The sequence below is a fragment of the Prosopis cineraria genome, unplaced genomic scaffold (genome assembly GCF_029017545.1).
Source record: "Prosopis cineraria cultivar Desert tree isolate PC_DT_omini unplaced genomic scaffold, ASM2901754v1 PC13, whole genome shotgun sequence".
Classification (NCBI taxonomy): domain Eukaryota; kingdom Viridiplantae; phylum Streptophyta; class Magnoliopsida; order Fabales; family Fabaceae; genus Prosopis; species Prosopis cineraria.
This window is the reverse complement of record NW_026555344.1, coordinates 14,438,176-14,510,264: the sequence shown is the minus strand read 5'-3', so window position 1 is coordinate 14,510,264 and position 72,089 is coordinate 14,438,176. Positions and strand designations below refer to the sequence as shown.

Genomic DNA, 72,089 nt, shown 5'->3' with positions numbered 1-72,089 from the left:
AATGATATTCATGTTTGTATAATTATGATTGATATTGATGTTTAAGAACATGCTTATATGTGAATGATAAAATGATATTTGATTGGGTCATATAGTGGAGAGAGCATGTTTACAGATGAGACATGAGATGAATTATTGGTTAATTTACATAATATATGTAACATGTGCATAGCATGATCATTGGCGGAAGTTCGCTTAGAGAGAGGAGTAGATTGGTAAATCCACATGGTACTGGCGGCTTATCATTGGAATTGAAAGCTTAGCCTAGTACCAAATATTGAAATTAGGAGGTAACCATTATCCTATAGTTGATTTAGGATAGTCCCACTTATTTTTCAAGGAACTCAACCTAAAAAGTCCCTACTAATTCATGAAGAGGCTAGATTAAAGGTACAACACCATATAGTTATTAGTATTGGGGAAACTGCGGTATACAAGTGAGTAAGTTAATTGCTCGGTAGCTCCTTATAAGTGAAAGGTTGGGTTAGTCTGAGTTGTGAACATAGCAACTTAATAGCCACTAGTTTCATGTTAGAGATAATAGGAGGATATAAGGTTGGCATTGATCATGAATTTAGTTCTGACCATATGGTTATTATTATTGTAATCCGACATATTTTATGGGTGCATAGCTGTTATTTTTATGACCCTATGATGTGCATAATTGAGATATATGATGATATGTGTTTTATGCTCGATCACATTGCTGTTATTATTATGGCCAAGGCTATATTTGCCATATGTGCGTGATATGTGAGTTTATTACCTTTTACATCACTTTTTAATTGATATACAACTGTATAGATTATATGGACTTTGGTAACTAAGTAGTTGTACTGACCCCTCATTCTTTAATATTTTCAAGGCCTAGGTTATTGAACTAGGATTAGGAAAAACATTCTGAGGCTTAGGATTTTGGTGTAAATCCTACTTGTAGGCCTCCTTGTTTTATTTATGTGTATTAGAGTCTTGTTAACTTGCCAATTAGGACTCATATCATTGTTTTGATCTACTTGTATTATCATTATGAGAATTATGTGTATTTTATTCCCTAAGTCAGTGTGATGTGGTTGTAAAATTTGTGTAAGGCTAAAATACTTATGCAAGTAGAGTAAATTGTACTTTGAGTTGTTTTGGATGAATATTGATGATTTATGCAAAAATTTCCTCCCCCTTATGTTTTTGCGAATTGAGGGGTTAAAGGTTGAATTTAGATATGTGTGTATTTGAATTGTTGTAGTGTGTCGAACGAGTCCAAGATGGTCTATTGAATGCGGTTTAAAGGTTGGTATATGCTCTTGGCACATGTGCGTGAGTTTGGACACCTTAATTGTGTATATTTGTGAAAAAATGGAGTGAAATTGGTATCAAGTATCCAACTTTTGATAAACATTGAATTTAGTTGTGAAACTTGTGTTATTAGCTAGAACTAAGAGAAAGCTCTATGTAGAAACCAAGATCATCTTAGTCGAATGTCAAATGGAGATTTAGGATAAGTTAGAAATTTGTCCCCTATGCTTTTATTTGACAGTAAAAAATTACTATTAAAACTCATGCAATATGCCGCAACGCATGGCACCTCAAACCGTAGAGCATTGCACAGAGGCAACACACTACGACGCAAATGTCATTAGCTACAACACACATACAGTTTTGTGCACAATTCATTGTTTCGAGTTTTTATGCAAATGTTTTTATTCTTTCTTTAATTCCCGAACATCTGCACACATTTTAAACTCTGATTTGAATATATTTAAAGTGTATGGGAATATTTTGAAAAATCAAAATCTTAGGATCCCATTATGTAATTTGGTAATTAGTAAGGGTAGCCTTACTTGTCTAACTCGGAGTTTATAAGCAACATACAAATAATAATCTAAGGCTCAAAATACATTCCAAAATCATAAACATCAAAAGTGCCAAGTGTATGCAAAATTTAAACCTAATTGGCAATATATCAATATTACACAAAGATAAGTAGGGTCAAAAGGCTATGCAGTAGGAATCCTAGATTCCTAAACCTCTGTAGCCTTTTCCCTTTCTATACTAGAACTAGAGCCTGTAAAATATTAAAAGAGAGGGGTGAGTCTGGCTGCTCAGTAACCAAGGTACACCTACTATATGTAGTTGTATATCAATTGATTAAAACACATAAAGTGAGTTGAATATTTAAAGATATCAATTTCATATTATGCTAGTTATAGTTTCACAATTTGATAAATAGTCATGTTCCTCAACTCAATCTCAGAGTGCATTGCCACAAGATACTAAGACATATGACAATGACTCAATTCATCATCTTAATACACATTGTCACTACAATGGCACAATCTTTATTGCAACTTGCCATAAACTTAACCATGCGACATGTTAAATAAACACATATGCATGCTCAACCACCTTATACCCTCCTTATATCTTCTGACTAAAATATAGGCTATAATATCAAATAGGATTCTGTCTATGTGACTAGACTACCTAAGTTTACTAATTGTGAGATGTAACCCAGACAAATATCATAAGACTCGCTCTCATACCACGGTTTTTCCCACTCTCAAATCTCTATAGTACCATATACCCTAAGCTAACCTCGTCGATAAACTAGTAGAGATAGCTAGATTCAAGTCCCTTGACAAATTGCTATGGGATAGTCCCTCGATAAACTATAGATAAGGCTATACCCTAGTACACAAGAAGACAGTTGAAAATACCATATGGATTTTAACTACTCCTCTCTCTAAGTGAACTCTCGCTAATTGATCATGCAATACAATACTCACTCATTTCACAATTTCATTATTTCAATATTAACATGTTGGGCTTACTATAATGCGTTACCCAATTGAGCATAAATCTCATCTTCACATATATTTATCATTTTCAATCTCCATACAATTCTCTTTATCCTATTATACTTAATCACAAATCAAATTTATCATACCAATTGTTAACTACTCATTCTAATACCACTATGTAAATTTGAAATTTATTTCAAATTCATCTTTGTATTTCTGTTCAATCAAAGCAAATAAACTAAATCATATTTCCTAGCATGTTTACACATTCAAAAATCACAATTGTACACACAAATAAACACATTTCACGTTACAACGCAATTAATAAACAACTATCCAAAATAAGGATCTCTTAGTTACTTTAAACTTTTGAAAGGTTAAAGGTTCACCCCTCAATAATTAGCTTCCAAACTTGCTTCCCAAGCCAAATGTAGTGCTTGGATAATTAATCAATAATTAATCAAGTCCAACCTCAATTAACATTTGCTATAATACACTTTTAACTCTCATTTTCCATGTCTAAAATATCCAATGCCCATATTTCTCACATTTAGGCCTACCTATTGGGTTTATTAACTCTCTTTAGCTCCTAATGGCTTCATTAAACTCTCAAACCATCCTTAATGGTTCCCAACAAACTCCAACTCCCTCATTTATTCTAAATTTTTGGGCATTAATGCCCTCCCAACTATCAAAACTTGTAAACTCATAAACCTTAGGTTTAAATACCTCAAACAACTCACATTAACTCTATTCAAGTCAATGGATTCGAACCCATAACTTATATGGACCAAAAATCATTGTCTCTATTCAAACTCGAACTCAAATCTATAAGAAAATGGAAGAGAAAGGGAGGAAAGGATGCAAGACACTTACCTTAGATGTTTTATAACACTAAAATACTCCCAAAGTACCAATGTAGAAAACCTTAGTAGATGATTGTTGCTCGCTCTTCATTCTCCCCTTTTCTCCTTCTGAGTTTCTATATGTTCGTGAGGAGTTTATTAGAAATTTTAGCCATATACCATGACATATGGCACAAAGAGGTTCTCCTTATTTATTTGTCATTTGTACGCTGCAGGGGACATGCTGCACGCTGTGGCATATAGCACAGAGACAATTCCTTCAAGTTTTCTCACCCCTTTTGATGCCCGAGCAACCTGACTTCACTTCAAACCCATAATTAGGACTGAAATCACAACCAAATACAATTATTAGACCTCTGTGGCCACACACCACATCAAATTACTCAATTATCATAATTAAATTTGATTAATTCCTCAATAATTCAAGGATTAAAATTTAAGATGTTACACCCTTGTAGTTAAAAATCATTAATGTCCGTTAACTATAGCTAATGAGACCCACTTTTCATTATCTTTCTCTAGTTAACATTGAATTAGGTTAAGATTTCAAATAGACTGTGACATTCTAGTTATTGAATTTGTTTTAAGGTAACCACTTTATAATGGTTTATATATAAGCTTTTTTGTTTATAGTGCACATAAGAGAGCATATTTAGTTATGATAGTCAAATTTATAGGCTGATCCACTCAAGACGATAAAGAAACGACCTTTTTACCTTAGAAATGTTGCTAATATGCTTTTTGTTAGATTAAGAGCTCTTCTTATAGTGTTTTTAGTATGAATTTACACTTCAACTATTGTCATATTTGTCACTGAAGAAAATTAGTACAAAATTTGAGCTTCTTCTTAATGTATAATTCATGACTTGTTATAATGTTAGTGGAGAATATCATGACACAGATAAATACTTTCACATGAATATTGGATGTCAAAAAAGATGTGAATGGAATGACACTAGTACAAAAAATACTTTTCATTATCTCTCTTTAGTTAACAAACATTTATGATTTTTAAATAGTGAGAGCAACATTGCTTCAATTTAATTAGTTTAAAGAGAATACTGCTCCTCTAAGAATAGTTTAAAGGCAAAATTGCACATTAACCCATAAAAAAATGGGAGCAACATTCCTCCAATTTATTAGTTTAAGGGTAATGTTGTTATGATGAATAGGTTAGAGGAAACATTACTCCTCCAAAAATAGTTTAAGGCCCAAATTGCACCTTAACCCTTTAATATATGTAATTGACTTTGTAGTAAAGCACCAAAATGGCAAAATTTTCAATTATTAACTTACACTTCACAGGTACATACAATATATAATTTCAGTTAAAAAAACAAGAATGATAAACTAGTTAATTTAAGTCAAGTCCCAATTAATTTCAGAGTGCCAACAAAGTTCATTGATCTTTCAGTAGTAACAAGTCTAACAACTCCAAAGATTTGCAAGTTTGATTTTTAATTTTACAACTTTGTTGTGATATATTTGCAATTTATTTTCTAAATTTTAGTAGAAAATGCAAATGTTTACCTTTAATGTTCAAAGATAAGCATAATTGGAGCTAGTAATTTAGGTAGGTCAAGTTTTATTCAGATTGGGCTTAATTCGAGATGGGCTTATATGGGCAGTAAACTCAAACTTATGAAAAAACCTATATAGCCAGGCTCGATTAGAATACCCTCAAGCTTTAGGCTTATTTGAGCCAACCTGAATACTTAAATTGTCATTTCTCTTATTATTTTTTAAGAAATTCATTTTTATTTTTAAAAGTAATTATTTTTATTATTATAAAAATATAAAATATACTTTTTAGAATACTTAAAAAAACATAGAAGACTCAAGTTTTTTTAAAAAAATTGTGAGTCTTAAAATTTAAAAATAAATATTAAAATACATTTTAAATATTATTTTAAGTTCTTTTATAGATTAAAAATAATAAAAAATATAGAAATATTAATTTTTTTAATTTTTTAAGAAAATATCTATCATAATGTACTCAAATATATGGTTTCTCAATATAAAATAAACTAAAAATGAAAGAATGAATTAATATTTAATATACTTTTTAAAATTTTTGAACTTTTATTCAAGTATTTAGGCAAAGCCCAAACCCAATCAGGCTTCGGCATAATATAAAAGTATATAAAATTTTTAAGCTTGACCTTAAATTTTTTTCAACCTTAGTCAAGCTAGCTCATCAAGCTTAGTCTCTGCACGATATCAAGGAAGCAAGGTCTTTTTGTAAATCCTTGGAGATATTAAACTTAATATTTTTCAACATTAAAAATGAACATTTGTGTTCCCTATTAAAATTTAAAAAAAAAACTTACAAATGTATTACAATAAAGTTATAAAATTGGGAGCCAAACTTGTAAAATCCTAGGGCTGTTAGACTTAATACTTCTCAACATTAAAGAAGAATATTTGCATTTCCTATTAAAATTTGAAATTCAAGTTACAAATGCACCATAAAGAAGTTGTAAAATTAGGAGCCAAACTTATAAATCACAAGAGCTATTGGACTTATTACAATTGAAGGATCAACAAACTTTATCAGTGCTCTAAAATTAATTGGGACATGAATTAATTGGTTCCTTTAGAATTTAATTGTCATTCTCCTTTAAAAAATTAGTGACACATTGAAAAATGAAGCTAATGAAAACATTTTATTATTCTTAATTCCTCACAATCCAATGTGAGTTCTTATAATTTAGAATCGATAAATCTAATTGACATTTGGTGCTATTGAATTTTATGTTTTATGAAATTTTGTTTCATATGTATTTCTCTTTGTAATTTTATGTTTCATGTATTCCTAGAATGTTTATGTTAGAATTTATGTTAGTTAAAGTTATTTTTATTTGAATTTATTTTTATTTTTTGTTTTTCTTTGTTTTGAACATATTCCTATTATTAGTGCCAATATTAAGTAGGAGGATATATGCCTTATGCATAATGCCATGATATATACAATTCTCAAAGATATAAGATATTTTTCAAATTTAATAAGGAAAAAAGATTATGCTAGCATTATATCTGGTAACACAAAATTAACTAAAGGCTCTAGTGCATTATAATATTACCAAGAGAAACAAAATTGCATATTAATGATGCATATTCCGCCAAGTCTTAAGAATTTATTGAGCTTCAAAGACAAAAAAAATGGATATCATATTGAGACGATGAATGATAAGAGGCTACCATCCTCCTGAGGACGTTGTGGTTGGTTATGAGTGTCTTGTTACCAATATCTGACTTTTGGTCCTTTTCCATTCACTATGGTCCAAGCTTTTAATCATGGTACTGTTAAGTTGGACAGCCTTGAAGGAGAAAGATTCAAAGTCAACGAGCAATGATTGAAGCATTACTAAGGTGGTGAGGTAGCTCGTGAAGCAGTCACCTTGCCTTATCTGATGCCTCTTGAAGAAGAGAAGAGTCAGACTAATTGATTATAAAACATGCACTACTTGGAAGGCAACCCGAGCTCTAAACCTTTTCTTTCGATTTTTCCTTTGAAGTTTAGTTGTTTTAGTGAAATTATGTGTGGTTTTGTGTCTATTGTAAGTTAAAATGAAGATATGAGGAAATGTGAGCCTTTAAAGAAGCAAGAAATATGGCAAAAGACTAAAAGATTCTAAGAGAAAGGAAAATTTCAAGGAAGTCAAACTATTTAAGTTGTTTTTATGCTTATAAACTTGTCTTGGCAATTATTTTGAGCTCATTGAAGTGAATGTAAATTTTTATAGTTTAATTCCCATAAAAAATGGTTCTTTTTAGGGATGATTGTATTTTAATTGAAGAAAATTATTTATGGTTGATGAATGATGGTTAGAGATTAATTTTAGAGTGAATATAGTGTTTAGGAGAGTTTTAAAGGGAGACTAAACTAGATTTTTGAAAACTGATTGCTATAAAGTTTTGCTACCAAAAGTTCTAACAAAAGTCATGACTTTAGGCTCATAAAATTAGGGTCCAAAGAAAATGAAAGTCACGACTTTAGATTTAAGCAAGATTCGAAATCCATGACTTTGGGCCCATAAAGAAATTTTTTTATGGGGTTATTCCAATATATGTATAATATTAATAAAATATGTTTTTTCCCTTCTCCCTTAAGTGCTGTTGTGTTTTGCCCTCTCCTAAAAAAAATTACTTTTGACTCCACAAGTGATTGAAAACCTCAGTTCTTCCCTTCTCCTGCCTTATGTTCACTCAACTCCACTCTTCCATCGTCGTTTGTCTTAGTTCCAGCTTCCTTAATCAAAAATCCACCATAATCTACCACCCTCAGGCCTTCCTCTCCATATTCACTCATGCTTCCTCCTCCTTTCGTCGCAACCCTCTTCTCCAATCCTTGTTTCAATTGCCGGTGTTCCAATCTGGAGATTGCTTCAATCACCATGAACCCCTTTGCAGATTTGCCATAGCCCTTCTCCCTAGTTCATGAGCTTCATTCTCAAGTGTTTAAGCAACAATTCCTTGCCATAGTCTCTCCCTTTCATGAACCACTATTTCATTTACCTTCAAAGTATCTCCATCCACTTTTATAGAGCTGTAAACCCCACCAACGACCATAATGTCTCCAAGAGCTCTGACCGCATTTGATATTTTCAACCTGCATTCCATTTGCCTTCAATCACCTTCGCTTTCCCTTTTTGCTATTCAAAATTACATCTTCCTACTGCTTGGAATCGCGTTCAGCCTTTGTTAGTCGAGAAAGCACTAAACTCTGAACTTTGATTTTCTTGATATGTCAATATCTTTTCACTCTCTTTGGGTAAGCAACATATCATTCATCATCTATAATTTTTCTACTATTCAAGGTATGTTACCTTGCTGAGTCACTACTTTCCTCTGTTTGAGTATCTCAAAACTTAGCAACAGACTATGAAATAGTTATTTTGCTATTGTAATTGATTTCGATTAAGTTGAGAAATTGTGCAAATGTAATGTTGTTTTGATGATTATTTTTATTGCCTCACTTCTGATTGTAATGTTTAAAGTTTAAACCATGATCTTAGAGCTTGATTCTGTACTTTTTGTATTGAGAGTTGCATTGAGGATGATAATGATGTTGTTGCTTAGCTAATCTTAGGTAGAATTTTTTAAATGGGATTAGTTATAATTTGAATGAGGCCCATTTTTAATTGCTCATTGGGAATTTCATATTGCTTGGACATATTTTTATTCATTTGTGTGCATTAATTTGGCAACAGATGTGCAATTGTGATGCTAATTAGTTTTTAGATTAAGGGATATGCCATTGAATGTTGATAAAAGGACTTACACATGTGGCCAATTTTTTTATAGAGCTCAAAGTGTTAAATGGCCACATTTTTAATAGTGCTGAAAAATATTTTGACTATTTTAAAATTTTAATTTGGCTTATTATTGTTTAAGCTTGAGGCATGAGTTTGTGAATTTAGCTTGGTCTATCACGTTTTGTAGCCTCTATTATACTTGAATCTTTATTGTGTAGTTGCATGACATGAAGGGAGTTTGGATGCTAATGGCATGTTCTGATTTCGATTCATGTTCTTTTCCTTTTCATTCAAGCTTAATCTTTTATCCTGTCATGTTTTCATTGGTCATTACTACTTAGGTGTGTTGTATTCTTTACTTTCATACAAGCTTTGGGTAAGAGAAAAAGGTCCATGTTTCTACAAAGGCTAGTACTGATGTTGGTCTTGATTCAAACACTAGGAATCATACTAATTGACTTGTCGTTGTTTTAATTTTCTGGTTTTTAGTTTGTTTTAAGTGTTAACTAGCTAGTTGAGTTCTTTTTATTAAGATTGTGAATACAGTTGGTTACACTCTAGTTATAGGTTCTGATTTTTTGTGCCTCTCATGCAACATTTTTTTGGTTGTTAAGTTGCAATAGAGAGAACCCTTGTTTTACCCTTTTGATAGTGAGGACACTGTTCAATTTAAGTTTAGGGGTAAGGGTATTATTTTAGCTGAATTGACATGAATCTCTATTTTAAAGCTTAGATATGTAATATTCCTCTTTTTTGAAATTTGAGCTAGATTGAAAAATTATTTGTTAAACTGAATATGTGATTCAATGATAGAGTGTTGCTTAAATTGTATGTTTTATAGGAAGTTGTAGTCAATATTTTGGCATGCTTGATTTGCAATGTTAAGGCTTGTTTTCCAATAATATGTGAAATTTTCTTTTAGACTTTTAAATCAGAGAATGATTTGAATACCTCTATTAGGGAATTTTGTGGCAAATTGATATGCATTCTCTTTCTCAATTAAAAGACTCTAAAACCTATCTTGGAATCTCTTAAGGCAATTTGAGCCTTTCAAGCTTACCTATTGTATTATTTTCACTTGAACCCCCTTTTGAGCTTTGAATTGAAAAACTATATGAATTTTCTTTTTAAAACCCACGATAGGCCCTAGCTTCTATAACTTGAAAAACCATAAATTACCCTACTTTTGAGAGAAGTGATAAAATATCATTAGTCGTGAAGATTAGTTTGATTGTCGATGAAGGTTTTGTTATTATAAATTTGGGTATGAGGAATGGAAATGAAGTTTAGAATACTACTAATTGTTCTCATAAAAAAATGTATCAAAAAAATAGAGATATACATGAAAAAAAAGAGAGAGAAAGAAAATTAAATGAAAAAAAAAGAGTTTAAACTTCAATAAAATTGGAGTACAAAGAATGATATTTGAGATAAGTTTTAGGAAAGGTATTTGGCTAGTAAGGATGAATGATTTGTTTTTCATTGTCATTTATCTCAAGTTCTTTGAATTTCATTTATCCTTTTTTTAATTAGCATAAAACATTTGGCCACGCTATAAGCTTACAAAGTCTCATTGATTTTGGATTATGTGAAGTGATATTTTAGTGGAGAGAAAGGAAGAGTTTAGGCATTTGAAATCTTAATATTGAGCTTGTTTTATGCATTTTAAGTTACTACATTTTGACTTGATAATTGCAGGAGAATCATTTTTTTGGTCTCACACACACACATTTCTAAATTGTTGAAAAACATGATCTTAATTTATGAATTGGGCATTTATTTATATTCCACTACTATCCGCTTTGATATGCATCTTGAGCAATTAGTGAGGATATTTTCATGCACGCTTAGTAGATGGATAATTGGTCAATCTAGTTGTTTTATTGCTTATTTTACTCGAGGATGAGTAACAGTCTAAGTTTGGAGGTGTGTTAACATCTAGAATTTCATGTCATTTCATTACATTTTTCTTAAATTCTAATCCATTTTTGCTCAATTGTATATATTTTATTGCCCAAATTAGGAAAGTGTTCATTTTGCTTTGAATTTGCATTCTTAGCTTTAATTTGATATTTTTTGACCTAATATTCTATTATTTTAGGTTAAAGTTTGATTAGAAAATTTTTTTACCTTTTTTGATATTTTTGAAAGGCTTTTGGATGAAGAAATTTAGTACAAAGTGAATAATTTTTGTTTATTGCAAAAACAATACAAAATTTTTAAAGTCATTCTAAAGTCATGACTTTCACCACTAACAAAGTCCCAAAGTGCATAAATCTTATGAACTTGAACCAGAATGCATTCTACTCACTTTTAGACACATTTAAAGCTTAGTTGTGTCAGGGTTTGGATATTGAAAGAGTTGGGATCAACAGATTGGAGCTTTGAAGACATTTGGAACTCATTTTCTTTGGTTTTTTTATTCCTTTTCCCTTTCTTCTTTTGTAATTTGAAATGGGTCCAAATATTTTATGTATTTGTGATTTGTGGAAGCTTATGAGTAGCTAAAATCTTTGTTATAAGATTATTTGGAACATTTATATAGATTAACACTAAGTTCCTCTTCTTTTTTGTGATTAATGATGTGTGTGTGTGTGTGTGTGTGTTTATTGTGCTCTTTTCTTAATGCTTCTAGGTAATTGGCTACCGTTTAAATGTTGGATTCACTTGATTGATGCTTGAGAGGGCTAGATTGAGTATAAAACTTGGGTAAAATAGTGTAAGAACTTGATATTTGCATGTTGAATAGATAGTTTTGCTAGTAAGATAGAGATATACTTGCTAGCCTTGCATAGCCACATTAGGGTTAGTATTTGAAATTGAGTTTTGTTAATTGTAATAAGAGATTGGGCAATTAATTTAACTAAACACTTATTCATGACTTGACATAGCTTGTCCTAGTATTTTTTAGAACCCTAAGTTAGTACTTATTTTCATTAAAAGCATTTATGAGATGAGGTAATTTTAGTATTATAAAATGCAACGGGATAAATAATCCTGGGTCTCAATTTGTGTTTGAAGTGTGTGAATTAATTGCTTTTCTTTATTTTCTAGTGTTAGTTTAGTTTGCAAAATCAACTTTTTCCTAATTGCGTTTAGCTCAACTTGATTAAATTTGTTTAGTCTTTTGTTTGATCATTGTTTTAAAACAAATCCACAAGAGAACGATACTTTAATTTTATTATACTACTTGGTACGACCTATGCACTTGCAGAGTGCCATACCCATTCAAATTTTGGGTCCTCCACTTAGGCTTGATTGGCCCAATACCCATCCTAACTAATCTTAAGGCTGTCTAATATTTTAATAAGTCCATTAGTGATCCAAAAAACACAACTAACTAAATTTAAAACATTGTTTTAGTAATTTCACCTTAATTATTTTAATTATTTCCATAATAAAATTTTGGGATGTTATACATTTTAACGAGTTTAATTCTTTTTTATTAAGGTCAGTTTTTAAATATCTATTTATTAGATGAATCTTTTTTCGTAACCTTCGTAGTTCTCTAAAATTTAGATTAACATTTTTCTACCATAGTTACCTTTTAAAAATAAATCTGAGAATTAGTTTTAAACTTTCATGCCATGATAATTATTTTTATTGATTTAAATCTTTTTATTATTATGGTATTTGAATAAGTTTTTAGATAGTTAAGTTAGAGTGTTACAACACTCACATTAGTCACACTAGGGACATGAAATCTATCAAGGCTAAGGTTTGCCAAAATACCTAATTCACAATTCAAGGCTACAATGCAAGTGTAATACAAACATGACTCCTAATTGGCAATGAAAATTCAATTACACAAAAATGTAGAGACATTACCATTAAACTAGATGTCTCTAACCATGGAGGCCTCGCCTTGCTCTCAGTGAGATTCTCACCTGTAAAACATTAACCCACAAAAGTGAGATAATAATATCAGTAACCAAAAAACAAAAACTCAAGTACATACAAGTGTAGTAATTCATGAGCATGCAAAGTAGACATATAACAAATCATGATTATACAAGTATTCAAGCATTCAAATTGACAATGTCTGACATGCATGATCAATGTACCAACTTTATTACTATCCTTATTTCTTCTAATTAAATCCATGTGATGTGCACTAGTCATATTATGCCTCAAATAAATTTCCAAATTCCACTAAATGCATCTAGTGGCAACTTAGGTTGGAGCCCTAGTAAAATGAATTTAAATTAACCTAAAAATGAACTCCTAGGTGTTGAAAAACAAAAAACCAAGAATTGGATTGATGATTAAATTAATTTCAAAATTAAATTTCTTTAAATTACGAAGAAAACAAGCAAATGAATGTAAGTTTATGTCAATATGAACAATAATTCCCTTAGAGACTAGTGAGTTACAATCATTATTAAATAAATATGGATTAATCAAAGTTCAATTTTTATTGATTTTGAAAGTGTGGAAAACCCAACCCCAACTCAATTCCTAGACCTCCAACAATCAATTAAGAGTTAAATTAAGTTCAATTCTTATTGGTTTTGAATGTGTAGATTGAATTGTTGAATTATAGAATTAGCCCCTCTTAATGACTAATTCAAAGTTAATAACTTGATTAAAATCAAATTAGTTTACCTAAAAACACACAAAGACAACTAATTGAGTGCATCAATTGAATAATAAAGATCAAGGCTTAAATAAGGGAAATTTCAAGGCTTTTCAAAAATTCCAAAAAAAATCCCAACTTCGATTATTCAAATAATAAAAAATTCATCTCAAAAGATGTACAACTAGGTAGAAACTCCAACAAAAATCCAATCCAACAATTGAATTAAATAAATTGCAAGAAGGAGATGAAAGCATTAGAATTGAAAAGGATTGTATCCCCTCAAGCTCAAGAACTCATGCAACTTCACCCTCTCTTTGGAATCAAATGTGTTTAGCCATGACTTGCCATCTCTAAGGCTCCTTCAAAGTCTTCTAAAGTCACAAACATGTTGGAGATTAGAGAGGAAAAATACATTGATGTGAGCGCAGGTGGTGTCCAATATGGCATGTAATAGGGTCAATTAGTTAACCATAGACATGTTTTAGTTAATGGTCATATAGTAGATATACCAAGTTATCGCTGCAAACCACAAGATATTATTACAGCGAGGGATGAACAAAAGTCTAGAACTCTGATTCAAAATTATCTTGATGCATCCCCCCGTGAGGAATTGCCAAAACATTTGACTCTTCACCCATTCCAATATAGCATCTATGATGGCATCAAGAATGGTAGAGTTAAGAAGATCGAGAGAATAATAGAGCTATTAGAGTTCACATAGTTTAATTCAATCAAGTTTTTTTATTTTTATTAAATTTTTGTATTTATTTTTTCATGTATTTTATTTATTTAGTCTTTTAAGCTTTAATAGCATTTTATGGGCTTTTGAGCTTAAGTAATCCATTAGGGTTTTTAGAGAGTCCTAGTTGAATTAGGAGTTTTTTATTTTTTTAAATACTACTCATATGTAGATGGCATGAGAAGAGAAAAATATGTGTAATAAAGAAGTTATTTCTTTGTAACAAGCGTGGCTTGTTTATAAGTGTTCATAGTTCAAGTAATCATGGTATTGAGTTCCTTGCTTAAGATCCTATGCATGATTCAAATTCTTTGTGTGGGCATGTTTTATTAGTGTATTCTTCATGAGGCAACACACCATGAGATTTTGAATTATTGTGTGGGCTTCTGTATCATTTGGTATTAGAACCAGGTTTTTTCTAAAAAGTTGTATCCTTCCATTCCATTTCATGTTCACATTTATATTCATCTTTTCATTCGTCCATACTTCTGTCTATTCATATTTCTTATTTTATCCATCCTCTTTTATTTAAAGGAAAAAAAATCAACTACTCTTTTTTCCCCATATTTTCTCCTTGTTAGATCAAAATTTTGGCAAAATGCTAATTGCAATCAATTAAAGGATAGATTTAATTTGTTAAATCTACAATATCTTATCTTTTCTCCATATCTTCTGGTTTGCTGAATCCAATCATTGATTATGCAATCTTATCCTATCTCATTTTGTTTTAGAATTTCATTTACTTATAATTTTTTTTAAATTTGAATTCCTCAAAATCTTATACTCCTCAAATCTAAATTTCCCTTGCAATATTATTTACAAAACATTTTTGGGTCTTGAGTTCCATAGTTGACTAAACAACTAATAGAGAAATCAAGTTGTCCTTGAAAACCATGACTGATGACATCTGAGCACATTTAGAAAGCCAGCAAGAGTCAAGGATGACTCTTCTTCAAGAGGGGAGAATGATGTGAGCCTAGGTGGCATCCAATATGGCATACTATAGGGTTTCCAAGGTGGCATCCATAAAGGCATTAAGGGTGGTAGAGTCAAGAAGCTAGAGAGAATATTAGGACTCAGAGTTTATTTTGTTTAATTCAATAAGTTTTTATATTTTTTATTGAATTTTTGTATTTATGTTTTCATTTATTTTATTTATTTAGCATTTAAAGCTTTAATAGCTTATTATGGGTTTTGGAGCTTAAGTTATATATTAAGGTTTTCATATTAGGATTTTTAGAGAATTCTAGTTGAGTTAGGAGTCTTTTTATTTCTTTAAATATTACTCATATATAGACAACATAAGAGGAGAACATATATAGAATAAAAAATTTATTTTTTAACAAGTGTGGCTTGTTTGTTAGTGTTTAAAGTTGAATATCATATGACTTTGTAGGTAATCATAACATTAAGGGTTCCTTGTTTGAGAGATCATAAGCGTGATTCCAACTTTTCATGTAGTTGTTTTCAATTAATGTGTTCTCTATAAGATAACACATCGTGGGATCATTGATTATTATATGGGCTTCCATATTATTTATTTATTTTGGAGTATATTGCCTTTTGTTTGAATCTAAATATGTAAAAGGGAAAGAGATCCAAAAATCAGTAGCAAGTCGAATGAGTTTATTTATTTATTTATAATTATTTTTTATAAATAATGGATGGAAGAAGTAAAAAATAAAATATGTGCAGATGAAAAAATGGATGAATGATATATGGAAGAATGATGAATGAACAAGAAAGATGAATATGATAAATAATGAAAAATACAATGAAAGAACACACTAGAAAGGCTAAGAAAGTTTTATCCATTAACATTCTTAATCATTCTTTTTCTAGTTATGTTGATTCTCCATTATAGGAATTTGATGATGCACTAATGGAAGTTGATACTAAATATGTAAGCTCCCCATTTGAAGATCCTCAAGAGTCGAGGATGACTCTTTTTCAAGAGGAAGAAAATGATGTGATCTTATATGGTAACCTAGTTGGCATTCAAGATGTTATCTTAGATGACATCCAGATGTCATCCGACATGACAATCAAGTCCTACATGGCAGTATATGTGGCAACAAAGTCTTTCTAGTTTACTATGCCACTAAGTTATCCCAAGCCAAGTCATCCAAGTAGAGAAAAGTCCAAGTAAAGAGATTTATATTCAATATACTATAATACATAATGGGAGCCCAAATCAACACATTGAAAGCCCAATATATAAGCATATACTTGGAGAAGGCAAATTGGGTCATAATTTTATAGATCTTTCTTTATTTGATACATGTGATTTGTAAGATCTCCCTTATTAATTTTCAATTAACTCCTTATTCAAGATAATCATGGAATTATCCCCAATGGGATTACCAAGTATATAAAATTACACATTAAGATCTCAAGTTTTTTGTTTCAAATATTAATACTCTCCAAAATATCTTTGCAAGTTGAAAATCAAAGTTTAATTAGTATGTGAAAGCATGGAAATCTAAAAAGAATCAAAGCATTTGCACAAAAATTGAAAATAGTAAAACAATGCAGAAAACAATGTGCGTCGCAAGCTTGTATGCCTTTGTGCCATACACCATGGTGCATTGCACATATTTGACAACATTGCTACTGTCATTTGATAGTAACAGGGGCTAACTTTTGACATGTCCTATTTCTCTGTCCAACGTCTGATTGAGGTGATCTAAATGTTTACAGAAAGTTTTCTCTTAGCTTTAGCTAATGGCATTGATTTCACAATCACAGCATTTTTCAATCAAAATTTAGACACCCATTTCAAAAACTTAGGTGTCCAATTCACATTTCAAGTGCCAAAAGCAAAATTCACACCTTAAATTATACTTAAAAGACCAAAATGGATCAATGCAACACATCACATCTCACAAATAACAAATGCAACACATTTTCAATGCTCAATCCCTTAATTTAAAAAACATAAGGAGGAGCTTCAATCACATAATCATCATCAATCACATGTCATATACATCCCTTACTTGCACTAGTATTTTGGCCATGCTATAGATCTCACAAATCATTACATATAAACTCTAAGGCCTAAAATACACAACATAATTTAGAAATCTCCTAGTGCATGTAAGTCCAAACATGAATAGTCCTAGTTAGCAATATCATTTTGATTATACACATAATAATAATCAAAATAAACGAGGCCTTTAATTTCTTTAAGATATAATCCTAAGCCTCAGATTACTTCCCTCAATCTTAACCTAATAAGTTAGCTGTTATAATATTGAAAAGAAAAAAAGTGAGTATAACCACTTAGTAACCAAGGTCTATTTAACTTATATTAATACATGTTAATCAATTTAAATGCAAGTGGCAATTATTATCATGCTCATATCAAATATCACACATAAGTACAATGTTCATCAACGATAACCATATTCATAATTTGCAAAATGCATTTTCTACAATTTATACTATTAATCATTACTAATATAACATGTTTTCAATCTAAGGGACACAATATAGATAACAATGTTCCTTTTTCACAGCATGCATGATCATGCCTCCCTTATATCCTTCTTATTCCTCTGACACAAAGTCGTGAGCTATAACTCATTAAGATCATTTATGACATGAGACTACCCTAGTTATTCATGTGTGAGGGGTTGTTTAACTCACTTGTAGGTCACAATTTCTTCCAAACCTCATACTATGGAGTGTTATTCTCCCTAATCTAGCTTTTTCATTGAATAAATGAAAAACTAATTAGGTTTGAGTCCCTTATTAAACAAGTGGGATAGTTCCTCATCAAACAAATAAGACAATAGATATCAATAAGTTTAAGCAAACCATCGAGCTTTAATGGTAGCCTTATCATGTAGATTTTAAACTCATTACTGTAACATCCTAAATTTATTAATTCTGTGATTAGCTGTTAGTCAAGAGTAAATTGGTAATTGAGAAGTGATTAAGGTATTGAGTGATAATGTGATGATTTAACTCTTTGGGATGTTAAATAGACAGATACAAGTGGAAGAATCACATTTCAAGTCAAAGCAAGTACATGTGGTGAGAATTGTCTTACTTTGCTATTCGTCGTGGCTAATGCTACATGTGCCGCGGCACATGGACTAGAAAATAAACCCTTAAATCATGAAATTAGGGTGAATTTCAGGGAGAGAAATTAGAAAACACACAAAAGGAGAGGAGAGGAATCTAAGTTGTACTAAAGCAATCTATTTTGGAGCATGGGAAGGCACTTCTTATTAGTAACTTATCGGGTAAGCTATGTATAACCCTTACCTTCCATTCTATCTAAATTTTTCTGAACCTGAGTTATGGAGAAATTGAATCAATAAAATTTAAGAGTTTGATTCTTACCCAATAGTAATAAAAAGATTTTCGTGAGTTAAATTAGAACTTTGTGATTGGTTTAAAGTTGAACAGTAGAGCTTTAAACACATAGGTTCAATTTGGCCCTAATTTAATGAAGATTTGGGATGAAAATTGTGTTTGAGTAAAATGAGACCGGTTGAGGTAATGTAAAGTGATAATTGAGTAGTAATGGACTTAAAACAATAAATGGAGAAGAATAAATGGCTAAATGTAGCCATATATAGTAATTATGTGCTTTTGGTCAAATTAGATCGGTTGACTAAATTGTGCCAATTATATTTAGATTGGCATGTTGCACATTTGAGTTGAGAAAGGAAGCTTGTGACAAGCTATAGGAGTAGTTGAAATCCACGGGTAACCTTTCTAGTGACAGAAAAGTTGAGATAACTGAATAACTTCCTTTATTTAATTATTTATTGTGACTGTATGTGAGTATACTATTTAGTGCGTGAAATGATTTTAAACTAAGCATGATTTATGGCATTTGGGGAATGTTGCATGAAATGACTTTTGATCAAATAGAAGTATTGAAACATGTGATTATATATATATATATATGTTATGCATTGGAGAACATGTAAAGTGGTGATTGGGAATCCAAGATTGGTTTGGAAAATATGATCATAGGGGTGGAAGTTTACCCATGTGGAGTATGGTGATAAGACCATATGGCATATTCTCCTTAGTGCCCGATAGGGTGTAGTGTTGGAGAATTGTATCTCCGTAGTATCTTTTGAGGTATAGTGTTGAAGATTATCTCTTTAGAGCCTATTGAGGTGCAGTGTTGGAGATCTAGACTCCTTAGTGTCTGTGTGATATGGTGTTGGAGTCAATGATACCCCATTGTGTATATTGGGAGAAAACATAGTCTGAAAGTGAGATAAAACACCATTGACCAGGTGATTCTACTACTAAAGGTGAGCTCAGGGCCAATGAGATTATACATTAGTCTAAGTGAGCCTACAGTTTTGAGTCAAGGTGATTTGGAGGTTCGATTGACGATGATCATGCTATATGCTGTATTTGTGAAAAAGTGGAAAAAATTAGTGAAACAAATGTAAAAGTGGTGAAATGATTGATATAAGTGAAATTTGAAGTGAATATATGATATATGTTATATTTAAAGATATATTATGTTATGCTTTCATATAGTTGCATGTGATAGTTATTAGTAGTGAGTTATTCTGTTACTGAGATTTTTATCTCACCCCCCTGTGATTATATTTTTCGAGGACAGAGTAGTGTTCAAAGCAAGGGAAAAGACTCTGGTCTGGCATAGTGGTGATGTGGTCATGTAAAAGCTCTAAGTTTATGTAATGAACTAATTTAGTGTGGATTTTGGGTATATGAGTTGCCATAGGAGATTGCATGCATGTTTGAGTTGTGTTTTGTTGAAAATGTAAGGACTTGTAATGAGTTTTAGTGAATCTTAGCCCATGTGTAGAATTATGAGGAAATGAGTAATTTGAAACTAAGATTGAGTTGTGATTATGTTATGAATGTGGATAGATGTAGTTACCACATGAACACAACAACCAATCATTGAACTCTACATTTTCACAGTCATTGTACTCCACTTTTTCACAATCATTGAACCCCACATTTGTGTGCTCATTGAACTCTACATTTTCACAATCATTAAGCTCCACATTTTCGTACTCATTGAACTCCACATTTTTATAGTCATTAAACTCCACAAATATCACAATATTTGATATACAAATAATTTATGCCACACTTGCACTTCAATAACTTCACACCTTTTAATTATAATATATAAATTAATAAATCAATTAACACACAAAAGCACAAGAAAGATTTCCCTAAGTTATCTTAAACCTTTGAAAGGTTAAAGATTTACCTCTTAAATATACATTTCTAATGCTTTCACAAAGCTTGAATGGTGCTAAATATGGTTAGTCTATATTCAACCACAATATTAATCATCAATACCCCTTTTTGGATAATTTTCACTATCTAATTAAACACTCCTTCACTTTTAAGGTTCAATCCCTTCACATAATAAGGTACCCATAGAGTTTTTTAACTTTCTCTAATTCCTATTAACTTCATTGAACTTTCAACTAGCTATTAATGAAGTCACATAGCATCAACCACCTCATTTATGATGGAATTTTGAGTATTTATCACCCTACAACTACCAAAACTCATAAAATCATAAATGCTAGGTTTAAATAGCTTAAATAACTCTCATCAACTCTATTTAAGTTAATAAGTTCAGACCTATAACCTCTATAGACCAAAAATTATCTTTCTCAACTAAATCCTAACTTCCAATTTCAAGAAAAATGTAAAAGAAAGAGAGATCCAAGGTTAGAAAACATATCTTTAGTGTTTATAAGCTCCAAAACACTCCTAATACTTCAATCTTTTTAGCCCTAGTAGAGCTCTTCATTTTTCTCTTCATTTTTCTCCCTTCATTCTCTATGTTTTTGAGTTGTAGAATGCTCTTGTTTATGCAAAAAAAAAAAACAACCATGCTTAGTGGGGCTTGTACCACACACCACAACATGTGGTATAAGGAAGGCACTCTCGCCTTCTGGTGGCTCAAGCATCGGGGAATGCTGTGCACGCACCGCGACATGTGGCACAGAGCCATTCCTCTTTATTTTTCTCACATTTTGATGCTTGAGTGGCCTGATTTTGCTTCAGACTCATAGAGTTGAAACCACAACCCAAAATGCCCATTAGCTCTCTATAATCACACACCACATTAATTTACATAATTAACCTCATTTACCCAGCTAATTAGGGGTTAGATTTTCACGAATGTCACATGATTTGAGGGTAAATCCTTTTCAAGAGGGAGGAAATGATGGGAATTAAGGGATGAGTCAGAATCTAACATTTAGTACCTTTAGTCTATTGCAAGGCACAGGAAGACCAGAGCTAATGAGACGAAAGAAGCCCTAAATTCATTAATTAGGAATTTCCTAGATGATTAAGGAGTTCTAAAGACAAATGAAATTCTAGAAGACCAAGAAAAGACTCTTAATATATTGGGCCTAACCTAAGATACTAAAGCCTATGAATCCAATTATTTTAGTGAACATTTTTTTCTTAAATTTAGGAAATTTGTTATTTTTCCTCAATTCAAGTTTAAACTTATGAAATTAGTTTTATCTTATTTTAAATTCAAATAAAGATAAAATATATCCATTAGGGATATGATCTATCCATTTGAAATCCTATATTAAATAGGATTACATCATTTAAGTTTTTAAAAGTTCATTTAAACAGTTTAACCTTTTTGTAGTTTGAAGACTTTATTGAATTAATAAATTAAATTTTCTTTCAATTGTGAGGTTATTTTGATTAGTGTTGCTCCTTATGAGATAATATATCGAGGGATTTATCATTTGGTTACCCTATATCACACACAAAGAGAGATATGGTGGAAAAGGGTGAAATATATGGTAGGTTTGGTGACGATGGAGGGATGAAAGTTTGTGATTTATATGGGTAGTTGGCTTGGGTGATGGGAGCATGAAATTTGAAGAGAAAATAAAAGGGTTTGGCCATACAAGATGAAGGAATGAGAGCAAGAGGTGTGGTAGTCTTTTCATAAGAGTAAGAGAAGCTGTTTAAATAGGATTAGGATTAGGGTTTTGTGTGTGGATGATGTAAGGGTAAAATTGAAAATTTATTTGCTAAAAGAGAATAATAAGAAGAATGAAATTCAAGGCCAATTAAGGGGTTGGAGATAAGAAAATCAAATTTGAAAACCAAAATAAGAGGATATTAATAAAATAAATTAAGATATTGGAATATCTAAATCTTATTCCTAGATTTCCTCTCTCAAAAACTTGTTCCTAGATTTCCTAGGCTTTTATCTTCAAGATAATGTGTGTGTGGGCATGTGTGGTATCATTTATTCTCTTCTAGGTGACCAATTGATGCAAGTTGTATGCAATTTAATCATGTCACCTATAAAAATATAAAAATAAATCGTACATGTATTCTAGGGAATTAAGATAAAATTCAATAAATGATGAAAAAATGCAATAATTGTTAAAAATTTCATTAAAATATTTATTTTCCCTATAATTATAAATATATTCAAATTATTCTAAAATAAATAAAAACAATTGCTAAAAAGTCTTATTTAAGGTGGTAAAAGTATATAAAAATCATGAAATATCACCATGGGCTACTAATATGAATAGGACTAACTCAAGTGATTAGGCTAACTCATGCTCTCTAATTGTGAGGAATCATTCGACTAAAAGCTCTTATACTCACTCTCAAATCATGGATCTCCCCTTTTTTGAATTTTAGGGTTTCATAATAATGCTCGACCAATATTATCTTTTGCTAGAAATTGGTAATACTAAGTAATGCCTAATCTATTACCCTTCCTAAAAAATAATGACAAAACTAAGCACTTGAAATGAAATTTTGCCAACCACAGGGTGCCACTCTTGGTAGAGGCCCACCATGTAGATTTAGAATTTTTTTTACTCTCCTTATGATAAACTTCTACCCATTCATGATCATGCTAGGTAATTTTCTTGCTTAACTATGCACCAACTTATTTTCATGCTTAGCATAACAATAACTCATTCAACATGCTTGAGAACTCACAATTTACAACCTTAAACTATTTTCATAGCATACCATAATATATTTACCTACTTCACATATTGTTTTTCTAAAACATAAATATTTCAATTTCATATAAAAATACACATTAAGCATTTCACAAAACTCACAAATCATAAAGAACTAATATATACAATAATTTAAGGTCTTAATTATCTCAACTCTTAATTTCTACCAAACCAAGAATACCCATATCAAACCAAAAGAGCCTCCAACAAGCGTATAAGCGCCAACAATGGTTAATCTACAATTCAATACCATCAAGCATCATTAATGGCTAACCATCATTAATCTCTTCTAATCAAAGTCTAACCCTAAGGCTCACATTTCATTCATCGCAACTAAACCCATTTCTAAGTTCCCTTAGCTTATTAATCTATTAATCATCATCAACCACCCATAATGTCAATAACTTAACCCCAAGACTATGCTTCTTTAGGTTCTTCTTCATCAACTACTTTGAGGGTGATAACTTTGTTCTTCTCATTGTTTTTTCCTCTTTATATTGAAATAAGGTTGCTTCATGATCTTCCAAGCTGTAAAATAGTTTAGCTACAAATCTCATGGATGATCCTTGAGCTTCTATAATGGCCATGAACCTTGGTTGCCACTCTAAAGGAAGACTATTTAGAATTTTCTTGACTTTTTTAGCCTAGGTATATGTATTTTCCAGATTGAGTAGATGGTTAACAATATGTGAGAATTGAATTTGCATATCTTTAATTGTCTCTCCTTTGTTCATCTTAAATGTCTCATGTTCATGAATGGGATTGCTTTTCTATTCTCCTTTGCTTCATCGGTTCCTTCATAGGCTTGTCTCAAGGCAGTCCACATTTCTTTTACTGTTGTACAGTAGCTGCCTCGATAATACTCCATACGGTTGAGAGTGTAAGCTATTACAAACTTAGCTTTGGCATTTAAATTAAAGAGCCTCTTGTCCTCATCATTCCATTCTTCTCTCTTCTTTTCCCTCATTAGACCATCTAGACTAGGAATCATTGGAACATGTGGTTCTTTGAAGACTATGTCCAATATTTTAATATTGAGCACTTTAAGATACATCGTCATTCTACTTTTCTAGAATAGATAATATTCTCCTTTGTATGCTGGAGGTTTGAAAATAGAGTCCTTCACCAAGATTATCATATATAATGTCTACTATAATTAACCCACTAATTAAACTCATTGTTAGGGTAATAAATGATTTAATCTCATATGAGCTATTACCATGGTACAAAGAAGCAATTGAGGACAATAAGGTCAAATAAGATTCAATAAGAATACTTTTGAAAAAGAGACCCCGGTTTAAAATCTTGTAATGAGGTTGGTTGAGATCAAATGCTTTAAAATTATATTGATTTAACAAACAGAAGCATATAATAATTAGTTAATAGCATCACACATTAAAACACGGGCAAATAGGTCAATTTACCCCATTCTAGCATGTCTTCCTTAGCTAGTTGCACATCCATCATAGCTAATGACACAGTAAGTGTTGGTCAAGGCTAAACAAGCTATGTAATGTCCCCAGTGTTAACCACCAATAGAACCACAATATAAAAAGCCAATTAATTAATTGGAAAAATTACTTGAGAAATATAGGATCGCCCTTGTCTAGTTATAACTCTAAAGATTAAGTATTAAAATTTTTGTGTAAATGGAATCCCATAATAACTTAAATTTGAAAAATTAATATTAAAGGGCTTTAAAACACTTCAAATTAGAGAAAAGATCATTTAGGAAGCATGGAAAACATTTAAAATAATAAATAAGTGAAACAGGGTCAAAATGGTAATTTTTGGGCAAAACGGCACAATCCAACATGGCTAACACTCACTTGCCATGGCTTGTAGCACATAGAGCATTCACCTTAACCAATGTTGCCATTTGTCATGACTGACACTCATTGTGTCATGTGCCATGACCAAATAAGCCTCCACATAGCTCATCTACCATGATAGCAAGTTGTCATAATATCTCCCAGATTCCAACTTTTGGTGCACATAACTTTTCACTTGGATATTCAATTGAGGTGATCTAATATTCCACACGAAGATAAATAAATATACTAGCTAATAGCTCCATTCTCACCACAAACCGGTATCATAAGGGACTTTTGGACTCCTAAGGCTATAAACATCCAAAACATATTCTCAATGTCAATCAAGTGTCCTAAAACCTCAACCTTAGCCATTAACCTTCTACAACCAATCAACCATATATGAAAAAAAAATTACATATGCTAAAGAATAGTTCCATATCGCAGAAGAAACATCTTATATACATCCAAAAGTATCCTTAATGGATTTTAACAATGGATATTTAAATATATAAAATTAATATTTGAATATGTAAAAGAAACATCACATATGCTTCAACTATGTTCTAGGGCTCAATAAATTGCTATCGAAAGATCTGGTTTAACATACTGATACTGAAGGATCTTGTATTAAGTATTGCCATTGAATTATTAACAATGAAAGACCTTTTGACATATTGATAGCGAAAAACCTTATGTAACATATTGACAACAAAAAACTTTGCTCAACTTTTGTTCTTTTAATCATAAAGATAATTTGGTCATTTGGAAATCTGAATTAATACCAGCAAAAAATCTAATGTCTCGAGTTCTTGTGGGCAAACTCAAGTTTGGTAGAGTTTTTATTGGCAATGTTTCCTTAATTTCATTTTCTCATCACAAAAGATAAAAAAGAAAAGGACTAGTAGCATACTAGAATCCCGCAAAGCACTGAATTCATGATTGATCGTGGGGCGGGCCGGTTGATCCTGGCCCACACTGAAAATGACGAATAAAACCTTGCTCAGACTCCACCACTTTCCTCTACGCAAAACCTCACCTTGCGAAGAAAAAATTCTTCTCTGCTTCGAAACCCTACTCTGGTTATAACCGAATCGATTGCTCATTTCCCCAATTCGTTGCACCTGAAAGCCCTAGAGCGCAATCTGTGGTGATCATGACGAAGTTTTCCTCTCTAGTATCGAATCATATTCGATTCCTGCTTCAGAGCTTGGACGAGGTCAACTTCGACTCTGTTTTCCATGAACTTTGCCAGGTACCTTTTTCAAATGTGGGATAGGATTGCATTTTCACCTATTGATTTGCCTTTTGTTCTTATTTCTTTCTTATGCTTCTTCTTATCCGACGTTACGCTGTAATCTTGGTCTCCATTGTATAGAAGGGCTAAATTTTTCTGTCTTTTGTTGTTGGGTTTCAGAAAATATGGTCCTGCCACGTTGAAATTTGAGTTTATTGCAACATGTGATTCATGATGAAACAAAAATATAGTTAGTCCTAATCTGGAAGTGCTTGTGTTTCTTTTGGCGATAGGCCGAGTGTGTGACAACAAAGATATATATTGGCGAGCTGCTTAAATGTTGATCCTGCTCTATACATCAGTAGAATAATTGTTTCTGCTGCAATTAGTTAACATAATTAACTGGTCTAGTCAAACTTTCAAAAGTATGTTGATCTATGTTTTTGTTCAATTCCTAATATGTTTTAATATAGTTCTTTATGCGTACTTTAATATGTACTATGATCTTGATATGGAAAGGTGAAGCAATCTAGGGTTTCATAAATATCTTCCATTTGACATCTGGGAGAAGGTGGTGTTTAAATCACGAGCTATGCTTTAGATAGGCAGCTAGTCTTGAACTGTTTTTATAAGATCTTTTTATTCGCTATATTTTCTGTTGGGTATGGATTTGGAAGACGAGGGGCATAAATACCTTGACGTGAAGCAGTTATTCACTGGATTGTAGCTGCATGAAATTGACTAGCTAGACCTTTTGGTAATTTATTGAGGAAATAACCTTAAAAGTCAGTGCTGCTTGCTCAGAAGGGAATTTTAAAGAAAACTATAGCCTATAGGTTTCTGTGTGACTCTGTTGAGTGGTTTGTCAACGTTTAGGCGTTAAATATGGAATATCTGGAGGTTTTACTCTTTGAAATAACTGCTTACTAGAGGGCAAACTGATGAGGTTTCTGGTATACATTGTACCTCATCATGAATGGTATCTTTTATGATGTTCTTATTATCTTATTTACTTATTTTAATCTTAAGCATGATTAGTGCACCGTGCATTCTTTTAATCTCTTGTGTGGTTCAGTTATTTTTATATATCTTCCATTTTTCCCTGTAAACATAATTCCCCTAGAGGACTTAAGTAGAATTGCTTCCTTTTCGCCCTTTTCTTTTCTGTCTGTATTTAGATTGAACTATCTGACTATATCAGTCCTTCAAATTGTTTCGTACATCCAGATCATTGAATATGGAACCGATGGAAGCATTTTACTCCTAAAAACATGCTTGGATCACCTGAATTATGTCAGAAATGATCTGAAGGACATGCCTCAGGTTTCTATTCTTGCGGCAGTCATCAAGTACCTCTTGGACAAACCTAACTTTAGTACAGTGTTTTCTGAGTCACTGAAGACTATAGAGATCAGTGAAAGCTTCCTAGAAAAGTTTTCTAGTGGATTGCAGTTGTCTTTATTGGAGAAAATAACCATCGGTCTTGCTTTATCTGATTCAGAAAATGTTGACACCAGGCTTTGTGGTAAGTATAAAGTTAATTCCTATTTTGAATTTGTGCTTAACTTTCTCCTCTATACATAAAATGACAGGACTCTCTTAGCAATATTAGTTTGATGGCAATATTTTCTTTTTACCATTTATTGGTGGTTGTCAAGGATGCTACTTGACATCTTATTCTTGTTTAGGCAAGAACTTTTGTGTGGCTCAGATTGAAGAGCTTTGTGCCAATCCTACCTCTTTGAGTTGTTCTGAGCAAATTCAAAATATTGTCATGTTCCTCAATCGCACTGAGGGCCTTTCCAAGCATGTGGATTCCTTTATGCAGATGTTATCATTAGTCCAGTTAGAAGAAACACCATCTTTTGTTTTGACGCCATTGCTGCCTGATGGGTTGCATGACCCCAACTTCTTAAGGTGGTAACCTATTTAGTTATCTTGTGCTGTTCAAGCTCTCAATGATGCTACCTTACACGCACACGCAATATAACTACATGTAAGCTTAATAGCTTCCCCTATACTTTACAGGAATATGGAGCTGTTCCACAAGGCTGAAGACAATGACTTTGAAGCTATTTTAGCAGACATACAGAAGGAAATGAACATGGGAGATATTGTGAAGGAACTGGGATATGGGTGCACTGTTAGCAATCCACTGTGCAGGGAAATTTTCTCACTTTTCTTACCTTTAACTGAGGATACCCTTGCCAAATTACTTGGTTCTATTGCTTGGTCTCATGCTGGGATGGATGACAATCAGAGTTCATTCTTAAATTTTCGTATGGCCCTTGGTTATAGCACTTTGTCTGAGTTGCCACCCCTGAATTCTTGGAATATTGATGTTCTGATAGATACGATCAAGCATCTGGTGAATGACTATGTTTCTTCTCAGTATCTTTTATTTCAATCATGGGTGTGTAAAATTATTAAATTAAATGTTTTCAGCTTCTGTTCTTACTGTATACAGGCACCTGGAATCAATTGGACAAGTATAATTGAGAATCTTGATCATGAAGGGTTCTTTGTTCCTAGTGAAGAAGCTTTTTCCTTTCTCATGTCTGTATATAAGCATGCCTGCAAGGTATGTTATCAGAATTTGGGCAAATGCAAGCAATGCTTCTAGTCCTGGTTGTCACTTTTAGTGACAAAATCTTTCACGTGGAAATCTGACCGTTTGAATTTGAGCATTGCAGGAGCCTTTTCCTCTTAATGCCATTTGTGGGTCTGTCTGGAAGAATACTGAGGGCCAGCTATCTTTTCTTAAATTTGCTGTGTCAGCACCACCAGAAGTGTTTACCTTTGCCCACTCTACCAGGCAGTTGGTATGATGCTCTGTGTACTTGGTTTCTGTTTCTTGTTTCTATCTCTATAGGTTTCTATGAGTAACAGATTTTTATGCAGGAGTATGTTGATGCAATTCATGGCCACAAGCTTCAATCTGGACATGCAAATCATGCGTGGTTGTGTCTGGACTTGTTGGATGTGTTCTGCCAGCTAGCTGAAAGGGGTCATGCTAGTTCTGTTAGATCGATCCTTGATTATCCTCTTAAGCACTGTCCTGAAATCTTGCTTCTTGGGTTGGCACATATTAATGTATAATTTGCTGGATTTTGTTCTTCTGGTTTGTATAATATTCATTTTCATATGTCTATTCTTGGTGTTAAGTTTGTATTTCTGGTTGCAGACTGCATACAACCTTCTACAACATGAGGTTTCTCTGATTGTTTTCCCCATTATGTTAAGAAATGTGGTTGGTGGTGGTATGATTCTGCATCTTTGGGATGTTAACCACAATCTGGTGTTGCGGGCTATCATAGATTCGCAAAACAAAGATGTAGAGAGCACTACAAGAATTGCGGACATCTGTCAAGAGCTGAAGGTAGGAATAATGTCTAGAGTGGATTTTTCATATTGATTGTTTTGATGGGTGGCAGAATATATTGACTTGTGATTTGTCTTGAATTTCAGTTTGATGATCTCATCAAGAGCCAAATCTTGTTTCCCTTAAGAAGTTTTAAATTTGAGTGCTAATCTGCAGCTTTGCTATTTTGTTTGTTAATTATTTGTTTTGTAGATTCTACAATCAATATTAGAGATCATCCCTGCTTTTTCGAGTATAAGGTTGGCAGCCCTCGCCTCAAGAAAAGAATTTCTTGATCTTGAGAAGTGGTTGGTTACCAATCTTACGATTCACAAAGATGTCTTTTTTGAGGTAAATATTGCTCCCTCACACATTTACGCTTGCCATTTCTGTTTTGTTAAGAGTACCAGTACTATTTTATGCTTCTTGCGTTCATGTGTGTTATAATTTGCCGATGCATGAAATTTATTTAGATGGAAAGGGTTCATGTTTGTTGGTTTATTTTTCAGGAGTGTCTCAAGTTCCTAAAAGATACACATTTTGGGGGATCTCAGAACTTGTCTAGCAATTCTTTTCGTCAGTCTACTGTTCTGAATCTTTATGCTGAGGCGACACCTACTTTCTTGAAGGTTCTGATTTTTACTTTGGTTTTTTAATGGTTTCCGTACCTTATTCTATTCCATCAAGCATGGAACCTGACTGAGTTAGTGTACAGGTTCTTAAAAGTAATTCTGGCTTGATCTCCTCTAGCCAGCTTTCTGAGGAGCTGGAAAGGTTGCATGCATCTATTATGGACTCAAATCCAAGGTTGCAAAGCAGTGGGGCTGCTGATTCATCTTCTGATGGATATTCAGATGACATTGAGACAGAAGCGAATGCATACTTTCATCAGATGTTTTCTAGTCAGTTAACCATTGATGTAATGGTTCAGATGCTTTCTCGATTCAAAGAATCTTCTGTGAAGAGGTGATTCCTGTTAATGATGACATATAGTTTGATTGGACATAGTACCATTGCATTTATTGGGTTTCACTGATTCAATATGTTTGGGGAAATAATTTCACTGTTTAGTTAAGGAGGCATACTTTTTGGGAAGTTTTCTTATCATTGCTTTTTATTCCGTTTATAATGTGTATATTTTTATTCTTTATTCAAGGAAGAATAAACTTCCAGATTTCATATTTGAGTTGAGGCCCTGTCCCTTCATTTCAAAAATTTTCTCTGTGAATTGCTTCTCTTGTTTTCTCTATGATGAAATTGTGAATTATGTGTGAACATTGTCATCAACCAGAAGTTGTGTATGTTGCTTTGTTGTGGAGCTCATAAATTTACACTGAATGCTATCATTTTCAACCTCCTTTTTTCATTGGGAACCATTTAGAAATGCTATTAGCACTTCAGGGTTGCATCTTCAAGTCCTGTAGACTAATTGGTGTCCCTAATTTCAGATATTAGCTCTTGCATTTTTGAAAATAAGTCACACTTGCTGATTCATTTGTTGAAAATATTTAAATATGTTTAAATTCTTACTGATGTCTTTAAATGATTTAAGCATGTCTGAAAATTCTGTTTTGTAATCACTAATGGTCTGGACAATTTTTCGTGAGTAAGCAGGGAGCAATCAATTTTTGAGTGTATGATAGCAAATTTATTTGAGGAGTATAGGTTTTTCCCAAAGTATCCTGAGAGGCAACTCAAAATTGCAGCGGTTCTCTTTGGTGAGTTTTACTTTTGACCTTGCATATGATGAAATTGACTCAAATCTAGTCATTAGTGGTTTGAAAATTGCCATTATCAACGGGAGTTGTGTGTATATGGTACATGACAACTTTAGCATTCATTTGTAATCTGCATTTTATGGAATAGCCATTTGTGACAGACATTGGATTGTGCTTGCATGACAGTTTGTAATGCCGGTCATGATGTCATTGTTTTACAGTTTCTTAACCTTTTTTTAGGTGTTTTATTAACCAGTCTTGCATCGTGCCTGGTTATTTATTAATAGCATATTTAGCACATACGTGAAAAAGTGAGGGTGGCACCTATTGAGGAAAAAATGGTAGAAAATCGGTTGAGATGGTTTGGGCATGTACAAAGAAGACCAAGGGAGGCACCAGTGAGAAGAGTGGAACATATAACTTTGAGTCCGATTAAGAGAGGTAGAGGAAAGCCTAAGAGAACACTCTTGGAAGTTGTTGAACGAGATCTCTTAATTAATAATATTTCTAAAAGCTTAATAAATGATAGAGCACAATGGCGTCTTGCAATCCATGTAGCCGACCCCACCTAGTGGGATAAAGGCTTGTTGTTGTTGTTGTATGCATATATATTGTGAGAGGAGGAGTAATCTAGGGAAATGCTTAGCTTGTAGGCAAAATTGTTTTGGCATTGATAATGGATTTATTTCCTTGAAATATGGTTAAATTTCCTTGTAGTAGAGTTTTGATGGAGACCGTAGGAAGCATGGGAACCCAATCTTAGAAGGAAGAAGGACCATATCACTTAAAGAACAACAATAATTACTTGCGGCTACTCAATGTAGGATTCTTCATAGCGACGCCATTTAAGAGTTGATGTCTTCATGTTGTGCTCACATTGGCTGTTGGGTGGCACCTTTTGTAGGTAGCCCTTTTTTGTGGAGGTCAGTCCATCTTTGATGTCTATTGATGGAGATCCAAGGAAACATGGGGATCTACCTTATGAAATGGCATGTAGAGGGGGAAGAACCATGTCCGCTTTAGTATCACAAGAATTACTTTGTGGTTGTATAACATGTGGCCCTGTCACATGCTTATCATTTTTTTTTTTTAAAAATTAGTTCTAAGTAAGAGAGTAATTTTGTTGATATCAAAGAATTTGGGTTGTTGACAGAGTACATTGATGTCGTGCAACCCATTGTAGTTGATCCTATCTAGTGGGATAGGGCTTCTTGTTGCAAGAGAGTGATTTTGTTGTGCCTATTTTATTGGTTACTGAGTAAAACTAGAAGTTGCTAAAGATAATCTTAGTTCATTTGTTTTAATGATGCTGTTCAAATCCCTACTGACGAGTAGCAACAATGCTACTTGATGGTGCACAAGAGAGGAGAAAATTAAGGATGAAATATAGGAAGCTAAAGGGACAATATTGCTAGATCCTGTAAATCCGGAAAAATAAGGGCATAACAGAAATATAAAAAACTACCAATAATGTTCATAGGTCTGAAAATAAGGCCCATGGATCTCCAACACTTCCCCTCAAGCTACTTAGTAGATGCTTAGTATTCCCAGTTTGCTACTTAGTGCCTCAAATCTTATTCTTGTCAATACTTTGGTGAGTAAGTCTGCAACTTGCTTGCCTGTAGGTACATAAGCTAGATCGATTTTGACCCAGTCTACCTTCTTTAAAAAGGCATCCTATTGATCTAGTGTCTCCTTATGAAGTGGCATCCTTTTGATTAAATGGGTTGCTGAGGTGCCTCATCCCTGAACTGATTTGGTACATTGCTAATGAGCGTAATTGCCCTTGCGACTTCAAGTAGACGTTCCTTCTTTCAGAAATACCTATTTGTTGTGGTATGTTTACACGGAGTCTGGTGTAGGATTCCATTGTTGTTTATGTAGTTTTCAAGGTGTTCATTTTTGCATTGTCACTTCTGAAGATCATTATATTGATTTTGAACTGATTTTGTATCAACGTATGGAAGTCTGTAAAAATCCAGGAAACATTCAATTGTCTCTAATGAATAAGGTCCATGATAAGCATGTGCGGTCATCAATAATGGTCACAAACAATACTGGACCCTTAAAAGTCTTTATTTTTGAGGGTGCCAATTTGTCACCATGAACAATTGTGAATGGTTTTGTGGAGAAAATTTGGAGAAAAATCTTGGCAGCTAATTAGGAACGATATGGTTAAATAATAACTCCATAAATCTGGAAAAATAAATAACAGACATAATAGTTCTTCAACAGTACAGTAGAATTCTGTGTGTGCAAAAGCTTGTGCATGTCTAATTTTCTTGGAAATGTGTTTCAGTATTAATGCTTAGTTTTCTATCATTTTATTGAAAGACTTTGAACATGACCAGGTTCTCTGATCAAGCATCAGCTTGTAACTCATCTCAGTCTTGGGATTGCTCTTCGTTGTGTTCTTGATGCATTGCGTAAACCTGCTGATTCAAAGGTTATCGTGCTGATGAGTACTTTTCTGAGTTTTCATTTCATGTGAAAAATGACACTCGTTAAAGCCAAAAAAATTGACAGTAGTTATATGCAGATGTTTATATTTGGAAGTATGGCATTGGAGCAGTTTGTTGATCGTCTGATTGAGTGGCCACAGTACTGCAATCATATTCTTCAAATCTCTCATTTACGCAATACGCATGCAGAAATAGTTGCTTTCATTGAGCAGGCTCTTGCCAGAATTTCATCTGGTCATGCAGACACAGAGGGGATCAACCATCATTCTGCCATTAATAATCATAATTCTATGCCAACTACCTCAGGGCATGCGGAGGTAAGCAGTAAATTCTGCTTTCTATCCTCTCTTTTATAATATCTTGAAACGTGTGATTTGTTAGAATCATGTATTATGGTGAATAAGTAATGGTAGCCTAATCCACTGGCATCTTTGATTTGAAAATTTTCAAAACTAGTAATCATCTGTTGATGATTTTTTTTATAACACTGTCTATTGATGATTTAAGTAAATAGTTTGTTTTTATGTCACTTATCACCACCATCGATACTCTGAAGAGGTTTAAGCTTTTGAGAGACCTAGATTGTCTCCCCTGCACAGACTTTTCAGCTAATTTGATTTATTTTGTGGTCTGAGAATAGGGGTCTGGCTGTTTCGAGTGTAGCTTTCTTATCATGCGAGTTTGATTATTATCTGTTACAATTTGATTGTGTCCTTATTATAACGGGAATGTTGGTGTTTTATTATTGACAGCAAGTGAGCGATAGTTTAGTGAACGTTTTCACTTCTCCCATGTTTGATGAGGCTAAGCTGTTCTCTACACCTGTTAGTCATTTGCTTGAGTGGGAGGTAGATGGATGGCCAGTGTCTTCATTTTCTATTGCCTTTATTTGCCATTATGTCTGCTAGTTTCTGTGACAGGTTGCTGAATTCTTATTCGTTAGAAACCTGTTTAGACAGTGTCAATTTTCCTTGGATCTGGATCCTCTGCATTTAGCAAGTAAATTAATTGTCTGTATTTAGAGAGAGATGGAGAGTAAATAAGGACTGATTGGAAAGAGAAAAAATGGCACCCTGTTGTATCGCTCCTAAATGAATGATTCATTGCTGCATAGGATCATAATCCATGTGGATGTACAAGTTAAATAACTTACTGATAAGGTTATAGGAGATGTTCAATATGTTTTCATGTGAATGTTTCTTACAATAAAGAAGCTATTTGCTCCTCGTTCAACCATTTTTCCTATTCATGCCATTTGAGGTGACATTTTTCTTCACTGAGTTCTTGTAGCAGTTTAATATATCTAGTGTGATACAACCTGGATTACAACAGCTTCAACAAAGACGTGAAGTTGCTTTAGATGATCGTAATAGAGTCTCTGCTGTTTCATCAAATGATGTTAAACCTCTCTTATCTTCTGTTGGGCAATCTTCAGTTGTTACTTCTGGTGATACTTCTGGAACTATTAAGGTACGTCCCTTAGTCTACTGTTCACATTGTCAAACTGCGTTTGAGTGTTGTGATCTGTCTTTAGCATCTGTAATCATGGCCCTGATATGTTTTGTTCCTATATTTGCAGATACATAGCACGGTCAGCACCCCATCGATACTATCTTCAACTCCTGGTTTTGTTCGCCCTTCACGTGGAGCTACATCTACCAGTATATTTCTGTTACTTTAGAATGACTCATGCTCTTTTGTATGAATATCATAGCCTGTTCGTTCTTTTGGAAGTTGTGTTTATCTGGTTTTCCTTATTTGTAGGGTTTGGTTCTGCTTTGAACATTGAAACACTTGTGGCTGCTGCTGAGAAAAGAGAAACTCCTATTGAGGTGCTCTGCCGTATTGCTTATGCCTTATGTAGAAAATTGTTGACAGTGGCTGTTCTTTTTTGTGTTTTTCGTTGGGATATATCATTCATTTGGATGCTTGAATATCCCACTAACTGATTATGAGGATTGTTGCTGGTTTCACGTTTTTCTTCGTGCTGTTTGCTTAGTTTTTTAAAGAACTGCAAGTTTGGGATTATTTGTTCATTCATTGATTCTGAATTCTGTTTTCAGGCTCCAGGATCAGAGGTTCAGGACAAAATATCATTCATAATCAACAATATTTCTGCTGCTAATGTTGAAGCCAAAGCAAAAGAATTTACTGAAGTTTTGAAAGAGCAGTACTATCCCTGGTTTGCCCAATACATGGTTATGAAAAGGTCAGCATACTTCAGAAATACACATTATGCAATTTCTAACTCCTTTTTATGGAAAAATTTCTTGCATATACCCTTGCATGAGATGCTCAATATCCATGAAAAGTGCAATGATTGATTATAATGAGGTAACAAAATTGAGGATCCCTTGCACCAGTATAATTGAGTAAATAGATAAAATACAGTTTCAGCCTGGGAATGCAAAATGATTTGGTGTATTAGCTGATAATACAGTAGGTTTAATGGTGTTTAATTTAAAGATTGTGAGTGTGCAATATCTGAAGTTACTTTTTCTTTCCACTTCGTGTTGTAATTCATGAAGATATAACTGAATATAAAGCCAAATGGGAGGAGAGAGAATTAGATGAAATTCAGATGTAGTTGTTTATGGTGAATGGAATATGGAGGTTTCTGTTGATTTCATGCTTGCAGTGGACGCCCTTTTTGGGTATCTATAATCATTTGTGTGCATTATATAGATACCATATTTGGCTTGTATTTGCACTTGTAATATGTTTGCTTATATCATTTTACACTAACATCTTGACAGAGCAAGCATTGAGCCCAATTTCCATGACTTATACCTGAAATTCCTTGACAAAATCAATTCAAAGGCTTTGAATAAAGAAATTGTCCAAGCAACTTACGAGAATTGCAAGGTTTAAGCTATTATTGCTTTTTCAGCTTGAAAGTAATGATTTATTGAAATTGAAAATTTAAACCAATAATGGGCATTTATGTCCTCTTCAGGTTCTGTTAGGATCTGAACTTATAAAGTCAAGTTCAGAAGAACGCTCTTTGCTGAAAAATCTGGGTAGCTGGCTAGGAAAGCTAACAATTGGAAGGAATCATGTTTTAAGGGCCCGTGAAATAGACCCGAAGTCTTTGATTATAGAGGTAATATCTATATCATGTAATTACCGACGCCTGATGGAACTTAAGTTGACCATTTGCTTTTTCGTTTTGGCATTATTTTGTGGATGTAATTACCTGTGGTTCTATCTCTCCCTCCACACTGATTTTCAAATTTTGTAGGCTTATGAGAAGGGACTGATGATTGCAGTAATTCCATTTACTTCAAAGGTATATTTTATAGTTGTTGGTAATACGAACTACGTAATGACAGATGGATTTAATCCATTGTTATTTTATTCTGTTTTTTGAAAAATCCGGTTATTTTATTTTAATTGGATTTCATAGATCCTGGAGCCATGCCAAAGCAGTCTTGCATATCAACCTCCTAATCCTTGGACCATGGGAATTCTGGGATTGCTTGCTGAGATATATTCAATGCCAAACTTAAAAATGAACCTCAAGTTTGACATTGAGGTAGATATGTGTTCCTTTAATCGTCACAGTAGTGTTTATTAGTTTAAATTTCTGTCACTTACGTTCTCAAATTGTTGTGGTGTCCAGGTTTTATTAAAAAATCTTGGTGTAGATATGAAAGATATCACACCAACTTCACTCCTGAAGGATCGTAAAAGAGAAGTTGATGGAAATCCTGATTTCTCCAATAAAGATGTGGGAGCATCACAAGCACAAATAATGACTGATCTTAAAACAGGCCTTGTAGCCCCAGTAAATCAAGTTGAACTGCCACTTGAAGTCACCAACCCATCTAATGCTGGGGGACATACCCATTTGTTGTCACAGGTTTGTTCTTTTATGTGTTGTTTGGCATGCAACAATGTGTTCTTTAGAAAGGAAATGAGTTCTGATAACGTAAGTAGGGAACAAGCTGAGAAGATAACTCGGTTAAGAAAATATAATCAAGAATCTCACAAAATATTATTCTCAATAGCCGAAGGAGAATCTCCAGGGTTGCAAATGATAATCTAGTCTGTGTATTCAGACTTCCATATCCTATGACTATTTACAAGGAAAATAAGGAAGTAATAGATCTGGAACTCAGCTAAAAAATACTCCCTCGAGACTGCAATATAAGTCATAGTTAACTCATTCATAGGTTACGAATAATGTTAGTTGAAATTTTAAATTCTTAAAAATGTTCATCCATTTATCCCTTCATTAAATAGTGAATACCTTATATAAGAGCCTTAATAATAGTAATTAAAATTTCAATGCATGAGTTTTTTTTTTTTTTCAAAAAGTAATAAATAAAGGAGGGGTATAATTAAAAAAAAAACAAATATAGAAGTTATCCAATGCCATACATTTTGGACCAGGTAAGGTTTCTAATAGATGCCTTATCTTGTGGTTTGGAGGGTGTAGGGAACAACCTAACAAATTAGAACGTTAGCCCTCAACTTAGTGGACTACTTTTTTGACTGACTTGTCCTACAATTTCTCTACAGAACAGAAAATGCAACAGAATAAATCTGAAATAAATGAAAATTATTCAAATATTAATTGTGCTTCTGACGTGTCATCCTTCTGTGATAAGTGACTAACTGCCTCTTGTTGCTATCAAGTTCCCCTTTCATGTTTAGCTAACACCTTTCTGCATGCCAAACATCATTTGTGTTTGGAAGTACAACAGTTTTTTTAACGGTTTTTTTGTAATTTGAGTACTTGTTTATTGCTTTTATATTTGTTTTCAATGGAATAGTATGCTGCGCCTCTTCATCTCTCTACTGGGTCATTAATGGAAGAAGAGAAGGTAGCAGCTTTGGGCTTGTCTGATCAACTTCCTGTTGCTCAAGGACTCTCTTCATCCTCGATGCCTTTCTCTATAAGCCAGGTTTGGAACCATTGAACTAGGACCTATTTCCCTTCTATTGGACCATGTATAACTTAAGGGCATGCTAAGTTTATGCACAAATGATTTGGCTGCTTCTTGTGTTTGTAGGTTCCGTCAGCAATACCTAATATTGGGACCCATGTTATTATCAATCAGAAGCTCAGTGGTTTGGGTTTGCAAATGCATTTTCAGAGGTTAGGCATTCTCACTAAAATTGTTTACTTCTGTTGTGAATCTCACAAGATCTGACCTTCTCTGTGTGTCTTTATATATACACACACATATATACATACAACAGAGTGGTTCCAATTGCAATGGATAGAGCTATCAAGGAAATTGTGTCTGGTATTGTCCAGCGTAGCGTTTCCATAGCAACACAAACAACAAAAGAGCTTGTTTTGAAGGTTGGCATCTCAGTCCAGCCTTACTGACAGACTATTGATTTTGAAATTCCACATTTTTATGTTGTGCAAGGAAGAATCCATGCTTGTATTGGCTTTAGCTACTTATTGTGTTTTACACCTTGCATATATTTTACCTGGTTTTTGTTATTTACTCCTTTCACCTGTAAATACTATTGTTTGATATGAAATATGAAGTTCATATTAACAATTGTGTTCTGAAGTTGGGAAGCTGCAAAATCTGTTGAATGTTAATTAACCATTGTCCATTTTGGAGTAAAAATGCTGGCATAAGAAGTAAGATGCAGTTATGGTCTTATCTGTCTTGAAATATGCAAAGAGATGAAAGGATGTTAGCTATTCAAGTTAATTGGATCATGGACTGGATAGAAGAAGTCAGCTTTGTTCATGAAGCACTGATGTCAGGACAACAGAATATGAAAATCTTACCTTTACCAGTGATAAAATCAGCTGAGCAATGAAGTTCTTGGCTTCAAGTTTTATTTGACTGCGACACTTTACATATATAGGACCCCCAAGGTGTCCTCACAATCTAGGTATTATCTAAATAATCTTTATCTAACAAAATATCATAATGAGCTGATAGGATAAAAGCTGAATCTAATAAAACAGTAAGCAATAAAAAACAGTAATAGGTTTAAAACTCTAGGCTACTGGGCTGTGATTTTAGGCGCTAAAGCCCTCTTCATTTGGTGTCTTCCAACAACCAGCAACAAAAGCTTAGGAACCAGCTGCAATTTTTTTTTAATTACCAGCAAAGGGTGTATATGATGAGAATAACTGATATGAGCTTTTCATGTGGCGAGTCTATCATGTGGTCAGAAGTTCCAAAATCTATTATCCATGTAGTATTTGTGCAAGTAGTTTTTGGAGCTGATAAAAAATTACCTTTTTGTGCGGAAGTAGTTGTAGACATGGTTTTCAAAGCCTGGTCATAATTGCATGGGAGATGTGACAAGGTTCGAAGAGGCTTCTTTAAGAGAGAAATCAGGGACTTACAGTAGTTTATAATGACTTGCATTTTCTAAGTTTGTAGCTGGTTCATGTGGTTGGAACTAAGTATCTTATTCATGGGGCAGTAGATAGAAAAAAACCATGTTGATCTTCTTTTAAATTGGAAGCCTTTGTCAGCAAACCTTGTTCTGACTTTTATCTTTTTTCATTTTTTTTTTTAAATCCACTCTCACAGGATTATGCCATGGAATCAGATGAGACACGTATAGTAAATGCTGCACACCTGATGGTTGCTAGTTTGGCTGGGAGTCTGGCTCATGTCACATGCAAGGTAAAGCTTGGAAATATCATTTTTTATTTGAACATTTTCTCAAAATAAAATATAAACGATTGTTCCATGATTTAATTACTTGTTACATATTGCTACTCTGGTTTCTTGCAGGAACCTCTACGTGCATCAATATCAAGTCAACTGAGGACCTCACTTCAGGGTTTAAATATTGCAAATGAAATTCTTGAACAAGCAGTACAGCTTGTTACCAATGATAATCTTGATCTTGGTTGTGCTGTAATTGAACAGGCTGCTACTGAAAAGGTTTGTTCTGTGATTGTATAGCTTGTGGTATCTTTGCTTTCAATATGTTCTTGGTTCTTTGGAGTTGACTGTAATGACTTTGTTGTGTTTTGTTTTTGTCCAATCATGTCATTGCTATATTTATTTTCCTTATTTGTGAATTTAAAGTGTTCTCTAAGAAAACAGAAGTTCTTTGATGATTTAGGTAAAATGAATGGTTCTTTGGATTTATGTCAATAGATAGCTTTGGATTTTTTTGGTTTGATGTGACTTTGCTGCTATGAAGCTAAATTAGTGTGATCTTATGGTCCAAGAAAATGCCAAATGAATGAAGGAGAAGCACCTTAAATAAGGGGATATTCAGAATTGTGCAAACATCTGGTATTTTTGAAAATCAATTTGGTTCTATGATAGAAAGGGTGATTAATGGGAAAGTATCTAAGCAAATGTAGAGATTTACACATGATTTTTCATTGATTTGGAAAAAGCTTAAGACCATATACCAAGAGAAATACTTTGGAAAACCTTAAAAAAAAAAAAAAGGAGTTCGGGTGGCTTATATTAGAGCTGTACAAGATGTGTATGAGAGGGCAACAACCAATATAAGAGCATCTAGCAGTGAGAGAAAGGACTTTCCTATGATGATTGGACTGCATCAGGGATCATCATTGAGTCCTTAGTTTTATATGTTTTGATTGTGCATATTGTAGAGGAAATCCCCAATTTCATTTTTGTGTGTGGATGAAGTAGTTCTTGTTATAGAGTCAAGAGAAGAGATTAACTACAAGCTCGGAATGATTATAATGTATTTTTATTTACAATTTGGTGCTGTATAATGCATAAACCATCAAATTGTGAAACAATAGTCAAAATAATAAAGCAAATTTCTTGTAAGTTTTATCTGCTTCAAGAAACTTTTCAAAATATTGAATCACGTGTACTTTTTTTTGTACGTGATATGAAAATTGGTATTGAGGGGCTTTGCATTTGTGATGAATTCGTAGCTGGAAATTTGTCCTGCATTGAATATTGAAGCTCTGATCATAGAAAATTGAAAAACATAGGTATGTAATTGAAATTTGTTCATGCTTAATGTGAAAATATACTGCATCCCTAAAGAAGTTTAAAGAATATATAGTGCAACATAGCTGTGCATTGTTTGGAAATGTCATACTTGATGTGTACTATTTGTTTTTGGACCATTGGTGAGAAGTATATCTTAATCAAATGTGGAAGAGAGACAGCATAGTGATTAATGGTGGACATAGATCGAGCTAATAAACCTTATTTTATTTGAGATGAAAACTTTTTTTTTTTTTTTGGTGATGCAAATGTTAACTTTGTTGTCAGATAATAAGCGTTTTATGAGTTTAATCTCTCTTCTCCTTTGGAATTTTTGGTGAATGTCTTGCTACCTTATTCTAGAAAAATTGTTTTTGTACTTTTAAATTTTTTTTTTTTTTGCAAGCTTGTATAATGGTCTGTGGGCTTTTGGTGTACTCTATTTTGCAGGCAATAAGCACCATTGATGCGGAGATAGGTCAGCAGCTTTCTTTGAGAAGGAAGCCTCGTGAGGGTATGGGTCCAACATTTTTTGATGCAAACTTGTACACACAAGGTTCTATGGGTGGTGTGCCTGAGCCACTTCGTCCAAAACCTGGTCAGTTGTCACTGTCACAGCAACGTGTTTATGAGGTATTTAACCTGCTAAATTTTGTATTCTAAATTGTTGGTGGGGTTGTTATACAAGACATGAGCAATTTTACTGAATTTCTGGTTGCATGCTATCACTATATCAGGACTTTGTTCGGCTTCCGTGGCAAAACCAGTCTACTCAGAGCTCTCATTCTATGGCTGCTGGTGTTGGTGTTCAATCTGGTAGTGCTGGACTCACTGGAACCTATGGTCCTGGATCAGGACAGGTTAATCCAGGTTACTCAGTGGGCCCGGGAAGCACAGGCTATGAAGCAGTTTCTCGATTGTCAGATGATGTTACAGAGTCTAATTTGGCTTCACAGTTTAGGTTCTTATATGCTATTTATTTTGTCAATTTCTTTCACATTCTTTTATTTAAAATTGTTTTTATGATAATTCTGCCCGTGTTCCAGTGCTCCCTCAACTCACCACAGAGCAGCTGATGGTGTTCCCCAGCATAGTGTGGAGAATGATTCTGTTTCTGCCCCATTTCCTTCAGCAGCGTCCACCCCTGAGTTGCATGACTCTTCTGATGTTGTGAAAGTAAGCAATTTATATTTTCATCCTTAATGAATGTGCTTTTTGATGTTTAGTATTTTGGCATGTAATTGTTCTTTTGATCTGTTACAAGGAATCTGGAGCATCTTCACAGCCACAAGCTTCATCAGTAGTGGAGCGCCTTGGAAGTAGTGTATCCGAGCCTTCTCTTACGACAAGGGATGCTCTTGATAAATATCAAGCTGTTGCACAAAAGGTTGCAGTTGACTGTTATTTCTATTTCCTACTGCTTATTGCACTTGACAGTTCAATTTAACTGCATAGTATTCATGTAACAGATTGATGTTTCATTTTCTTTTTTACATTTCATGCTTAATGGTTCTTTATTATATCTTTGGCTTTACAAGTTCACAGGAAATTGAACACAAATCAGGTAAATAATTATTCAGGATAGAGATAACTAATATCCAATCACCACCAATAAAATCACCAGCTATAAGCCTAATGCCAGATTTATAATTCTCAATTAAGATAGCACATGTAACTAGTAATACAAAAGTGTCTGCGTCACCTGTCTTTAATTGTTTGCAGCAATTTTACTTGCTGATATTTCTTTCTTGTGCTTTGCTGAAAAATTCACTTTCGTGCTTTGTTAATTTTTATGAAAAAAATCGTGTGCGCTTGAAATGCGTATTCAAGTTTGTAAACTTTGACCTAGTTGCTGAGCAGCTTGATGTTATTCCTACTAGTTTAAGCTTTTAAAATAGTCTATATGCAGCAAATGCTTGGCTGGGATGTTGCTTTCATGGAAAGGCCAAATTAGCTGTGGGAATGGTGATATTTCTATATATAGAATTGTTTAAGTCAGACTTGTTGGAATTGAGTTCGGTTTTTTTTTTTTTTGCCTTTCAACTTCTATTTCTCTTTTAGGGGAAGGTCTGTCCAGAAATTGCTATCTCTGAAGGGCATAATGTGTTATGCATTGTTTGTGATTTGTTTTGGGCATTATTTTCAGAATTCAAAGTTTATCCTTGATGTTTATAGACACCATTTAATTATTTTCAGTTGGAAGCTTTGATCTGTAATGATTCTGGAGAAGCTGAAATCCAGGTATATTTTTAAATTATTCAATCTCTGATGTTATGTCAATTATGAGTTGATATATTTCCATTGTGTTCTCTTTTCCCCACACTAATTAAAGCTATTCACTTAAAATTTTCTTTCCTGGATATTGTAACTTCTTTTCTTTTTTGTTTGGGTTTTGACTTTTGATTAGGGAGTCATCTCTGAGGTTCCTGAAATCATTCTGAGATGTGTTAGTCGAGATGAGGCTGCCTTAGCTGTGGCTCAAAAGGTGTGCTGTGTTTTACTGGGAGTGTTATTGTTCTTGAATTTTATTCATAGATCACTATTTCTTTTTGGTAGTTTCACTGCTTTCATAGTCCTGTAATCTGCCTTGAATGATATTTTTCATTAAGGAGATTGACTAGACATTGTTTCTAACAGGTTTTTAAAGGTTTATATGATAATGCATCAAACAACATTCACGTGGGTGCTCATCTTGCAATTCTGACTGCTATTCGTGATGTTTGCAAGCTTGCTGTGAAGGAACTTACTAGTTGGGTACGAATTTCTGTTTTAAAATTACAATTTCTTAAGTTCTGGTTACACCAAGAGGGTTTGAATTTGGACACTATCTATGCCTTCCTACTCTTACCACTTGAGCTAGTCTCTCCAGTGGCTGAATTTTGGGTATGATATACTGAACCCACAGTATAACTTAGATGTATGTTGGATTGACATTTATTCTGTTAAGCATGGTTTCCATTCTTCATGCCTAGTTTTGAAGGAAAGAAAAAACAGTTGACTTTAGGTAAATGAAGGAAGCAATGACGATCAAAGGATTCCATATATTTTTGAAATTTAATTATTGACACTATTGTTGTACTTGCGGTATATTCCATCTCTATTTTCTTGGAAATATTGCTTGGTATCTGACTTGTGTTATTTAATTATCTTTCATGCCGGTGATTATTTCAGCATCTTATATTTATCCATACCACAAAACTGGCTTTCCTCTTCTCTGTTATTTTTCTTTCTTTTAGCAGACACTTAATAGAAGAGATGAGTCTTTTTTGTTTTATTTTTGTGACAGTTTTGAAAATCTGTTGTTTTTGCTTTTTTCCACCGTAATCTGTTATTGTGTAATTTGTTGCAGGTAATTTATTCAGAAGAAGAAAGGAAATTTAACAAAGATATTACCCTTGGTCTTATTCGTAGTGAATTGCTAAACCTTGCTGAATACAACGTTCATATGGCAAAACTAGTTGATGGGGGCCGGAACAGTATGTTGACTGACTGCATCTTTTTATCTTCAATGTTTTATTTAATGCAACTGATGGACCCGAGATGTGCAGAGGCTGCAATGGAGTTTTCCATTTCTCTTCTTCAAACCTTGGTCATTGAGGAACCCAAAGTTATCTCAGAATTTCACAATCTTGTTGACTGTTTGGCAAAGGTTTGTATTTGTTTTTGTGTCAGTTTCTAGATTGCTCGGTGTCTGAGGTCTCGACCATTTCATATTTTGCAGCTTTCTATAAAGCCTGGATCACCTGAATCGTTACAGCAGCTGGTAGAGACGATCAGGAATCCAGCTGCTCATGCTGCTTCATTATCTGCCATTGGTACTGGAAAAGAAGATAAGAATAAACAATCAAGGGACAAAAAGGTTTTAGAAAACACTTAATTCAACATTGACTGTTGCCTTTTTGATAAGAAATTATTTTGCTTGACTGTCCTGAGCCTTTTCTCCATGTTATTCCCATGTGAAAAACAGAGTCCTGGTCCACTTGCTGGCAGGGAGGAATTTAACAGTGTTGAATCTGTTGAACCAGATCCTTCTGGATTACGTGAGTTCAGTGAGCAGGTATGATGTCATATGAATTGCCAGATTCTTTCATATGTTGTTGCTTGTCTATACAGCTTAGATCAGGTGCTTGTTTGGGTAAACATTTTATGGTACTAAAAAGGGCATGCATTTTTCCTCAAGAGCTTTTAGATAAGCTAAAACTATCCTTTGAAAAAGCAGCTAATTTCTTTGTTTTTTTTTATTGGGATTTGTCAAAAGTTGAAATGTTGAGAAAAATCTTTTTTGAATTTATCTGAAAGTTGCAATATTTGACTTTATTTGGAAAAAAGTCCCCCCCTTTTTTTTTTGAATTGGAAGGATGCTAAACTAGTCCTGTACGGGATTGAACCCACTACCTCCTCCCCAATACAAGGGGATCACTTTGCCACTAGGGCAATGCACCAAGGGCAAGGAAAAAATATCCTTTAGCTGGTATGAAATTACTTAAAAGTTAAAATAGATCTCTTGTTATTGCTTTTGTTGATAACTTTTATAACCGCCTTAACCTATGTTGTTTATTTAGTTTGGGCTCCCTGAAGTTCAACTGTCTGAAACTTTTATCCCTCTGGCTGGTTGGAGTGATTTAGAAAGGAGGGTAGGGATTTTGTTACCCTCCCCTTGTTTGGTTCAAAAAAATTGAGGGGAAGAGGGGAAATTTTAATCAATTTTTCCTCCCCTCCCCTCCTACCCTTCCCCTCCAAAAGTGGGGGAATTTGGTGGGGAGGGTACAAATATATTTTAGTTTGACTAAAATTACCTTGTAAATTTATGCTATTCCAACTGAATTTTCATCAAACGGCTATAATTTTACATTCCCATGGTGTGATTACATATATAGACGGAATAGAAGAAATTAAATCTCTAGACAAATCACTTAAATCCCTCCTATGATCTTGGAACCTTAAAAACAAATAATAAAAGAAGATAATTAGATCTGATCTTATATAAGTATACTCAGATCTGATCTGATAAAGGAAGATTAGGCTTTGTGAGTGGCGGCTGGCCCACTTTCAACACCCCCCTCAAGCTGGTCAATAGACATATTAATCAATGCGAACATGCTTCTGAACCCTTCAAACTTTTATTGAGTTAGAGACTTTGTCATAACATTGCAATCTGACTTCGTGAAGCTGTGTATGACAAATCAATCACCTTAGCTGCTACCTTTTCTCTTTGATAAAATGTCCATCAATCTCCACATTCTTCATGCATCCATGCTGAATTGGGTTCTTTGCAATTTTTACAGCTGACATGTTAGCAAACCATACTTTAATGGGATAACTAGTATCAATTTTCAACTCCTTTAAGGTTCAATAATCCACATTCCTTCACATATTCCTAGCGACAAAGTCTGATATAATTCTGCTGAACTTCTTAACACAATTGGTTGTTTCTTGCTCTCCCAAGTCATTAAATTACCCCACACATATGTTCATTATCAAGTAGTTGATCGTCTATCCTCTTTGAGCCTCCCCAATCTGCATCAGTGAATAATTCAATATTTCTAATATCATTCTTTGCAAAAAAAAAAAAAACTGACCTTGCGTTGATGTCCTTTTCAGATATTTGAGAATTCTATAGACTACTGTCTTGTGTTCCTTTTAAGGACTGCTAGGGAATTGATTCACAACACTCATAGGAAAACATATGTTAGGTCTCGTGTGAGGTAAATAAATTAGCTTCTCCATTAGCTTTTGATACCTTTCTCAATTTACAGCCATGCCATCTAGTTTAATAGTCATCTTTTGATTGAGCTCATTTACTATCACCAACCTTGCCCATAAAACCATCTATAAAGAAAACAGCAAAAATTCCCACTAAATTGCCTTGCTCTTTTACTATCACCAACCTCACAATGGAGATCGTCTTTGCCAAGGCTACCACTAAATTAAGTCTTTTTATTGTTACGTCATTCTAAACTATGCAGTGATATAATGCATTTTACATTTTCTGTAAGAAACTCTACATTTGAGTCTTTGATTCTTTTTGTGAGTACGTGATACCATTTCAACATTTTTTATGAAGAATGAAAGGCTAAGTTAAAAAATAAAAATTAATTGCAATATAATTATTTTATTTCTTAAAAAATGAAAATAAAAACCAATTACAATAGTAAGGGTGTTATAATCTAGGTGTTGTTATTTTCCCTCCCCTCCCCTTCTAAACCAAACAAGATAACATTCAAATCCCTCCCCTCCCCTCTTGTACCAGCATTTTAATGTATCTGCTAAAGCTTTAACTGGTTGCATGACATTAACGGTTTAATCCTAGGATAAGCTTCAGGGAATAGATGGTAGACAAGATGTTGAAGTGTGATAATGTGCTTTTTGCTGTGAAGTAGACTCCAATAACGTGTATTAGTCACATCTCACTTTGAATAGTTGATAGACTAATCAGTTTTTTTGTAATTAATTTTTCATTGTTGAACTTTATAATTTTTCATTGTAATTAATTAGTTTTATCGTACTGCTATCAGACTGGCAATGTTATATAGTAGTGAATGCTAGGCTCTAAGGGGACAGCAAGAGCATAAAGTTGGAGTAGCAGAGATGAGAATGTTACGATGGATGTGCGGACATACACATAAAGATAAAATTCAAAATGAGCATGTACATGAAAAAGTGAGGGTGGCACCTATTGAGAAAAAAATGATAGAAAATCAGTTGAGATGGTTTGGGCATGTATAAAGAAGACCAAGGGAGGTACCAGTGAGAAGAGTGGAATATATAACTTTGAGTTCGATTGAGAGGGGTAAAGGAAAGCTTAAGAGAACTCTTTTAGAAGTTGTTGAACGCGATCTCTTAATTAATAATATTCTTAAAAGCTTGATAAATGATAGAGCACAATGGCGTCTTGCAATCCATGTAGCCGACCCCACCTAATAGGATAAAGGCTTGTTGTTGTTTGTTGTTTGTTGTTGAACTTTATAATAAACAGAAATATGAACATCAATTATTTCTTTAATTATGATGCGTTATCTGTACATTGTTTTATGTGTGTAGCGGTATTATGGGACTTAAATGTGTCAAAATTTTTGCTTTTGAGCGGGGTTGTTGAGAAACTTATCTGAGTAGAGTTTATTGTTTAGGAGTCTTAATTAGGTAGTTAGCATCTATTTTCAAATTTCACATTGTTATATAGAACAATAGGAGGAGGTGCTTCAAGGCATCTTAGAGTTTCTGTTCTGTGTAAGCCTCATCAGATCCTATTCTTATCCTAAAGTTTACAGTTCATCCTAATATGAATATAACTTGTTGAATTGTATATTGGCTTGGAATCATAATTGAAATGAAGCATATTATTTTTGTCGATGGTGAACTCATCCTGTGGGCAGCACCAAACTGTGATTGGACAATTTGGGATTTTAGAATATTTGTAGATGCTTTAACAATAATTTCACAGTGCTGACTTGCTGTCAAATTCATTGTAGGTATCCAGGTTGTTTGCAGAATGGTACAGGATATGTGACCTTCCTGGTGCCAATGATGCAGCTGCTGCCCATTTCATCGTACAATTACATCAGAATGGTCTACTCAAGGGAGATGATATAACTGATCGCTTTTTCAGGCTTTTGATGGTTGCACCTCATTCATGCATTCTATATCCCTCCCAAATGAGGATTATAACTAAACTCTTTCTTTTTCCCCTCTCAGGAACTAGCTGTTGCATATTGCCTATCTCCTCAACAAATGCACACAATGTCATTTCTTGCAATTGATATTTTTGCCAAGCTTGTCTATACAATATTAAAGGTGAGAATTGTGTCCCTTTTTCTTTTCTTGTTAAAAGATTACAATAAACTATTGAGTAATTTGACTGTGTATGAAGCAGGGCTCAAGCAAAGCCCTTCTTTCCAAGGTATGTAAATTAAAAATTTGCATCTAATCCAGCCTCCTTGAGAATTCATTTTAAAAGGTTGTTTATTAATTTTCCATGATCTGTTGCAGATTTTGGCAGTTACTGTCAGATTCATTCGAAAAGATGCGGAGGAAAAGAAGGCATCTTTCAATCCGAGGCCATTTTTCAGATTGTTCATTAATTGGCTTCATGACCTGGGTTCACTTGAGCCTGTTACTGATGGTGCAAACCTTCAGGTAGTTTGTCAGTTTTTTCCTAGTAGATTTCTTTATTACTTTTGGCACAATCTATGTATCAAATAGGAACATCATATGACATGTTTATCACATGAATATAAACCATTTATATTTTAGATAATTATGTAAAAGAAGTGCATTCATTTATCCAAACTTTTTGTCAAGAATCACGATGCTTCTTTGCTCACGATTTCACAGAAGTTACTTCAAGTGAAAATGACAAATGAACTTTAGAAGTAAATTGTGTTGGGCCAATATATGTTTTGCTAAATTGTGACACTAGTAAATTGTCTCCTATGAATCATGAAACCTCTTATTTCTAAATATTTTGAAATAATGGCATTGATGGCAATAAGTAGAATGATCATTAAAATTAAAATTTGGATGGTGGGGGATGAATGCATAAGATAAATAAGTAATCTTACAGAAAGTAAGTTATGGATTTTTTTCTTCCTTTCTGTGTTATATGATGTTAGCTGCTTTCTCAGTGTATTTGAAGCACTCATTCTGTCATTTTATTGGCAAAGGATTTCATAGAAAGCTTTTGTGGGGCAATCTTGGTGGCTTGGATTGTACCCTTATCTAGACGTTTTAATTAGCTGGGCAAAATGTCAGTTTGTAGCTTTTATCTTCTAAGCCATACTAACATTATTTTCAAGACAATCATACATGCTTGACTAATGTTGTTTTGTATGCTACAGATTTTGACTGCTTTTGCCAATGCATTTCATGCTTTGCAGCCCCTCAACGTTCCAGGATTCAGGTTTGACTTAGAATATATTAATTACCCATTGATTGTTGAACTTTTTTGTCTCAGAAGAGTTTGTGATGGAATATTATTTGCTTGTGTGTATACATTTGTTTCTGCATTATGCTTTTATGTTCTGATTTTCTCATTGAGTTGTCATTTACAATGTTTACTCTTTCTGTATCAATGATTAGTCAGTCAGTAATTATTTGCCTGAGTGTTGTCTGTGTTGGTTCTTTCGTTCACAAAATCATGCATTTGTGCTTGATGTTATTGTTTTGAGTTCCTCATCTTTTAGGGTCTGGTTCATGGTTGATGGCTTATATTTAACCACTAATTTGTCGATGAATGTGGAAATTATGCCTTTATATCCTGGGCAATGATGTGAAATGGCTGTTTTACTAGGATGGCCATCATTTAAGTTTGTCATGAAATGGAAATGTGTGGAGAGGTAGGGCTTATGGTCCCTCATGTGTTGGCATTTGAATGGACTGGCATTCTTTGATCAGTGCATGGTGGTGGTTCTGGAGCTCTGGCTTTCTGGATTGGGCCAGAAGATGAAATCCATAGAGGTTCCTGATGTATTTGGCTGATTTAAAGCCAAATGATGATGACTTAGGGATTGTTAATGAGGAACAAAACTCCATATTCCGTACAAAACACAGGTGATTGGAGGCCTCTGAATATGACTGAGAAACACAGAAGTTGGATGATCTTTCATGTTTCTCTGATGCCATGTGAAAAGATCACTAAAAAGACTCAAATATTCTATTGAATGAAGTTCTAATTCCTTCACAATTGAGGAGACTCATTATAAGCCTTAAGACTCTGGAATTTATGTTAGCATCCCTAGAGCTGACGAGAATATATACCAAAGTGTCCCTGGGTGTCGACTTATAATGAATAGACCCACAAATAGGAAAAATGCTCAGTATTTCCCAGTAACCATAGGTGGCATAGTTTGTTCACTGTAGAATAACATGTCTCCTTGTTTTTTAGAATGGTTAATAATTGATCATTTTGCTAATGCTGGTATGTTTGGAACAAATGCCCATTAAAGTTTTTCTTCCTCTCATTCTTGTTTTTAAGTAACAATTTATGTTATATTTTTACAACTTTTGAATCCTGTTACGTTGATATTGTGATGGTATTTTTCTGATATAATTCTTTTTAAACATTTCTACAGCTTTGTATGGCTTGAGTTGATAAGTCACAGAAGTTTCTTACCAAAGATGTTGACTGGTAATGGTCAGAAAGGTTGGCCTTACATTCAAAGGTTGCTTGTAGATTTGTTCCAATTCATGGAGCCTTTTCTGAGGCATGCTGAACTTGGAGTGCCGGTTTGTCGCTGTATCCTTGTCCTATTCCTTTGTTCTCTATATGGTGAAGGTGTGATGGTGATATTTATTTGTATGTATTTTCTGTCTCTCTTTCTTTTGTGTTCATCAGGTTCATTTTCTCTATAAAGGCACGCTCAGAGTGCTCCTAGTGCTACTTCATGACTTTCCAGAGTTCTTGTGTGATTATCATTTTACCTTCTGTGACGTTATTCCTCCTAGCTGCATACAAATGCGAAATATTATTCTAAGTGCATTTCCTCGTAGTATGAGGCTACCAGATCCATCCACACCTAATTTGAAGGTCTTTGGAATCTCATTTCGCCTACTTATTCTTCTTTGGTCACACTTTTTGTATTGGTGTGACATAGCCACCTTTTTACTTTACCTTGCAGATTGATTTGCTTCAAGAAATAACTTTATCCCCTCGAATCTTTTCGGAGGTTGATGCGGCACTTAAGGCTAAGCAGATGAAGGCTGATGTAGATGAATATCTGAAGGTAATTATCCCAGCTTGTGATTTTATATTATGATTTTTGTTTTCTTCTATTGAGATATTTATTGGATAAATACCCCTCTCCCCCCCCCCAAAAAAAATGTTGCCCCTTCTCCCCTGGGGTTTTAAAATTTCTAATTTTCTATATTCACAGATCTCCTTTCTCCAATCTAACTGTGATTAATTGATTTATCAAATATCTGCAGACAAAGCCGCAGGGTTCTCAATTTTCGTCTGAACTGAAGCAGAAGTTGCTCCTCTCACCTAATGAAGCTGCCTCTGCTGGGACCCGTTACAATGTTCCATTGATAAACTCACTTGTGTTGTATGTTGGAATGCAGGTACGTTGTTTTTAAAATTTCCTTTTGATAAACTCTTCTGTTGACTTTCAAGAGTATGTGCAATTTTAATAAAGCATCTTCAACTATTTGTTTGTTTTATTTATTAACTACTTTATAGATATAATTTGTGCTTTTTGGATTTTTTCCCCCCTTTCTCTGGTTTGATTCTTTTTGATACACTAGAAGGCTTGAACTTGTACATTGTTATACCCTGCATCATCCTTACCACCTAACCTAGTCCTAAGTGTCATAATCATTTTAATAAACTGATGTGAGTAATTTATAAAATGAAAACGAAGTTGATTTTTGCAGCTTGATGTATTTATTCACAAAGTTGATTTTTGCAATGGTGGGGCTGTGATCTTTGACCTTTTTATAAGCTAGTGAAGGAAAAGATGGGATATTTGAAATTAGTGAAAGTAACAGGGTAAACATGGAGAATTTTCCCCTTAAAAATACGTAGAAACGTCTAAAAGGTTTTAAAATAGCAATGTTTTGATTCTCTAATGTAAATCAGTTGTGGCTTTGAGGAAGCTGTAGTTCTGGTGATTTCATGCCTCAAGTGAATTCTTATTTCTTTCTGGGCTATTATCTTTCAGGCCATCCAACAATTGCAGGGACGAACTCCCCATGCACAATCAGCTGCTGGGGCGTTTCCTCTGTCTGTATTTTCTGTCGATGCTGCATTGGAAATTTTCAAGGCTCTAATTGCGGACTTGGACACTGAGGGGCGCTACCTTTTCCTAAATGCTATTGCCAACCAACTACGTTACCCAAATACTCACACGCACTACTTTTCTTTTATCCTTCTGTACTTGTTTGCTGAATCAAACCAGGTAAATATATACTTCTCTCACGTTCCTTTTGACAAAATTCTCATGGTTGGTATTGGTGCTGTCGTCAGTTGTCATATTTGAAGTCTGGGACCTTCATTTGGCTAGTGATTCAGATGGTTGTGGAACGACAATCTCTTAGGACTTCCTTTTTTTGTAAAATAATAACAATAACGATGATGATGAGAATAAATAAATAAATATACTTGTTCCAGTTTAGTTCATCTAACTGCCTTAGGGTAGTGGCCAAACTACATTTTTGCCCCCTTGATACACAGAAGAGTTCCGTCAACTTGTGAAATTCTTGTGAAATGTTTTGCCCAAATCTAGTTGCTTAGTTTCCAACTTTTGGTTTTCGGTTTCTTTTCTTGCCCTTGAAAGACTGTTGTTTTAGCTAATCATGCTTGAGAAATATGTTGATATGGTAAATGATCTGACCTAGATGTTCTAATGAAAGCAATGCTTATTTTATTTAACTGAATATTTCATGTTTTGACATGGCAGGAAATTATTCAAGAACAAATTACTAGAGTCTTGTTAGAACGCCTTATTGTTAATCGACCTCATCCATGGGGCCTGCTCATCACCTTCATTGAGCTGATCAAGGTTTTCTTTCCTTCTTTCTGTAATTTTTTGTATACTCCTTCCATTGTGATGGCTTCCATTATAATGGTTTCAAAATTTCTAACTTGCACTTCGTGTCATTTCCAGAACCCTAGATATAACTTCTGGAATCGATCCTTCATAAGATGTGCCCCGGAAATCGAAAAACTTTTCGAATCGGTTTCTAGGTCTTGCGGTGGTCCGAAACCAGTGGATGATGGTATTGTCTCAGGCTGGGTTTCTGACAGTTCACATTGAGTTTCTCCTTCTTGTAGATTTTTGTATTTTTTCGACCAACCTTAAGTTAATAAATATTTCATCTTAAGCTTTGCTCTTTCTTACTCTGATTTATCCTTGTGGATCCTTTTGTACCCTTGTTAGAATGTTCTCTGGAATTTTCTGGTAAACATTAACGAGACAGATTTATATTTATAATAGCTGATGATTATTTTTGCCTCGGCGTTGTTTTTTTTTTTAATACTAAAAAAATAAATGACATGATGAGGACCCGGAGATTGAATGAGAGGGGCATTCCGTACAATGCAAATTTAATTTTGAAATTCCTCCTATGGGCCAGTAGTTTGTGCCATGAAATTTTTTATAAATAGGAGATTTAATATTTTATAAAATCTTTTCAAGTTATTTATGTATTGATCTTGTTTCAAATATGAAATTATTGTTACAATTTTAAATGAAAATGTATAAATTAATTTAAATATTTTAAAATGATTAACTATTTTTAACCAAAAGAAAAATAAAATGGTAAGCTATTATTGAAAATGTAACAATTTAATATATGCTTTGATCCCAAATTTAGGATCTGGTTGAGTTTATTTTAGTTCTAAATGTAAGATATCAATTTATATTATCTTTATAATTTATTATTGTTGCTATTTCTAAATTATCCCTATTAATTACGCACTTTGATCAATAGGGATATTTTTCAATGTAAAGGATCATGATGTATTTTAGGAAAACACATCTTCAAAAGTTACTAATTTATCTAATTTTTTTCAATCTACATGCAGTGAACAACTTAATTTAGGATGGGGTAGGGTGAAAAAGAAGCTTTAGCTACTTGTCTTTCCTTTTAAAGCACTATTTATTCTTGAGTATGATGTATGTTTTTGAACTACATATACAATAATATACTCATAATTTATAGACACTTGGACTAGAACAAGAATGCTATTGTGAACTTGAATTCCTTTGGTATGAAAAATGGGCTTGGGATTGTGGAATGTAACGTCATGCTGTTAGACGTTACCAAACCCACGTGTACACAAAAATTTGGTAATTAGAAATCCTAGAGCTTTTGCTACTATTTCAAATAAATGATAAGATAAAACGATTTACTATTATTATTATAAAGTAGGAATCTCAATAATTATTTTTAAATAGAGTTTATATACTCAAATATATGCAATTACGCATGATGGAAGCATTTGAATTGTATGGCTACGACAATTGAGAGCGTAAGGTCAAAGCTATAAACTCCGACAAATTGAGCCATGCATCATGACATGTGCTACATACACCACAGCATGTGACATAGAGCCACTTGCGTTGGCTTTATGTCATGTACACTATGCGCTATGACGTACATTAGAATTTGCTGTTAGTACTGCAGTTTTAATATGAACTTCAGATGTGCATCATTTATGCATTTGATGTTCAATTAAAGTGATTCAAGTATGTACATAAAACTCATTTCTGTAATATCCTTACCTATAACACATTATTAACTCCACAATCGAGGTAATCAATGAATTAAGCCTTTAAGGATTATCAAGTTTCCATAATTCATAAAATAGAACCAAGTTTCCAAATTTCAATTGGGAGAAACTAAAACAATTGGGAAACAATTTTAAATCATTTATAATGGGATCCCCAAGCTTTCAACATATAAATCTCTCCCATACACCCTCATGTTGTTCAAATCAGAGTTTTCAAAGTATTCCGAAAGCTTAAAAATCATATGGGATCCAAAACATTGAGTTTCAAACCCAAAATAGTGAAATTGTGGAGAAAAACGTGACATGCATTGCAGTTAAGAGACAATGCGGCGCGGCTCAATCGTCTTTGTGTCATGTGTCGCGGCTCATTACATAAATATGACAATAGTTAGCTGTTAATTTGATAGCAAAGGGAGCAAACTTCAAATGTGTCCCAAATCTCTATCCGACATCTAATTGAGGTGGTTTCAGTGTCTACATAGAGCTTTGTCCTAACTCTTGCTAATGACACTTTATACTCAAATTCATTTTCTATAAAGAGTTGGACACCAAAACCTATTTTATCACTTTTTCACATAAAACTCACAACACTAGTGTCCCAACTCAAACACAAGTGCTAAAAGGCTACACTGACTATCCGCCACATTCAATGGACTTTAGCAGACTCGTGCAATGCACCATACTCAATCAAAAACACATAAACTTGCATTTCACCACTCAACCCCAAATTTCACAAAACACAAGGGGAGGAAAACTTTGCACAAATGATTCATTTTCATTTCAAAACAGTCAAATTAGACATGTTCCTACTTGCATTAAGTATTTTGACCTTATCCAAGAGTTTACAACCAAAACTCATGATGGATGCCTAAGTCGTGTTGGCACTCAATTAAACTAAGATTGACTTAATATAGTATAGGCCAACCCTAGATCATTCTTTCCAAAAAGTAATTTAGGGGTTAATCTTTAGTTGGTTTTAGGTATTTAAAAAGTAATAAAAAAAAATCTAAAACTAGATCCTAGATTTTTACACTAAAATGCAAATGAGAAATGTAATTTCTGCCACTAAAACTATCTAAATGAATGCTAGTGCTAATGTCTAACAACTATATTCTATTATGCAATGCATGAGTCCTAAATTATGATTGGGGGATTTTGGTTCAATAAAAAAAAATAAAAGCTAAAGAAATTAATTAAGTAACAAAAAGATTAATTAACCAAAAATTAAGAAAAGTTTGATTTAGTTGTGGTAAAGGGGACAACTTAGGACATCACATGGAGTTAACTTTCCTGGTCCAATTCAATTAGTTAGACCAAAGGGAAATGATAAGAGAGTGGAATTAATAAATTTATAATTAAAAACAAAGAGAATCCATAAGTACAAAGTCTAACACTTAATTCACTAGAGAACTTATAGTGAACCAAATGCTATGACTATGAATTAGGAAAATTAAATTCATTAAAACCAATGACAATTAATCCAAAATAATTCTGAAAAATATGTTTAAATTATCTAATTGAACAATTAGAAAAATTACCAACTCAATTGAACAATCAAGAGGTAAAAGGAACAACCTAAATTTGCAACAAACACCACAATGACAATTAATTAATAATGAGAACTCAATCATTAATTTAATTGGCAAAGCAAGGGTGTATAAACATAAATTTTAGAAATCCATTAAACACTAAATCAATTCAAATATCAATCCAATCCAATATTTAAAATATTTACAACAAAAAACTAGATTATACCCAAACATTACAACTTAAAATCATTTAAAACTAAATAATTTTAAGTTCTTGAATTAAAAAGATAAATAAAAAATCACTCCCTAATGGTCTTCAAGTGTAATTTTTAGGCTTTAGCTTTCTCCATGTTTGTAACATCCTAAAGCTTTAAATCTGGAAAAGTTGATTAATTAAGGGATAAATTAGTTAAAAATATGATTAATTTATTTAATTATGTTTTTAGGTTGCTAATTGGATTTTTGGGTCATATTTAGCTTTAAATTGAGTTAGGATGAAATTCGGATCAAGTCGGGAGGCATCGGGGGGAACAAAATCAACTTGTTACTTGTTGCGTCGTGAGCCGCAGCTTGTGTGGCATGCACTACAGTGCACGGCACAGTAGGCAACTTAAAATTTCAGAAATGATTAGAAATTGATAGATTTTAGGGTGGAAAACCTAAGGCATGAAGTGGGTAACTTTGGGCACTGCTAGGGCATAAATTTGGGAGAATTTTGAAGAAAAATTGAGCCTTCAAACTCTTGAGTAAGTTTCCTACCCTTCTCCCCTACCTTTTCTTCTCGTTTTCCATGGGATTTGGAAGAATGAGAATTTAGTCTGATTGGATTAAGCCATGAGTCAATATTTTAAAGGTTTCTATTGACTCTAAAGGTTTAATTTAGGTTTATTGATCTTGGATATGTGGTAATATGAAGCTACTTTGTTATTTAATGGAAGCTGGATCAAGTCCTAACTTGATCATAGAATTTTGAAGTGTGATAAGTTGAGATATTGAGTTTTATGTTGTGATAGAGTAGGAGGCTTAAAGGGATTGTATGAATAAATTCTAATCTTAACAAGCCTCTTTGTTGAGAATATGAGTGAGAAGTGTGAGAATTGAGAGGTTATTATTAGCTAATAGTACTTGTGTTAATTGAAAATTAACATATAGTTCTCGTTGATGTAGATTGTGGTGTGAGAAGACTTACCTTTACACAAGAAGAGAATTAGTACCACGGGTAACCCTTTTAGTAATTAAAGAGTTGAGTTAACTAAATAATTTGCATTGTTTATTACCTTGTATAAGTTATTCTCAAGTACTTTTCTATGATTTGTTGAGTATATATGTATAAATTCTTTAAAGGTTAACTATTTTAGAAAATGAGTGGAGTATTGGTTTGTGAAATTCTATATTTTTGAGGTAAATGGTAAGATTTGTTATATTGATTTGGAAAGTTGTTTATGCATGGTCAAGTGGAGATATGTAGTGAAATGTGGCATATTAGAGGGTGGGAGGTCACCCTAGTAGAGATAGTGAAGATTAAGTCCCTATGGCATTGCTGGCACCTTGGGACGCTAAGTGCAGCACTTACTCTCCTTAGTGCCTGAAAATGGGTGCGGTGTTGGAGACTTCCTTTTTTTAGTACCCAAAAGGGTGCGGAGTTAAAGACTATGCTTCTCAGCATTCGTAAGATGCGGTGTTGGAGTAACGACACCCCAATTACTTGTAATAGGGGGAAATAGTAGTCCAGAAGTGGTTTAGGACACCTTGGCTAGGTAGTCCTACCATGGATGGTGAGCTTGGGGACCATACATAGGGTTTGGTTCTGTGAAATAGCCTATTAGTTCGGTTAGAAGTATTGGAGGACCGGATGGTTAGGGATCATGCATGCAATTTGTGGTGATCTTATATGATGTGATTATGTTACTTATTTTAATGCTTGTTTATAACTTGGCTTGTTAATCAATAATGTAGATTATCTTAGTTACTGAAATTTTTATCTCACCCTGTGATTACTATTTTACAGGTTCTATAGCTGAGACTGAGCGAGGGAAGGAATCGGGCAAGGATTTGTAGATTTGCTAGATTGAATAGTAATGCCAGATTTTGGTTTGAGTGGTGTACATAAACTTGTTATATGATATTATATGTTGCCAACTAGGAATGTATATCATTTTGATTGGTTGCACTTGTTTCATACTATGTTGTGGTGTATTTTAGCCCAATATTGTATATGAGGTGAATATGTGGTAATTTTTGTGGTGATGGACTAAAATACTAATACAAGTGCAAGGAATGTTTTATCTATGTGATGACAATGTATTTGTAAGGTATTATGTGGTAATAGAGGCCAAATAGTACTTGTAGTGTTAATTATGTATTTTGGCCATATTGGGCAAAATGGCCATTGAGTGGCCAAATTTTGTGTTTGGTATGTTTTTATGTGTTTTATTGGTCACTCAAGTGTATTTTGGTCCATTGGACTTGGTTCAAGCCTTACAATGGGTTAATGGTATAAGTTATGAGTTTTGGGTACTTGGATACTTGAAAATCTCTTTAAAAACTGACTTTTACATTCAAGTATCTAAAATTGTCATACGGTATTAGATTGTAATGAAACTTATACCATTAGTTAGCTTATTGAATAAGCTTTGCGTGGGCACTTGAATCACTCCAATCGGACATTAGATGTGAAAATGGAAAGCGTTCAAAGTTTGTCCAGAAAAGCTGTCATGACATTATTGCTGTCATGGACATGTGCGCCGTGGTGCATTTTGCGCAAGCTGCAGCGCACAATACAGTGAGAAAACTTGGCTTTCTTTGCCACATGCCGCGGTGCACGGACCACGAGCTGTGGCGCAGGACCAAAACACTCAAAAATGACATTTTTGACCCTGTTTTGAAGTGGTTTGCTTCCTAAAAATTTTTCATACTTCCAATAATACCTTTAGAAATCATTAAGTTTGAGCTCAAACTACCAATTTAAAAGGTTTTTATGGGATCCCAAATTTTTTAAAATTATTTCTAAAGGATCACTAGTTTTAACTCTTATATATATAATATGAGTTTAGAAGCAATCCTTACTCCTAATTATAATTGTTTGTTGTGATTGTGTGGTGAATTTTGATAATGTCAATGTGGACATTATATCATCCCAAGTTGCTTCTTAAACTAGCTCAAACTCCTATGGATGATGTTTTTCCTCCTCCTTGCACCTTAGAACCCACGGCCATGGATGAATGTAAGCAAATAGATAAAATCCAGATTGTTGGGTGTGAGTACGTGTTGGAATCTCGATGGTTCTGGGAAGAAAGAAGGTGTTGTAATGAAAAAAAAAAAAAAAGAGAATGGAGACAAATATGGTAAGTGCGTGGCTGAAGTTGGAAAAAGGGATATGGAAGAATCAATGATGAGGTATGTGAAGAATGGAGAAAATAACAAATGATGTGCTCACGTGGATGGAAGAAAAGGACACTGGAGATGATGATGATGATGATGATGATGGAAGGAAGAGAAAAAAAATTCCGAGAGAGAGCTCCCCTTTTCAATTCCGGCAGATATGGCCGGCTGTGCAAAGTTAAGAGAAAGAGAGGAATTTAGGATAAATGATCCATTAATTAGAAAAGAGGGTAGAGAGTTTAAGAAAAATTTCAACCATTGAATTCAAAAAGAGTCAATGAGAAAAAAGATAAAAAGAAAAGTGTAAAAGTTATTTAATTTTTTTGGTTAGAAATGCCCCTTGTACCCTTAATGAATCTTGAAAATTTCTTTCTTGTCTTGTTTTTTCATAGCTCTTGGATGTCTTTTAATTTTCAAAACTCAATTTTTACCATTGAACTTCATTAATTTTATTTTCACGGCCTAAAAAATCAAATGCACCCATTAATATAGATTATGTCCAAAATAAATTCCATGTTTTATAAAACATTTCCAAATTAATTTTTTAGCAATTATAATTTTTTCACAAAATAGTCACAAACTCAAATAATGTATAATATTTAAATTAAGCTCAATTAATGATTAGCAAAATTAACCCTTGGTAAAAATAGGAAAATAAAATATTCACAATTTAAACCCAAAATTCCTATAATTAATTCAAAAATATATTATTTCTCAAAATATGTTAACAATCCAAATAATATCTAATAAACCCAAATTAGCCCAAAATTATTATTAAAATGCATAGAAAAGGTGGGATAATATATATAAAATTTATGATTCATCAACTCACTAATCCAAGACACAATACATAAGTGAGACACAAAACTAATGCAAGTAGTACAAAATAATGACATGTGATCTAGTTGGCAATTTTACAACATTAATACATATAAATAGAGTAAAAAGGCATGAAAGTAGGATTTTCACCACAATCCTACACCTCAGTATGCTTTTCTTGAACCAGATTCGATGAGTTAGGCCCTAAAAAATATTAAGAATTGAGGGGTGAGTACAACCACTTAATAACTAAGTTTCACCTAATCTATACAGTTACATATCAATTGAAAATAGATGCAATTAGGCAAACACATACAAATATAGCACATATGATAAGCATAGCCATGGCTCAAATACTAACAACCATGTGGCCAGGCGTTAAGCATATATAACCACATTAGATGGTAGTGCACATATTGGGGTCGCGATAATACCAACCATGCACCCTTAATACATACTGGACCACAATAATAATAACTATGTAGCCAGATTTAAATGCATGATCAAATGCCAACCTTATACCCTCTTGTTACCTTTGACATGAAACCAGCGGCTATTAGGTGGCTATGTCTTTCACAAATTAACCTAACTTTCTACTTGTGATGAGCTGTTAGGCTAAGGTTAACTCTCTTACTTGTGTAATCTAGTTTCTTCCAATAATAACAACCATGAGGTGTCATATCCCTAATCTAGCCTTCTCATGAACCGGTAGAGACTAGTTAGGTTAGAGTCCTTCATAGAATAAGTGGGATAGTCCCGAAACAACTCACATGTCTATGCATTGAAATCAATTAATTCATGTCATATAAATTTGCTTATTCATACTCATATGCTTCACATGTCAATTAACACATTCTCATCAATTTCACTATGTCATGCTATCAATCATAGCCAGAAGTCACCAATGTGCAACATGCAATAGGTTTTACTTTTTTCAAAACCATTTTATCACAAATTCACCTCATTGTCAAATTACATTAATTAGTTTCATGAATCAAACAAATTTCGAATCATAATTTTCACAAATATCTAATTAACATACAACTATATATATTTGGTTTCTCTCGATTACCTCAAACCTTTGAGAGGTCAAAGGTTTATCTCTCACAACAAACACTTCTAAAGCTCCTCTGAAGCTAGAATGGTGCCGATAACAATGATCTACAATCAATTCCATAAGGATAACATCATTATCCCACTTTAGGGAATTTATTAACACCTGACTCCTTATATCCCTTTCTCATCAATATCATAAAATCACACCCATTAGGTTCACTAGGTTCCATTAACTCACATTACCACTATTGAGTCATTAAACCAACTTAATGAGCCATAAACACCACCAACAACCCAAGCAACCAATCACAAAATCATCAATGTAGGGTTTAAATACCCTAAAGAACTCATATTATATTCATTTTAACCAATAAGTTCAGACCCATAGCCTCTATAAACTAAAAATTACTCTCCCAATTCAAACCCTAACTCAAATCCTCATAAATATGGAAGAGAAGGGAAGAAAGGAAGCTCATAACTTACCTCAAGTGTTAGGAAGCCTCTAAATGTTTTCAAGAATCCCAATGGACATGCCCTAGCTGAGCCAAGTCATGCTCTTGTGTTCTCTCTTTCCTCCTCTTCTGATTTCACACGCAGAATGTGAATTGATAAGGTTAGAATTTTGACCATGTGCCACAATGGACGTAGCCTCTCGCCGCAGTGCATGGCATAGAGAGGCCTAAATGAATGTTGATTATGCTTTGTGTTCCGCGACGGATTGTCCACACATTGCGGCATATGGAATAGAGAGCTTCTCTTCACTTTTTCTTCTTATTTCCATGCCCGGATGGCTAGACTTCAATTTAGACCCACATCTTGGGCTGAAATTAAAGCTAAATTCACTAATTAGACCCCTCTGATTACACACCACATTCTCTCAGTAGTCACACTTATTAAGTTAATTAACCATGATTAAATTTCCTAAATGTTACAATTTCAAAATATAACCAATGATAGCGGTTTCATTTGAATTCGATATTTCGTTTAGAAGATGGATACTCAAGTGTATTTTGATCATATTAAGCTAAAATTTCCCACTTGAGCATCATGATTTGAAACCATAATTCATTGGCTACTTCTAAGGCATTGACCATGTCTAATGGGACAAACATTACTTGATTGACCATTCACACATATAATATCACACATATACACAAATTTGGCTAGTTATCTACCCTTTTCATGCAATGAGGCCTTTTGTACATTTATGCCTAATCACACATTTACTTGGCCAGCACGTTATATAAACAATCAATACATACCATCATGAACTTGTACTAGTATCTTAACCTTCCTAGCCTCTATTTACATATACTTATATGTATATCTAAATTTAGCCATAAAAATGCCCTTTACACTCACATAGGGCTAATTTCCATATTTTTTCACATATTTCACACATGTGGTAAAATTTTACACATCATACACTATCAAATCTCAGGGTTAAGATATGTGCACATATAAGTGCATTAATCACTACAATAAATATATGCATTTCTATGGTAACTTATAAACATAATACATATGTATATGTTATTAATTCATTACACAGTAACCGAAGGCGCTCGTAGTCTCACTACTCCTGGCCTGGTTCTTTCCTTCCACAGCTACTAGTCTTAGGACCTATAAAATATAAATCACAGAGTGAGATAAAAATCTCAGTAACTAAGATAATGCAAAGCTGTCTATTAAAAAGAATAACTATAAATAAGTAATTAATTTTGTTTTCAATTCTCAAGGTATATATATATATATATGTTCATTTTTCCAACAAATTGTATTCTCACACATATGATCCACTTAAGTCCATCTATCCTCCAAACATCCCTGACTGAATTCGTAGGTGATTTTGACTATCCCCTAGGAGATTAGTCCTTACCCAACTGACTATCCCCCAAGAGATTAGTCCTCACCTAACTTTCCATAGGTGAACTACCAGGCCAAGGTATTCAATCTTATTTTAGGACTATGAATTCTCCCTTCACACATCCTAGAGGTGTTGTTGACTCTTAATCGCACCTTTACGAAAATTTAAGGAGTTGCCAAATTGCCTAAATTTTTCATAGTACAGTCCCTTAAATTTTTGCACCATGGGTCACTTCGTGACAACTAATCCATATAGATTTTTCTCGTTTATCTCTTCAAAATGTGTGAACTCCCACCCTTTTAATGTAAGTGAATAAAAATATATGCATATTCAATTTTCCACATATGTATATCAATAGTTTACTTTTAACTTAACTTTCACAATGTTTCACTTTTCAAATAAAACCCTTCTTAATACGGAAACTACGTAATTTCACGATCATGTCAATATCTACAAATCTCACTCATCATATCAAATGCAATTACTTATGAACAATTAATTTAGCTAGTAGACAGAATGAATTATCTAGTTATCTCAATCCTTCTGTTACTAGAAAGGGTTACCATGATACTTTTCACACTGTTAGCCTTCTTTTGCACAATTCACATACAATTCGTCTCAATCTACACAATTTGTCACTATAATTCAATTATGAAATTGACCTAAAAGCACTAATTACTACAATCAATTGCGATTAATCACAAAATCATTGTTGCTTAACCCTTTAGGTCCTAATCATCCTCTTTAAACATTTTATCTCTTCCATTAGCTTCTAAATCATTAATACCACCCTTTTCACCCTTTCTAAACTTATAATTTTAGGTTAAATTGAACACATAACCTTAAAGGTTAATCACTAACTTTTTTATTACAAAAGGCTAAGAAAGTAATAGCTTCAAACTCCCTGATTTCATTTTTTCTATCTCTTAAATAAAGAGGATTTAGTATAGAATAGGAACTTAAGGCAGTACAAAACTTACTTGGCAAGCGATTAGTCAAAACTGACTCCTAGTGCTCCAAGATCTCTTGCCCTAGTAGAGGACCTCTCCTCCTTTTCTCCTTCATGCGCCATTCCTCTTCCTTCCTCTATTTTCATACACTGATCCATGTATTAATAATCAAAATTCTGTGTTATGTGTTGCGGCATGCACAGCATATGCCGCGGTGCGTGGCACAGTGAGAAACTCCTCACTGTAGCTCACACATTTTGTGCTAGACCACTATTCTTCCACTCAATCCTAAACACTTAACATCCTGACATGTCCAAATATTAATTCTTCATTCAAAATTTTCATTATTCAATTAATTCACTAATTTATTTTTAATTAGCACTTAGTGTCAGGTTTAAGATTTCAGGATATTAAATGGAAAGTGGATGCCATTGATTTTTATGTTAAAATCTCGATAAGGTGGCATGTTGAGGTGATAGGTTCTGATCATTTGACTAAGTTTTGGTTTTTTTTTTTTTTATTGGGCACAATCTTTAGTGTCTTTGAGATTTTAATATTACAGCTCTAGCATTGGCGTCGGGTTTCAACAACGCGGTTTTAGTTTTAAAGGGAAAAAAGAAAAAAAAAAGGAAGGGCATTTATGGAAATTTATTTTAAATTTCAATTTCACCAAAGTTCCTTTTGCATTAATTTTTTGAGGGACTTAATGAAATAAAATCCCTTAAAATGGATTATCGTGTCATTCTCCCAATTATAAATTAATCTTAATAAAACAAATAAAAACACACAATGAGTCGTATTATTCACAGATTATGAATAATATGATTCATCTCTATTTAACAAAGACATCTTTACTTTTTAAGTATGAGTTCATATTCTACACATCATGGCTAGCACTTCTCGTTTGGTGAAATAAACTATTAATATGATGTTGATTAAAATGCAATCAGATGAAACTATATTTTTTTGATTTAAAATTAGCATAATTTAGAAAATTAGCCCCTATAAATCTTATATTGGATCCTAAACTTAATTTTTGTACAATATTTCCTTCAATTTTTTAAAAATAGTGCAATCTGACCTTATTGTTAATAAAAATTAATTTTAATTGTTTGCTGATAAAAAAAATAAGAAAATAATTTTAAAAATTACAAAAAAGACCAAAAAATACAGAAAAGGACAAGAAAATTTATTGGGTTTTTAATAATTTTTTAGGTTATTTTCTATCATTTTCTAGTAAATTAACTATTAAAGGTTAACTTTTGTTAATTGTAGGGGTTATATTATACCGTTTTTAAAAATTGAAGAGGAATATTGTACCAAAAATAAGTTTATAGTCCAAACATTTTTGAACCTATAGTCATAGAAACCTATTTTTTCTTTTAACCTTAAAATTATAAATATGTAGCTCGAAATGGAAGTTAAAACCGCCAACTTTAGGTAAAGCGTATACATTTTTTTATTAAAATCAATACTATAAAAGTATCAAGTACTTCTACCAGCCTTTTTGTCTAATTAATTCTTGATAACTTTCTATGGCTCCTTCCTTATTTTGGATTTCATTTAGGATGTACATTCACAACATGCAGCACTTCAGCGCGATTATTTTCTTTTCTTTTTTTTTTTCTCAAGCATATTTTGTGTCTTCTTAAAGTGATAAGACTTTATAACATAAGTGTGTGACTAAACCTCGGGAAGGTTCCTCAATAGAGCTAGCAGACAATAGAAGGGTTCCTCAATAGAAAATGGCGCTAGAATTATTAAACTTGCCCCGACATTTTTATATTTACTAAATATCATTTTTTAGATTATATTGTAAATACTTTGATGCAAATCAAGGTATGAGTTATAATCTAACATTTAGTACTTTTAATTTATTGCAAGACATTGAATGACTAATGACTAGATCTACAACTAAAAGGACAAAAGAAGTCCTAAATTCATTAATTAGGAATTTCCTAGATGATTAAGGAGTTTTAAAGACAAATGGAGTTATAGAAAATCCAAAAAAGACTCTTAATATATTGGACTTAACTCAAGATACTCAAGCCTATTAGTTCAATTAGTTTAGTGAATATTCTTTTTTAAATTTAAAAAAATTAGTTTTTCTTATTTTAATTTCATATTTAAATTTAGGAAAATTAATTTATTTTGTTTTAAACTCAAATAAGGATAAAATATATCCATTAAGGATATGATCCATCAATTCAGAATCTTAGATTAGCTAGGATTATGTTATTTAGGTTTTTAGAAGTCTATTTAAATAGTTCAGCCTTTTGTTTTTTGTAGACATGATTGAATTATGAATTGATTTTTTTTAATTGTGAGGCTTTTTTGATTAGTGTTGTTCTTTATGAGATAACACACTATGGGATTTTAATTATTGTGAGTTATTATTCAGTTTCTTGTATCATTTGGCATCAAAGCCTTGGTTGCTTTTTTAGGTTGTTTCTTTCCATCATGTTCTTTCATTGTGTTCTTAATTACTTATCATATTCATCATTCTCATTTGTTTGTCCTTTTTTCCATATACCATTCATTTTTATTGTATTTTTTATTATTTATCATATTCATCTTTCTCTCATTCACTCATCCTTTCTTCCACATATCATTCATCCATTTTTTTCATTTACTCATATTTTATATTTTTTTTCTTCCATGCTATGCATTCTTTTATATATATATATATATATAATTCATTTGATTTGTTATTGATTTTTGGATCTTTTTCACTTACATATTTGTATTGAAACAAAAGGAAACATTCATCAAAGGGAAGAGTTAGTATCATTATTTATTTTTTTAAAAGGAAAAAAGGTGTTAAAAAATTGAAAAAAAAAGTTACAAAAAAAAGTTGACCAGAAAAATGTTGGATAGGCTGGCACATAAGAGAGTGGTGAATTAGGTGATACTTGATTTTTTTTTTTGAAAAACTTAAAGGAGAGAGAGATAGGTACTAGAAGTTAAGAGAATTGATATGAGAGATTTATCTTGGTTTAGTCCAAATATTGACTTATGTCCAGTCCTCAAGATCATCCTTTAGATTTTCAGCTGAATTCACAAGCTTTAATGGGTGCTTGCAACCACAATACAACTCTTAAGACTTTACATTTCAATAACAAACGTTGTTGCACTCAGTAAGTTATTGCAAATGATTTGAAAAGCTCCTTTTCCAAGATTTCAACTTGCTTACAAAGCAAAGAATTTTCAAAGAAAAAATCTCTTGAAAGAATAGAATAAGTACAGTTGAACGCCTAAAAACTTATGAGAACTTTTTCACAAGATTTATCAAGAATGATATATATATATATATATAAATGCAATACTTTAATGCACAATTTAAAGCTTTTTAGAATTCTTAAAAGATGAATAGTTTATTCAAAGACTAGAACTCTTGTTCTAGACTTGAATTATATCATATATGTAGTTTTGGTAGTTAACAGACCGTTGGAATAGTGTTAGTAGTTGTTGGTGACATTCCTTATGCTTAACCATAAGATTCACATGTGAAATGGAGCTAGCCAAATTCTAAACATGCATATGTGACAATTCAAGCATGATCACCATTATGACTCATGCATGTTTTGTAGTATAAAGAGATGCAAATAATTCTGTGTGACGAAACAGACGTGTGACCCTCAGGTTCTCATGCATGAAATGGTTGGCAAAATGCCAAGGCTAATTCTATGTGATGAATCACACATGGGACTAACTTACTATCACGTGTGAAATAGCCAGTTACAAAATCCAATCCATTATAAAACACAGATCATATATGGAACACTCTACCACACATGCTCAAATTGACTAGTTACAAAACTAAGCCATTCTATGAAACATATCATGCATGGTACTCATGTGCATTCGAGTGTGGATTACATTATTGAAACACTTAGAACGATAAGTGACAAATCACGTAAGTGTATAAGATGAAACAGGCTTGAAATGACTTAAGACTCACTTAGCCTAAATGTGTTCAAGTGACCAAGTGATAAAACATGCATGAATACATTTCCTATTTAGGTAAGAAATGACACTTCTCAAAATGCAAGGGAACAGAAAGTGACAATCAAGCACATGTACATAAGGGTAATTTGTGTGAATTGGAGCACAAAAGCTTCATCAAGGCATCACACAAACATAAGTGACAAACCATGCATGGATTGCTATTGATTCAGGCATGAAACATCATTTAATGGTATCTAGAGTGAAAAATCACATGTGGGAGCATACTAAATCAAGCATCAGTCATCGAACAGAGAAAAGCTCAACTTTTATGATTCAATTTAAGGTAGAATGACATAACTTACAAGCTTGAACTGACTAAAATAAGTCCTAAGATGCACAAATAAGACTTATGAGCCTAAGATGATGTATTTACTTTAAAGATTGATAACATGTGATTAAGCTCTCAAAGTTTTCACATTGAATCTAAGAGAAATAAAAAAATTATCTTATAAATCTTCTTTTTCTCTTGATTCTTCATGCTCTTAAAGTTTTTTCTTCATCCATGAATCTTTATGCATCTGCACACATAACACACACCTCTTCTCTTAGTTTTGTAATCATCAAAACATATGATTCAACATTCTTCCCCTTTTTGATGATGACAGAAACTAAGATCATGTTTCTTAGTTCTATTCAATAAAATACTCCCCCTTAATTAGACATGGGAATTTTAAAATTATAAGTGTAGAATAATAAACTCAAAATTTAAAGATTTAATTGAGTTTAAAGATTGAAAAGACATGAATGAATAGAATAAAATACTTCATTAATAAATGACAGAGTATAAGAAGAGTCAGAACAATTTATCAATGAATATACAAATCTATAATTGATTCCTCCAAAAACTAAGAAATCCCTATACTATGAAAATGCTACTACAACTCCCCTTTAAGCCTATAGTCTAGTATTTCTCTTCCTTTAGAATCATCAAAAAGATCTAGGCCTTCCTAGGAGAGAGTGAACTCTGGACCGAAGATAGGCTTCCAAAACTTCTCTATCAGATAAAGAGTCAGGGTTGTAAGGTTAAGTAGAGGGAACTATAGCCCATATGGAAGATTTAATAGGATCCATTAGAGGAATGGGGTCTGGTACAGCTTTTGAGCCATCAGTAACTAGAACATCTTTAGGTGGAAGCTCTTAGGCTTGCTTGGCAGTCTGACCTTCAATGGTCAGATTCTTTTAGTTTTTCTATTGAAGTTAGCCTTCAGTAACTTGATACTCAGGTTCTTCAACTATTATTTCCTTAACAAGTAGGTGTTCTGGGCAAAAGGAAGGCTTGGTGTGTTTGTATTTTCGAATAGATTTCTTTCTTTGGAAGGTCTTGGTTATGGATTAGGTAGAGGAGAGGGTTGGAGAAGTTGTAGACATAGGGATGGAAGAGGAAGTAGCTAGTTCGCCAACATTCTTGGTGAGTTTACCAACAAGCTTAGTAACACTCATATAAGCTATGTCGTCATATAGCTCTTCAAATATTAGAGTGTTTGTGAATTTTAGTGTATCTATGGATTTGGGTGGTGATAGAAGTTTAGGAATAGGTAGGCCATTAAAGGATGAATTAGCTTGGATGTGCCTTATTGGCTCTGGGATTCAGTTTGAGATTCAGTATGATAAGTTAAGTCTTGAGGTTGAGTCTTAGTTTGTTGATGGATAGAGGAATCTTGGTCACAATGGAAGAGAAGGTTGTCTTGTTCATATAAGGAAGGGTTATGTGGTGAAGGCATATGGAAATGTATAGGTGGTGTGACTTATTTGGTTTAGGAAGTTGAGGAAGAGTTGATAGTATGCACATAACCTTCTCTGAATAAAAAAGAACTAGATTCATCTTCCCTCCTTATTTCTCCTTCTAGAGCCTTAAAAATGCCAAGGTGATACATAATTCTATCTAATTTACCATTTAGATAGAGCATCGAATCGCCAAGACCCTTGATATCATTCTTGAGGTGAATGATAGCTTGATCTAACTTGTTCTCAGTTCCATTAAGAATTTTATATAAGAAGGTAGTGGACATGTCATCTAGAGGGGCAGGTATTTATAGCAAGGCTTATGATGAAAAAGCTCCAACAGCTTTATCTTTCTTCATTTTTCTTCTCTTCCTTACTTCTTCCACATCAATTGGCTCATCCTCTTCTCATATGATAAAATCCTTCCCAACGAGCTTGAACCTTATCTTATAGAGTGCAATGTCTTTAAACTCTTTAGGCTCCACAATAACTCCTTCAATATGATTTATTCTAAATCTCCTTAGAATTTTTGAGATGACATTTGGGAAATGGAAATTTCTATCCTTCTTCTCCTTCTTCTTCTTACTATTCATCTTAGACACATAAAGCATTTTTGTCAATATGTAGTGGCACATATTGATTTTCTGCTTATTGATAAGTCTTGTCAATATTTCAGCTTTAAATTTACTGCACATGTTTAAAGTTGTCCTCTTTTTGACAAAGAATCTCCCCACCATATATGCTAACATTCGGTACTTGAAGGGGACATTTATTAGTCTGAAGGAG

The 72,089-nt window shown here is 33.3% G+C and overlaps 1 protein-coding gene across 3 annotated transcripts; it reads left to right on the top strand.

The window, feature by feature from the left end:
• Positions 1-26,067: 26,067 nt before the first annotated feature.
• On the top strand, positions 26,068-54,691 carry LOC129291440 (uncharacterized). 3 transcript variants are annotated; one of them, XM_054928785.1, is made up of 51 exons: positions 26,069-26,299; positions 27,509-27,806; positions 27,970-28,198; positions 28,310-28,649; positions 28,749-28,862; positions 28,975-29,103; positions 29,183-29,374; positions 29,466-29,660; positions 29,856-29,993; positions 30,152-30,271; positions 30,358-30,608; positions 31,257-31,360; positions 33,712-33,806; positions 33,900-34,139; positions 35,116-35,292; positions 35,402-35,483; positions 35,587-35,654; positions 35,886-36,031; positions 36,579-36,687; positions 36,779-36,925; positions 37,064-37,111; positions 37,229-37,357; positions 37,445-37,684; positions 38,601-38,732; positions 38,841-38,926; positions 39,031-39,136; positions 40,344-40,439; positions 40,551-40,703; positions 42,195-42,377; positions 42,482-42,705; positions 42,791-42,920; positions 43,009-43,131; positions 43,941-43,985; positions 44,152-44,229; positions 44,382-44,498; positions 45,094-45,220; positions 45,293-45,393; positions 45,466-45,603; positions 45,712-45,801; positions 49,214-49,360; positions 49,437-49,535; positions 49,615-49,641; positions 49,731-49,877; positions 50,579-50,640; positions 51,812-51,965; positions 52,075-52,266; positions 52,358-52,462; positions 52,665-52,799; positions 53,399-53,635; positions 54,137-54,238; positions 54,344-54,691. In XM_054928785.1, the coding sequence occupies exons 1-51, from the start codon at positions 26,201-26,203 to the stop codon at positions 54,491-54,493; spliced, it is 7,176 nt and encodes a 2,391-aa protein (XP_054784760.1). In that variant the 5' UTR covers positions 26,069-26,200; the 3' UTR covers positions 54,494-54,691. The 3 variants fall into 3 exon arrangements, with proteins under 3 accessions (XP_054784761.1, XP_054784760.1, XP_054784759.1); XM_054928784.1 differs by having other exon boundaries at positions 35,113-35,292; XM_054928786.1 differs by lacking the exon at positions 49,615-49,641 and having other exon boundaries at positions 26,068-26,299; positions 35,113-35,292.
• The last annotated feature ends 17,398 nt before the right edge of the window (positions 54,692-72,089 follow it).

Coding starts and splice junctions, on each gene's coding strand:
- LOC129291440 (XM_054928784.1), top strand. CDS start 26,201: ATGACGAAGTTTTCCTCTCTAGTATCGAATCATATTCGATTCCTGCTT. Junction 37,112..37,228: donor TAATTCCATTTACTTCAAAG/GTATATTTTATA, acceptor TGGATTTCATAG/ATCCTGGAGCCATGCCAAAG. Junction 45,802..49,213: donor TACGTGAGTTCAGTGAGCAG/GTATGATGTCAT, acceptor AATTCATTGTAG/GTATCCAGGTTGTTTGCAGA.